The sequence below is a fragment of the Chenopodium quinoa genome, unplaced genomic scaffold, assembly GCF_001683475.1.
Source record: "Chenopodium quinoa cultivar QQ74 unplaced genomic scaffold, ASM168347v1, whole genome shotgun sequence".
Taxonomy (NCBI): domain Eukaryota; kingdom Viridiplantae; phylum Streptophyta; class Magnoliopsida; order Caryophyllales; family Amaranthaceae; genus Chenopodium; species Chenopodium quinoa.
The window spans coordinates 3,001,545-3,064,572 of record NW_018744626.1 but is presented as its reverse complement, the minus strand read 5'-3'; the positions used below and the strand labels follow the sequence as shown (position 1 = coordinate 3,064,572).

The 63,028-nt window shown below is 37.2% G+C and overlaps 7 protein-coding genes across 8 annotated transcripts; 1 reads left to right on the top strand and 6 right to left on the bottom strand.

The window, feature by feature from the left end:
- The first annotated feature begins 2,677 nt into the window (after positions 1-2,677).
- On the top strand, positions 2,678-8,015 carry LOC110700490 (transcription factor bHLH79-like). Its single transcript, XM_021878040.1, has 6 exons — positions 2,678-3,311; positions 5,876-6,064; positions 6,272-6,337; positions 6,559-6,627; positions 6,859-6,930; positions 7,547-8,015. Exons 1-6 carry the CDS (start codon positions 2,982-2,984, stop codon positions 7,703-7,705), a joined length of 885 nt encoding a protein of 294 aa, XP_021733732.1. The 5' UTR covers positions 2,678-2,981; the 3' UTR covers positions 7,706-8,015.
- Positions 8,016-9,209: 1,194 nt separating this feature from the next.
- On the bottom strand, positions 9,210-10,104 carry LOC110700788 (germin-like protein subfamily T member 2). Its single transcript, XM_021878385.1, has one exon. It carries the CDS (start codon positions 10,070-10,072, stop codon positions 9,419-9,421), a length of 654 nt encoding a protein of 217 aa, XP_021734077.1. The 5' UTR covers positions 10,073-10,104; the 3' UTR covers positions 9,210-9,418.
- Positions 10,105-11,042: 938 nt separating this feature from the next.
- On the bottom strand, positions 11,043-11,810 carry LOC110700889 (putative F-box protein At3g25460). Its single transcript, XM_021878470.1, has one exon. It carries the CDS (start codon positions 11,808-11,810, stop codon positions 11,043-11,045), a length of 768 nt encoding a protein of 255 aa, XP_021734162.1.
- A 997-nt stretch (positions 11,811-12,807) lies between these two features.
- Positions 12,808-13,935, bottom strand: LOC110700489 (germin-like protein subfamily T member 2). The gene has a single exon (XM_021878037.1). It carries the CDS (start codon positions 13,657-13,659, stop codon positions 13,021-13,023), a length of 639 nt encoding a protein of 212 aa, XP_021733729.1. The 5' UTR covers positions 13,660-13,935; the 3' UTR covers positions 12,808-13,020.
- A 201-nt stretch (positions 13,936-14,136) lies between these two features.
- On the bottom strand, positions 14,137-18,640 carry LOC110700488 (5-formyltetrahydrofolate cyclo-ligase, mitochondrial-like). Its single transcript, XM_021878036.1, has 8 exons — positions 18,286-18,640; positions 16,419-16,559; positions 15,874-16,038; positions 15,245-15,286; positions 15,107-15,152; positions 14,677-14,747; positions 14,456-14,582; positions 14,137-14,332 (listed from the first exon to the last, which is right to left on the bottom strand). The coding sequence occupies exons 1-8, from the start codon at positions 18,623-18,625 to the stop codon at positions 14,314-14,316; spliced, it is 951 nt and encodes a 316-aa protein (XP_021733728.1). The 5' UTR covers positions 18,626-18,640; the 3' UTR covers positions 14,137-14,313.
- A 5,802-nt stretch (positions 18,641-24,442) lies between these two features.
- LOC110700787 (probable myosin-binding protein 5) lies at positions 24,443-26,737 on the bottom strand. Its single transcript, XM_021878384.1, has 3 exons — positions 25,939-26,737; positions 25,649-25,726; positions 24,443-25,558 (listed from the first exon to the last, which is right to left on the bottom strand). The coding sequence occupies exons 1-3, from the start codon at positions 26,735-26,737 to the stop codon at positions 24,786-24,788; spliced, it is 1,650 nt and encodes a 549-aa protein (XP_021734076.1). The 3' UTR covers positions 24,443-24,785.
- A 1,141-nt stretch (positions 26,738-27,878) lies between these two features.
- On the bottom strand, positions 27,879-35,213 carry LOC110700487 (polynucleotide 5'-hydroxyl-kinase NOL9-like). 2 transcript variants are annotated; one of them, XM_021878034.1, is made up of 10 exons: positions 35,060-35,213; positions 34,040-34,272; positions 33,071-33,168; positions 32,906-32,939; positions 31,273-31,442; positions 30,994-31,177; positions 30,080-30,260; positions 29,868-29,967; positions 28,843-28,970; positions 27,879-28,227 (listed from the first exon to the last, which is right to left on the bottom strand). In XM_021878034.1, exons 2-10 carry the CDS (start codon positions 34,228-34,230, stop codon positions 28,162-28,164), a joined length of 1,152 nt encoding a protein of 383 aa, XP_021733726.1. In that variant the 5' UTR covers positions 34,231-34,272; positions 35,060-35,213; the 3' UTR covers positions 27,879-28,161. The 2 variants fall into 2 exon arrangements, with proteins under 2 accessions (XP_021733726.1, XP_021733727.1); XM_021878035.1 differs by having other exon boundaries at positions 34,040-34,266.
- Between the last annotated feature and the right edge of the window lie 27,815 nt (positions 35,214-63,028).

Here is a 63,028-nt window from a genome sequence, read left to right as displayed (position 1 = left end):
AATGTACAATAGCTGTTCAATTAAGTCGATATAAAAGACTTATCAATTTAAAGTAAACTATACCTTAATAAAGAAAAAAATTAATATCAATGCAATCAAAAGTATGATTCAGAGCTAACTTTTACAATAAAGTATATTTTGGAAAAAACTGAAAAGAAAAGAATAATTAGGAGAGCATTTTTTTCTCACTATAATGGAAAAAGAATTACTGAAAGAAGACAATTGATGTATTAACAAAGAGATGGTTAGTTCAGTATGTATAGTTTATTCCTTGATAAGGAATATGAATTCTCCTCATGTCCTTCCAATCCTTATACAAATTGTTGCAAGATTATGCCAATTGAAAAAGACGTTATCTTGTGTGATATCATGTCATGCTAATATATTTTGAGATAACATTGTATTAAACTCAAAGCTCACCCTTTCAAAAAGTGAGAATTGAAGTACGTAACCCCTAACAAAATAGAAAGATTTATTGAAATCTCAAATCGCAATATAATGACCCAATTGGGGTGGCATCAAAGTGCTTTGAAAAATATACAAATGAAATCGTACAAACCCTATATGTCTTTGACCCGACCCTACCTTGATTTAAAATTAAATTAACTTAACTTAATTGTATCGTTCGTATATGTACATACATCAGGTTGGGGAAGGATAGTAAAGGGAACAACAAAACATAAGCATTAAGAAAGCATCTAATGGCTAGGAATGGGCAAAAAAAATCAATAATAGTACATCTAATCTAATCCATGATTTAAAAATACAAAAGAAGAATATAATAATAGTAGGCATAGTTTATAATTTAAAATGCATGGTAAGGTCATAAATCATGGGTTAAGTAATAAAATATAAAGTGTAGTACCTAAACAAAACAATAAGTACAAAACAAATAAAGAAGTACTTATACATTTATGCTAAAAAATTTAATTGATAAAATATGATTAGCTCGTGGGAGGAAGCTATCTAGTATTGGCTTAAAACAATTAAGCATCTTAATTGATTAAATTAAACTAATTAACAATCTCATTTGAAAGTCAGAGAGTAGCAGCAATCAGAAGAGGAGGAGTGCATGATCCCAAAACTTCTTTCAAATAATTGATGTCCCAAATATAAGTGTGCCAGACCCTACGTACTCGCCTTCTTATTTGCTGATTTGTTGTACACTTTATTATTAATTTATTTTCAATTTCTTCTAAGATTTTGACTTCATTTGATAAATATTACGGCTTGCAATAATACTTTAATTTGTCATTTAATTACATTTCTTTAAACTTAATATCAATGATTAACTTGGCCTGCTGTAAAAAATAATAATAATGAAATTTTTAAAAAATGATGGAGTTTGTAATAGTTTCTTTAATTAGGTTTCCAACCCCTGAACTGAACTAAATATTTAAGGAGAGAAGAAAATTAGGAACTGAACCCTTACATTGCCCAAGAGGTTCATTTCAGCCTAATTTCCTTCTCTCAACTCATAACATGATAAATGGGCCTGGGCCACACCCGTCACAACTGTCCACTTTATACGACTAAGGAGGTTCCACCTCAAAACCATATGACAATGAGGGGAGTAGCCCCTTAGCCTTATAAAGTGTACACGGCTTTCTCTTTTCTTCAATGTGGGATACACATCCCAATATTTCTCTTCACTTTTATATTCTTTCAATGTGGGACAACACTTTCACTCACATGTGGGTTTTTCTCATGGGCTCAACATAACAGTACAGTTCAGCTCAGTTCAATTTAGCTCCAATCAATTCACTTCAATTCAGTAAATCTGAACATGCCCTTAATTATCAGTCAATGTAGTTCTACTTTAATGTTCACTAAGTTTGTGAAAAGGTGGCACGTGACGAAGTTCGTATGCTTCATGTATTGTCCTGTTTATCGGATTATGTTCTCATTTTAGACTTTGTTCTCATTGTAACACTATATATGTTTATAACATAATGTTATTAGGAAGTATATCTTTGTAATTTAAGATGAGGTGTATTGTAATAATTAACATAATTGATAACAATTGATAAGCAAGCAATAAGCAATTAGCTTATCCCTTAAAAGTAAGTATCATATAGATTAATATATTGACAATTTGACATGCATATGCCAAAATCAATATGAAATACAATGATACATAGAACATTTTGTTTTCATCATACACATATGTCCTTGGACAATTTTTTAAGTATCCCGTATTAATTTAGTCAAATTACTCATCATAATAGTGGATATATTGAAAAAAAAAAAGTTAGTTTGAACTTTATTTGTACAAGAAGATATTGAATTATTTGAGACACAAAATAAGATAAGGTGCAAAACATATTTTTATTTACTTATATGTTTAAGAGTGTTAACATTCTTATTGTTAGTGAATTCTTATATGCATCATAATTCATAAAGCATAATGCATCACATACGTCGAAATGTACAAAAGCTATGCGCATAATCAACTCATTAATCACACATATCACACTCCAACTGTGCATAATTCACCCATTCTCACGACTTTACGAGTCAACATGTGTGGTACACGCGCCAAACATTTTTGTACTCTGTAGTCTTTAGTGTGAGTGTAAAATTATAGCACAACCTTCTTCCCTTGCGCGTGGGACTTTTTATGCCCGATCTAAACTCTGATCCATCTCTCTCTCTGACCTCACTTAGCTTAACGTGCGCAGTGGGCGCAGTGTACACTTACCAGTTACCCCAACTCAAACAGATCTCTTTCCTCTCTTTCTAGACTTTATATAATTAAGCTCACTCTTAAATTCATTTTTCCCTCAATTAAATCACAACAATTCATCAACAATCTGGACAAAATTGCACCAAATTAAGCATCACCCATTTGAATTTAACTATCCAATTGCAATACCCACATCTCAATTTCTCGAAATTCCTCCAATTTTTTCTGGGGATTTGGCGTTTTAGGTCAACCTTAAACTGCAAATTTTGAATGTGATTAAAGATAAACTAATCTAATGGATCCTCCATTGATAAGTGAAGGTTCATTCTCAACAGCAAACCCTTCAATGGCGGAGATTTGGCCGTTTAACGGCGGCAGCGGAGATTCTGACGGCGGCGGAATGTTGGGGTTGAGAATGAGTTGTGGTAGTGGTGGTTTTGTGAGTAGTTTGATTGATGGGTTATTGAATAATAGTGTTGTTGGAGTAATGAATAGAGATGCATCAATTGACGAATCAACTGTCACTGACCAAAGTGGTAGTCGCGGCGGAAGAAAGAGGAGAGAGAATGTTTCAGAGGATGAGTCTTCTAATATTGTTTCCACTACTAGCAGTGGCAATGAATTGGTAATTTTCCCTTTTTATTTACTAGTTATTTGTTGTTTTTTCTAACTATGTTATGATTTTGAAGCTTGAATGTTTGGGTTATAATTTTATGGATGTTTATGTGGTATACTTATGTTCATAAATAATGTGTGTTCTTAGAGTTTTGGCATCCTTATGTTCATAATTCAGCATTTTTATTTAGTGTTTGTTATCTTATTTTGACTTGAGTTGATCAGTGATAGACTTTTAACTAACAAACCTTGGTGCCATTGATTTAGTCAACTTACCAAAAAAAGTTCTAGCTAAATCCCTCTTGAAATTGAAATTAAAAGAAGAGCAAATGGATTTTTTTTTCATTCCATCAAGAAAGGCAGTATTAGCTTTGTGGTTTAAACTCGCATCGATCATAATCCCATTTGGTTCTATTGTAAGGGATATGCCATATGGTACTATGATCAACAAGACTCGAACTCATTGAATTTTAATTGATCGATGAGCCACACATCTTGTTCTGTTGTTTTCTTGTTCCTTGAAAGCATATCTCTTCAATTGTATGGGATTCCTATACAATTTACATCCATGATAGTATAGTATCTTGACAATCTAAAGAACTTATGCAACTACATTAAAAGCTCCAAAGAAGACTTATATGAGCACCTACATACAAGAAAGACAGCTACAGAAAGTCAGAAACTTACAGTGGATACATGGAATTTTTGATTAATTTGATGAAATAGGAGAAGGGGCCAGAAGTAGAAAAGATTGAATTTCTTTAAAATTGGGCTATTTCTGACCAAAATTAACCAACTAGCAGAGGATAAATAGAGGGAGAAGAGAAGGTGTCAGGAACTAGAAGATGAAGAAGGGTAAAGTTATGAAAATGATAACAGTTGACGAGTCATCCCCTTATTGATCATTAGTTTCTACCACTGCAGTGTAACACTCTAATAGGTATTTACTTGTAATGAAATAGATTGAAAGCAATAAAGATCAGTTCTTGGGGAAAGTTGGCAGCTTCTTTGATTAATGAAAATGAAATAACAAAAAACAGGGGTAGCTTTAGGCTACTAATCTCTGGTTTAGCACCTTTAGGGTACCACTCTCTAGGTCTAGTGTTTACAATGATCTTGCCTAATCGCCAATCCTACCCTCCCTTTGTTTATATACACATCCTGACAAAAGAAAAGAACAAGACAAAAGTTGTTGTTGTTGTGGTAGCTGTCACACTGATTTGGTGGTGACTGTCCTGCTGATTCCTTGGCAGCCCTCATTCTTTGGCAAAGCACTAATCATTGGTTGGCTCCTCATTCCTTAGCTGACCTTTCTTCCTTCGCACATAAGTCACCAGGCCACGGTCCTTAGGGGTCAGAGCATTTGTTACATGCAGCATATAGTAAAGCTATGAAATGATAAATGTATTATAATACTGTGATGCGTAAAATGAGTGTTAATATTCTTACAGTAGTTTTCCTTAATTCTAGCATTCCCCCCTAGTTTATCATTTGAATTTGATGACGGATGTGAAATGATAAATGTTTTCCCTTTGTGCTTTTGGCATGAATGATAAGAGTAGGGCTTGAAAGTCCAAAACCTTTTCTTGCTTTCCATAATTGCTAAATTAAAGCTTTTATAACCCCTAACTTACCAAGTCCAAACTGTCAAAATTATAGAAGGTGGTTCATATGAGAGAATTAATCATATCATTAAAGAAAGGTGATTCTTTCTGGGACATCTCAACTTCGTGACATGGAATTGGTATGGTGGGAGCATTTTTCTAAGAATTCCTTTTTTGGTGATCAACCCTCCCCCCACCCCTTTGTTGATAGGCATAGATGATTTTATATCCCTCTATGTTAGTCATACTCAACTATTAATGACTTGGCCGAAGTGTGCAAAAGGCAAATAAGACTTTATCTGGGGATGGAGGGAGTATCAATCAGGGGTACTTGAGGTGAAATGACGGGCCTTTGTAACAAGATATAATTCACTCTCTATGTTAGTGTGGAGGGGGAGGGGCAAGGAAGATGATGGGAAGACATAAACAGATAATGAATTGAAACTTCCTGGTCAATGCTAGTTCTTGATATGCCAAAGACATAGGTACAAGTTTTTGATGTCCAAAATGAAAATCAAAAGGTAAAAATACTAATCTTCCTTAGCCAAATGCAGCTTTCCACTGGTTGTATTTCTGCATGTTGGGGGTGGATGAACTAAAACTTAGCTCTGAAAATGGCTGATCCTCATTTTGTTATTAGGACCATGTTAAAAATCATCAGAATCTTGGATTTTCATTTAAATGACTTGCACCATGGATAATTAAGGCTATAGCTATGCATCTATCTCAAACAATTCACAGATGTGCAACTAAACTGCTTCTCAAAGGAAACAAGAAACTGATAAGTGATAACTTATTCTTATCACAGACGTTGTTTGCAATTATCTCTTGAGATCTGTATGCGGGGAATTATGGTAAATCCACGTTTGATAAGAATTGTGGTTTATGCAATATTATTGTGTTCTTGTGGCTTTAGCTTTTATATTCTCGAATTTTGATTTGTCACCTTACTTTCTATCTTGCTGTACAGAAAGAATCAAATGGTAAACGCACTAAAACATCCTCACAGGGTGAAAATGACAGTTCAAAGGCTGGAGGTGAATCAAATTCAGCTGGTGGTAACAAGCCTGCTGATAAATCAGCTGAACCACCAAAAGACTACATCCATGTCAGAGCAAGAAGGGGTCAAGCTACAGACAGCCACAGTCTTGCAGAAAGAGTAATTTTCTCCTTGATTTTGGTGACATATTTTTCCCCATTGTTTTAGGCTCTTCTTGTAAAGGATTAACAAAATTATCAACCATCAAACAAGATTTGCTCTTATGTTCTTATGTTGCAATTGAATCCTAATCCCTAGATTTGTGGAAGAAAACTATGTCCTGTGGCTTCTGCAGCAGTTTTTACTCATTGTTTTTGCTTCTGGCAGGCCAGGAGAGAAAAGATAAGTGAGAGAATGAAAATTTTACAAGATTTGGTTCCTGGATGCAACAAGGTTGGTATTATGGATCAATAAATGGGTATGAATAAGTCATTTAGATTATCATGTGTAGCACCTTTGAGCTAAATAATACAATATGTCCTGTTGTTGTTGGGTTTTTTTTTTTTGATTTATTTTTAATTTTAATTTCTGGGTGGTCAGCTATGTTTCCCTGAATTTTAGAAATGCTTTCACTCTTATCATTTTCTTGCAATTGATTTTACTTTCTTGGGCAGGTTATTGGAAAAGCACTTGTCCTTGATGAGATCATCAACTATATACAATCTTTACAACGACAGGTTGAGGTGAGTTACATCTGAATATCTGAGAAGTCTGAAGATAATCCGTTCATGTAATCGATCAATATCTGTTGTTAATTTTGTGTCATATATCTTGATTTTCTGATAATTAGGCTTCCCATGGCTCCCATCAAATTCCAATCCTTAATTTTGTATTGCTATGTTGCCTACATTTATTGTTAGCAAAGCTTACAATCTTATTGGATTGTTGCTCACTTTATCATCTTTATGTTGCAGTTCTTGTCCATGAAGCTTGAAGCAGTCAATTCTGGGATGGTCCCTTCTATCGGGGGATTCCATTCAAAAGATGTAAGTTTGAAAATCTGTCAGCCCTTGACCCAATATCATTGCTTTGCATTTTAATCTAGTAAGACTAGTAAATCAACCTGATCTCTTGCAATCTGTTACTTCTTGGATCTACTATATTCTTGTTGAGTAATGTACGTGACCAACTCAATCCCTAAAGCAACTGGAACAGTATTTTTTTTTTTTTTTTTTTTTTTTTTTTTTTTTTTTTTGTTAAAGAGTCTTCTGTAAGAGAATATGAGTTATTGAAGTGTGCTATATGAAGCGTTAAGGAAACTCATGATCTATATGCTGCATGTCTTTTATCCTTTTCCTCTTCTGATACTGAAGGAATTAAGGAAGCTCATGATATATATGCTGCATGTCTTAAAACTTGTTAATCTGTGATTGACAGTCGTGCTCATAAAGCACTTGTTCAGTTGATTGTTCTGCCTTCCACTTCACATCAGGAGACATACCTGAATTTACAAAAAGAGTGAATTTGGCTAGTTTTTGAGACATCTCTGGGTCAATTTAAAATGCTTAAGCTTAACGTCTTAGTAACACTGGCTACATAACAAACTTTGTATTGAAAATTTCTTGAAGTATATTTGGCTGCTAATATAATTCATCTATCCAGGTTAATCAGCTAGGAATGTCCTCATTTGATCCAAGTATGATGTTGGCACATGCTGCAAGAGAATTAGCAGCCGCAACAGGAGGGGGGGGAGGAGGAGGAGGAGGACCGCAATCAGAGTGGTTACGTATGCAATTAGGTGGAAGTTTCGAACGAACATGATTCTTTGTAAACGATCGCTTTGAAATTCACTAAATCAATTATTTCACATAATCAGGGAACAACTCTACCTACATCATTCTACTGTTTGGTTGGGGATGTTTATTTCTATATTTAGTTATCCTTGATTTGTAATACAAGAATACTGCCTTCTGTAGAAAGTATTCGTTGTAACCGTCAGCCCTGTTGTATGACCCTCTAACTAGTACCCAAAGACTGAAGAGTCCTAGGTTGCTGAAAGTGTTGAATCTGTATAACCGAGATAATTATGCTTCTAAGAAAAATCTTCTATTATAATGACTTTATTGTGAGATATGGTCTTCTAATTTGTGTGCGGAGTTGGGGTTGTCTACACTCTTGAATGCAGTATGAAAGATCTTAAGGTGGTAAAGTCGTGTATGAGACGGATTCAGAGTAAAATTAGTAAGATATGGCCAGCATTCTCCATACATACTTTGCATACGACACAAATGAACATTATATTTATTCGTTTACTTTACAAATCATTAATTCAAAATGCATAATACTTCAATCATCATATACAAACTATAGTAATAAAAATTTAAGATCCAATTACAGAGTAAATTTGTAGCTGTAGTTGCAGACTTGGTCATTTATGATGTAAATAAAGACTAATTCAACTTATAGAACTTGGGAGAAGATCATATTTTGCTTTTAATAATTTGGCTATCGCGCATCAAGCTAGAGATGTTAAGCAACTACAAATGACTGTTATAGGCCACCAAGTTTCGAAATTCTGTTTTATCTGCAAGCTAAAAAGTAAAACAAAATCACAATTGTAATTAACCCAACTAAGAGTAACTTCACAGGATGATTCAGCCAAAAAATATTACATATGAAAGTCTCAATCATCATTATCTACTATTAGGTTCAGCAAATCTCAGAGGAACTAACAGAATCGCCATTAAACATTTAGTTCTTGCATTAGTTCTAATTTTTTTATACTAATTGATGAATTTCTAGTACTACTGTGTACTGTCACAACCAGATGAATGTCAGAAGACAAAATGAAAGTATCTAGATGCCATTAAACTTTGATACATAAGACCTCCGCTAGCATCAACATACATACTACTCAAAGAATAACGATCTAAGGGCTGATTGTCAAGAATATGTATCATAGCTAACAACTAGAGTGTCAAAGTACGTCAGCTATATGAAGAAACATCACAACAAAACACTTGTTCTTTTATCATACTTAAGGAATTGAAGTTCATAATTCATATGCACCACAGCTAGAAAACTAATACTGTGTGATTATCGTACATATACCAGAGAATTTTTGGCTACTATCCTGAATTTGGCAGAAAGTACTACCTCTGTTACAGGTTATGTGCAATGATTTGACATCAAGCAGAGAGAGAAAATATCTAATCGTTGCACATAACCAGGGAGGTAGTATTATTCATTGTAATTTTCAGCCTTATTGCATGCTCTTTTAACTAGTGGAAGATGCATGGTCTATTGGTCTACCAAGAGTATGTTCATGAAAAACACAAAACTTTGCATAGAAGTATAAAATGTTTTTATTTTTATGTCTTTTGCCAATGAGCAAGGCTAACAGGTCAATAAACTACATCATTTATTGTATGTAACAAAAGTAAAAATGCATATATAGCTTCAATCCTTGTTCACAAAATGCTGTAAAAAGAATAAAGAAAATCTTCAGAGTAAAATCAATTTAACATGATCTTCTTAGTAAATTGGTGATCCAAATTTGGATTCTATTCCATGGACAACGCTCGAATCAATTTGGAAAGTTTGGGCCAAAACATGATCAGGAATTGAAGGTTGTGCACCAAATAGAGTTGTGGGTAAAATCACTGCCCCTGGATTCTGGCTATTGAAAGCTGTTATAATCACTGCCTTCTTTTCCCCCACATTCTTCTGAAAATGGACTAATCCCCTTGGGATCACAAACATCTGCCCCGGATTCAACACCTTTGAGTAGAACACATTCCCTGTAGTCACAAACCCGACTAGGATTTTTCCATTGATCACCACCCCACTTTCAGTTGCTCGTGGGTGGGAGTGAGGCGGGTTCAGTCCATTAGGAGCAAGATCAACCCGGTTCATTGAGAGTCCAAGCATGTTCAGGGCAGGAAATGTGAGAACATTTCCTTGTGAGACACCGACTCCAAAGAGGTTTGATGTGTTGCCCTCCTTCATGAGTCCATCAAAGAAGAAATCTTCAAAGGTGACATTTGTGGTAGGCTTGCATGGGAAGTTGGCAAACGAGGGAGAGGCGTTGAGGTCTGCTACACAGAAGTCCAATAAGGGATCAGGATCAGCCGCTTGGGAGAGAAAAGGAGCTAGCAAGAGAACTACAATGCATAGTATGGCAGCCATGAGTATGTTTTAGGAGGTTGATTGGTATAATATCTGATATCTGAAGACTAAGATTAAGGTGTTTATATAGCCTAATAAAACATGACTTTGTCAAGGCATAAAAAATAGATTAATCGATTAAAACCTGGGAATGATGTTTATACAAAGAAAATATATCATTGCTGAGGGAAGAATTGAGTAAATAATAAGCTGTAGTTGTTAATGACTTGGTCATTTATGATGGAATTAAAGACTAATTCAACTAGTTTAACATGGAATAAGCTCATGTTTTACCTAAGATTAATTAGTCTGATTTTCACACACCAAATTCTTCCTGCAATCATCTTGGACACTCAACTTAATGTTCTCTTGATTACAAGAGATGAGTTCCTGAATAGTTCATGCATTCGGATTTCAGAATAGTTAGAAAGCAACAATATACTTGGACTGACAAGTTAATAACAATAGAGCAGATATAAGACAGTAAACTAAACTGAGTTTATCTAGTGAAGCCAAATTTCAAACAACTTCCGTAGATAAATAATGATGAGATAATTTAGAAACCGAAAAACAGTATTCAGAAAATGGAATTACATATGAAAGCCTCAACAGTCTGTCAATAATCTACTTAACTTCAGCAAATCCCAGAGGAACAGATTCATCACTAAACAATTAATTCCCATGTTAAGTTTCAAATTAATAATGATACAAATTGCTGTCAATGGGTAAATTTTTAGTCTTACTGTCACTACCAGATGGTCAAAAGACGAAACAAAGTATCCATATACCATCATTATCGCGCAAGGCATATAACAATAGCTGAAGCAGATTATTTGTAATGAGACACAGCAATACAAAATCCACAAGAACATCTGAATATAGATGATATGTAAGAAGAAGGTTTTAAGAACAGGGGGAAAAAAGTGTATTATTATTATAGACTGCAAATACATTGCTTTTACTATTTGTTCTTAAACCAATCATTTGAATCCTAGTGCAACACCAAGCTCTCAACATAAGTACAAACAGAATCTAAACGGCGAATAGTTTTTTCGCACTGTTTTAATTGCTGAGTCCTGATGTTATAGTAATATGCGTTTCCAGAGAGTACTACAAATATCAAATCAGTGTTCTTAACATGAAGAATCACTACATTCATGTAAATGCAATCTTTGATGAAATCGGAAGCCTCTGAATTCGAGTCCCCTGAAAACCACACCCTCCACGTCTCCTTTCCTTTACCATCCTTTTCCATAACCCATACACAGCTCTTTTTAGAAGAAACACTGAAAACAGCTAACGACTCATCAAGGAGAAACGCGATCCTACCAGTCACTTCTTCCCCTGCATCGGGCAACTCAACAAAACTGAACTCCTCGACATCAAAATCAAAGCAGACAACATGACTCTCGTATTCAGGTTCGTTTGGAAAGCCTCCTATCCAATACGCAACCCCATCCAAATAAACATACCCACCTCCACATTGCAATCTCTTCACACTAACATTGCGATTAACCTTAGTCATGGTCTCGATCCTCCAACGATGATCAATGAGTGAATAAATTGCAAAGGACGTTACATTAGTAGAAAAATAACCACCAAAGGCGACAACCTTATAATCGTTACTACGAGGTACAAATCCCATAATAACCCACTGTCGATACGAATAAGGAGGTCTAGGAAGTAATAATGACCTTCTTATCGACGGATTCCATAAACTCATCACATTTTCGACTTCCTCGCTTGACGTATCACGCATTAGCAATATCCCATTACAACTACCAACAAGGGTGTACGAATCACGAGTACTATGAACAAAACCAATTTTTTTTTAAATCGTGAATGGTGTGAAGATAAAACATGCATCTCTTGACTAAAACAAAGTACCTTGGGTTAAAAGTTTTTTTTTTTTTTTTTTTTTTGGACAAAAAAAGGGTAAATAGCCCTGCGTCAAAAACAATAAAATTAAGCCTGGTCATATAAGATGTAACGTCATCACATTCACATCCTACGAAATTCGAATTTCGGATGAAAGGGTTTGAAAATAAACTTTTAGGGCTTTCTTTTACAAGTAATCGATCAATGATTATCAATAATTTTATTTCTAATAAAATTAATTTTTATTTATGATATACAAATCATAATAATTATACTTTCATAATTATTATTTAGTCAATTTTATGAATAACCAAGATTTAATATTAAATTTTAAAGGTTCGGATTGAAAGATTACAATGGTTACAATATTCTTGAAGGCATTACCAAATTATCAACATAAGATATAAATTTAAATCATTCAAAATCCGTCCATTATAGCTAAATTAAATGAGCCAAGCACCTCTTTTTTGTTATATAAAGGGTTGATTTCTTTCTTTGCCGTGTAGTTAGATGCATCACGTTCAATTAGTGTTAGATGATCTACCAATGCTTTATTCATTCATCAGGAAACAAAACAATAAGTTCGTAAACAACTCAAAAATTTTATTGATGTATCTTGCCAATGAGTATGCCAGCAGCTATTAAACTACATCATTTATTGAATTAATAATAAACATAATATGTATACTAAAAGGGTGAATTTTGTTATACTACCTCTGTTACAGGTTATGTGCAACGATTTGATATAAAGCAGAGAGGAAAAATGTCTAATCGTTACACATAACCTGTAACGGAGGTAGTATAAAGAATTAAAGGTTGATATCTTTCTTAGTTGCTTTGCCGTAATGAGATATCTCTTAATTATATGTTACCAAGGCTTTCTTCAAAATACAAAATTCGCATACAACTCCAAGAATTTTATTGATAGCCAATGAATAGGCGAGCAGCTTAATAACTACGAGTACATCATTTATTTTATTAATAATAAATATAATATGCCTAAAAACATCAATCCTTATTCAGTTATTTTCGTGAAACATCGTAAAAAGAATAAAGGAAATCTTCATAGACTAGTATATACCAGCCAAATTTCAGAATTTGGATTCTATTTCGTGGACAACGCTTGAATCAATTTGGAAAGTTTGGGCCAAAACATCATCTGGAATTGAAGGTTGTGCATCAAATAGAGTTGTGGGCACAACCACTACCCCTGGATTCTGGCTATTGAAAGCTGTTATAATTACTGCCTTATTATCCCCCACATTCTTCTCAAAATGAACTAATCCCCTGGGGATCACGAACATCTGCCCTGGAACCAAAACCTTGGAGTAGAATACGTTCCCGGTAGTCACAAACCCGACTAGGACTTTACCACTGATCACCACCCCACTTTCGGTTGATCTTGGGTGGGTGTGAGGTGGGTTCAGCCCATTAGGCGCGATATCAAGCCTGTTCATTGAAAGTCCAAGCATGTTTAGGGCGGGAAATGTGAGAACGTTCCCAGGTGTGACCTTCGATCCAAACATGTTTGAAGTGTTGCCTTCCTTCATCAACCCATCGAAGAAGAAGTCTTCGGAGGTGACACTTGAGGTAGGCTTGCAAGGGAAGTTGGCAAACGTGGGGGAGGAGTTGAGGTCTGCTATGCAGAAGTCCAGCAAGGGATCAGGATCAGCGGCGTTGGAGAGGAAAGGAGCTAGCAAGAAAACTACCATCCAGAGTAGGGCAGCCATGAGTATGTGTTTGGAAGAGTGTTTTGTATGTCTGAAGAATTAGATTAAGGTGTTTATATAGGCTATGTTTGCAACTTTGTCAAGGACAAGCAAAAATATATTTTATTCATTAAGACTGCTGCAAATGATGTTTACAGTGAAAATTTAGCATTGCTGAGAGAACATAGGTAATCCCTTGATTTTGATATGGTAAGTTGTAGTGGTTGGAGACTTGGGAGGTAAAAGACTCATTCAACTTGTTGAACATGGAAGAAGCTCATGTTTTGTTTAAGATAAACCAGCTTTCACACACTAAATTCAATTAGTCACAAAAATACACAAGTTGCTATCAATTCGTATATTATTCGATATATGAATAACAATTTCCACTGTGACCCAAAACCTTTGGCTTTTAGCAGGTGGTCATGTATAAGTTCTCTCCTTGTAGCATTCTCAGACGAAACCACATTGTTTCTCAGCTCAATTAAAAAAGAGCAATGAAGAGGGTCACTATACCAATTAAAAAGGCTACGTAGCCAGGGTATTGAACAACCCAATCAAGAAAGTTTGATAGAATACATTTCATTTTCAGAGATTAAGCATAAGCAACTTTGAATACATCAGAGTCTGAGACTACTACCTGACGAATAGATTGTGACACTGGCGCCTCAAAAGTCATATGCCATTCTTTATCCTGAAACATTATACAATTTAATTTATATGGCTAATACTCCGTCCAGGTCAAAGTGTTGCATTTAAAATAAACGGAGTAATTATAAGAAAAGCAACTGATGGTGATAAAAATACAATTTGATACCTTTGAATTGCAGCTGAGCTTATGGGAATAATACCAGCTGGAGATACTAAGGCATCCACAAAAACATCATTGGGCGTGATCGGAATGACTCCATCATCCAAGATTTGAACAGAATATGACAAAGCAACTACAGAACAGAATCAATGAATCAATACATCTGATCTTTAGACAAATTTCCTAATAAATATGATAGCTAATATAGGGAGGGGTATAAAACATACCAAGCAGTGGTTGTTTCCAGTTCTTCTCATTGGCAAGCTGTTGGTAATTCCTCAGAAAAGTGTCATAGTAACTTCAAAAAGTTGGAACATAAAGATTAGAAGATTATTAAAACAACCATCCAAATTCAAGATTACACTCTGAAGACCTATTTCACCCCTGTAGTCTATGCCAATGGAGCCTTTTTTTTTGGGTAAACTAAATGCTAGTGAACCTGATACATGCTAGTATGCTACACATAGGCACTATTTTCATTTTTATCTTCCCTTGATGAAGAAAGAGAGGGTGGAATTTCAGAGAAGCATACTCAGGGACACATGTGGTGGAGTTCACACCTCACAGCACCAGAGTAATAGTTTGTACACACAATAAATTAGCAAAACCAATCAATAAACATCACTTTATTAGGCACTTGAAATGTTTTCCACATACCCTCCACCACGGCCTAAGCGCCTTCCAGATTTGTCAAATGCAAGTCCTGGAGAAGGGAATAACATAAATCAACTAAAAGGTTACGCTTTCAATATCAGCAATGTGGACATGAACAGAGCAACTAATAAGTTTTATTACCAGGTAAGAGCAAGAGGTCAATTCCTTCGTTTGCATGCATAACTGCAACAAGAGATCATATAACATAACTTGCTTTTATCAATGTTAGATCCATAATCAAGAAAAGCAAAACCAAAGGATGCTAATGGCCTACTAACTACAAACAAAATGAAGAATTTTTTTTACCAGATGTACTTATGCTACACAAATTAAATTTGGAAACCTGTTCCCCTTACATCAACTTTATCACTTGAGCACCATGAATATATCCCTACTCATAGAAACCAAACAAGAATGAAACGGAAATTGGACTTTTTTTTATCATGTTTAAAATAGATAATTTAGTAGAGAGTGGATTTGAGACATGTGAAAACCAAGTATAAATATATACAGCTGAAGTAAATGTAACAATTTACTTGGATTAGGTACTGAAGCAAATGAATCGTTATTATACATACCCAATACAGAGCTGTAGAAAAGCTGGCAGTTAAAACCTATTGACCTATTGTATTTAGGCAAGCCAAATTTCAGTTAACCTCATGACGTAGATACAATGAGTTCATTCAGTTATAGTCACAGATAAGTTACCTAAACAACACATAACATAAGAACAGAATCAAGTCAATAAACGAGCTAGATATATAAGCTACCATTTTCACGTTGATTTCCTGCACCATCTACAGGAGCAGGTTCCAGAATGTCCATTGAATTTGCAATTAGATCATCCATGCTAGAGATGTTGAGCATCCGCATATAGCTGTTCTTGTCCTCCACCCTAGGCACATAAAGCGTTTTCCCTTCGAGTTTCTGTTCGTCTGCAAGCCAAAACTAAAGTTTAAAATTGTCAAAAGAAGATGAAGGGTACTGGACCAGTGCTTTCAAGATAGTAGTAAATCCAAATTTCACAAGGGAATTCTATTTACTAGCTTCAGCAAAGACTAGGAAAGTCGATTCAGCAATAACCCAATAAAATACAGAGTACATGTTAAACTTCCACATTATGGTCTTAATAGGTGCCATTGGTAAATTGAATTCTGTCACTTCCAGGCCACAAAAGACAAATTAAATTTATCAAGTACAAATTAACATTCTTGAATCTTGATTAACTTCACATCATTGACATTCGGCAAGAAAAAGTATACTGCCAAAAGATTAGAGTTCTTGAAGTAAAGATTTAAGGGCTACAGAGCCAAACCTTTGTCTGAAGTTTGTAGGATCTTCGCCAAAACTTTAGTTGTATCAACTTCTCGTAAGGCACGGCAGCTTATATATGCACATAACCTTCTGCAAGATTTAAACCATGTAGCATCCAGTACCAAACGCTGAATTGCATCATCTGAGTAGAAAGTTAATTATACAAAATACGTGAGTAACAGTAACCTATAAATGTGATGACAATTTATACATATGAAATTCAGGAAAAGGACGTAAACAGGAAGAAGCAAGCAAACGGTGGTAAAAGTCTGTTGTCAAGCAGCGAAGCCCCACTATTTCAGATATTTTCAATGTCAAACCATTTCAACTATGCAGGAAAAATATCAGAATGGAGCACTCCTCAAGTAATTCAATTCTTCTCCTGTAAAATTACAATGATTTTATACCAGAGCATTGAGTTTCCTAGGTTTTGCAGGTTATAGTTAAACTCAAGAATTCGGTGCAGTGATAAAAAAAATCTTTATAACTTTATAAGTAGATCATCATGCCATGCCACAGGACCAACCTGTACCAAATATCTTTAGCATGCAATAGTAACAAAGAAGATTTCGTGATCCGCTGCCAAACTTATTCCAATTCCCGTCTTCTATCTTATCCTTCCGAAGGCTAGTTCACCAACTCGTATTTATTATATGAGATTAATCCAGAGAGTATGCTACAACATTTTTAACAAAACTAATCAAAGATTTAGTCCACTTTTGTTTATTCTGAAATGATGCCTAAGAAAACAATTTTTCCATAGGGATCAAAGAACCCTCTTCAACTTACAGTGCAAATCAAAGAGGTGACTTCTTTTTGTATTCTTTCATTCATCAATGAGAAAGAAGAGTGTAATTGTGTTTGGTGTGCATGAGTTTGCAACTAGGTTGCACTTCTAGAGTAAATTTAGAGTTTATCTGATTCTAGGAATTAAATAAGGATCTTTATGTGTTTCTGTTACTTCTTGCAAGAGAAAGATTGAGGTGCAACCAAGTAGATCATGATGTGCTTACAATAATTTCTATCCACGCACTTTCATTATTACCAAATGGAACCAGAATATGACCAAACCCCTCATCAAAAATTATAATTTTTCAAATTGATCAAACTAGATTCCAGTGCTGGTCCTAAATGAAACTATGTACAGTAATAAAATCGATGTAATTAGAAAAAATTTATCAACGTTATCACGAATTTAAACCCCACCCCCCTCCTCCCCTCTATTGACCATATTATGCAGTTTGCGCTAACATGGATACAATTCAGTACAAGTACATTTTAGGACACAATAGTGCTACCAAAAAGTTTGCCATACACAACAAAATTAATACTACTCTATACTTCCTTCGTCTGGAATTAATAGTCACATCAATATTGTTATTCGAGCTAGAGAATCCGACCGGTAGGAGACTAGGAGTCATCAATGCTCCCCATTCCTTCACTATTTAAAGATCAAGTTATTACGTCACAATAAGGAATTTTACGAATCCTTTCAACATGATCCAAAAGAGTGCAAGTATTATCCAATTGTTCCTCTAATCTTCTAAAAAAACTAAATTTCTCTTGGTAAATGATCCAATAATGTGTTCATCCAACTAAAATTTCCTCATTCATAGAGAAATTGATCAAATTCATAATTTAAATACCCACGTGATCAAACTTCCAAAATACACAATTCCAACCCCCAACTAACACTCCACTCAAATTCCCCAATCTAATCAATACACCAACAAATTAAGCAATTCAACTAATTCCCCAATTCACAACTACAATCAAATCAACAAATTAAGCAATTGAACTAAAACCCCAATTCACAAATACAATCAAATCAACATGATATGAAGAAAGATTAGATTTTTTTGTAATACCTTCAATAGCGCGCTGAGAAGGGTCCATTTCCTTAAGGGATTTACGAACTTTGGATCGAATGAGGCGTTTCTGCTTGAAAATGGGGTCCAGTTCAGTAGCAGCAACATCGCCGGAACTGCCGATTTTGCCACCGTCAACGGTAGAGGAGCTCATTCTAATAGAGGAGAGGGGGGAAGATGGAGGGCGTGCGGTGCGGCTGCACGGGCTGAGAAAGCGGAGGTGGATGGTGGAAGAAGGTGGTGATGCAAATGTGCACGGATGGTGGAGGGAAAAGGAAAGGGTCATAAGTTTTCTTACTTGTTTGGCTTTTTGCATTGAAAGTCTCCCAATTGTGTTCATTTTCTTTAAAGTTTTAGGGCCTTTTTACCAATTTATGGTCTTCCAAATCTCATAAAGGCTAACTCATGGACCTCATGGTTGATTAGTTATGGGCTTATGGCCTAGTATAGTTTTATGAATAGTAATTATTGATTAGCTATATTTATTTATCAATAGTTAGTGGTTCCTACACGGCTACACCCAACCCAAAACGAGAACCCCTAAACATTAACATTGCGATTTTAAAACTATAACCTTTATGTCCTTTAATAAAAGGAAAAATATATTACTGAACGATGTTTTTTCTGTGTGGTTGGTCACACCGTCTGACCGAGGTTACTTATTCAGAGGTTACTTATTCAGGGGTTACTTATAGACGTTACTCATTAATGGGTTATTTATTTAGGGGTTACTAAGTCGGTCAAAGGTTACATATTCCGGGGTTACTCATTCGGTAAACGTGTTTTCGCCAGGGTTACTTATTCTGAGGTTATTTAGGGGCTACTCTTTTGGTTAGGGTTACTTATTCTAAATTTACTCGGTCGATTAGTACATTTGGTTAAACGATTAGTACTTATGAAATATCATATTTCATAAATTATCTCAATACGCAAGTAAAGTTATAATTGGTCAAGCATATACGTTGAGACCACACAAAATGTAAGTGAATAGTACATGAAAAACGGAGGGAATAATTGCTAAGCTCCCAGGCATTGTTCACTAAATTAAACTTTCAATCACTGCGTAATTAGTTATGTTTTTTTTTTCTAAGGTAGATTATTTACACTTCATGAAAATAAAAATGCAATTCCTTTTGTATACCCCCGGTGCACAATAAAAATACTGTCCATCAGTAATTACCACAATATATACCACGTGCCATTTGTAGCCATAGTGTCTGCACTCTGCAGTGCCCAAAATAAAGAGTAAACATATTTACTTTATTATTATAATTATTATATCTCAACTCACTATCTCAAACCAGAAATTTGTTGAGATTTTCCAAAAAATTATGATTTAATCCAACCTCAAAGCTGCTATCTCAACTAGTAATTGAGCCAAATCTTAGCGAAAATCTGGTGGATTTGTAACAAATTAAAATCAAATCACATTATAATTCAAGAGTAATTTATCATCATTCATCTTTCACATTTTCGCTCCAAAGGTTTTCGTCGCTTTAAACAAATTGTTAAATTTTTCGGGAAATTGTTAATTTCCTGCTTATATTTAACTTTTGATTATATTAAATTTTTTATTTAAAAAATGAAATAAAAACACAATAACACTCAAAAGTTACCCTTTTATTTACAAAAGGTTACCCTTTTATTTACAAAAAAGTTGCCCTTAAACTCACAAAAGTCACCTAAAAAAAGTTATCCTTAAACACACATAAACTACCCTTAAAACACATATAAGTTACCCTTTTATTAACAAAAGTTACCTTTAAACTCACAAAAGTCACCCCAATCTAAAAAAAGTTATCCTCAAATAAACACATACTTCGTATAAGTTACCTTTAAACATACACAAGTTAATCCATTATAATACCCAAAAAAAAAAAAATTATCAAACCGTCATTACAAAACGCTGAACATGAGAAAAATATGTCTCCATTAGACCATTACAATCTTCAATAGGACATATTTTCACTTTTACTTTTTTCTTCTTCAAAGATTTTTTATCAACCAATTTAGTTGATTCTACTAAAAAAATAAACACGAGAAAGGAAAAAAAAAGGAGAAGAGGTAAGATGAAAATGCAATGAAGAGGAGAGAGAGAGGATAAGGAGATTATAATTGTATAAAGACCAAAATATAGAAAAGAAAAGAGGAGAGAGAAAAAAATTAGAGAGTGTTTCAGGAGGAGAGGACAAAATCAGAAAGAGGTAAATAAAAAAATAAATAAAAAAAAAAAACCCTAGCACTACGTGAGAAGACTAGAAGAGGGAAATAATTCCTCAAATTGGGCCTTGCGCCATACACTAAATATTGTACACCGGCCTTTTTAAAAAATTTGTGATGAAAATGATAGATTTGCATTGTTCTTTAATGTGAACAATAATGCATATGAATATATGATCCTAGACTGATATTGCCCTGATTAAAATGTACTCCGTACAACTGTATTTCTGGGTGATTATGTTTCAATCCCCTCCCAATTGTTATAGCGGAGAATCGAACACGCGGTCCTCCGTACTAAGTATAGTCTCAATCACCATTGCACTAACAACCAATTGGTATATTGTCATGTAGATGTGATTATGTGTTTGTATTCTTTACATTTCTTGTCTGCTTGTACGTACACTCATATGCAGGGTTCAGAATGGGTTTTAGGAAGGCCATGTATATAAGAGAAGAGAGAAGTACACAATTTTTACGTAACAGCCTTTACTCACAAATCTTGAGTAATTTTTGTCATCAGAAGAATATACAAAATCTACTCCAATTCGTTTATTATCTAATACCGATATTTGTTAGCCGATCATCATGCCCTTAATAACTACGCTGTGCAAAGCAACTTACCAATGTTAACATCTTTGAGTTGTTGCAATATAGCATTGGTAAGTTTTTTTTATGCAAATATAGCATTGGTAAGTTAGAATAACATAATTGGTGCTTTGAGTGATATTTTTTATGATTCAAATTTTGGGCACTTCGAGACACGTGCCACAATTTGGATGTCTTATCCTTAAATTTACTACGGAGTATACAATTTTGTCACTTCAAATGCAAAAGTTTCTTTCCATACATATATGTTGATAACATGATCTTATCGAGGTGATCGAGAGGCCAAAAAAAAATTCTTAGGCACTGTAATACGGAGTATTTAAAAAATAAATAGGCAATATAATTTTAAAATTTCAATATCCTCTTGGTCGCATGTTAAAAGAGGGGGCAATTGGGTTGCACATCATCTTGCTAAGATGATTCCTTTTGGGGTAGAACAAATGTGGGTTAGTCATTGTCCTCCGGAAATAGCTCCATATATACTCTCAGACAATTTATCTCTTGATTAATCTATTTGCTCGACGAGTTTCCCTCAAAAAAAAAAAATCTTAAAATTTCAATAAATAGCTAGTTTAATTGATTTCAATATAATTTGATACATTAATAACACTGAAATAAAGGCAACTTATATTAGTTTAATTATATAATAGCAATGTAATTTTTTTAGGGACATTACAATGAACCTTAATAATGACATTAAAAAAAAAATACCCCTTAAAGTAGAAGTTGCTAATATCATCCATTGATTATCTCTTGTGTATTCCCCTTCTTTCTTTGATATCTTCATCGGTAGAAGCTTTACCCTCGTAAATTTTTCAGAAAAATGGCAGGTTATTGTTTTTTTGAAGATAGATCTATCATATCGTGTATTTATACTCAAAATGACAGAATAAAATAGGTGAATGACTGGTCAAGTTTTTTTTTTTTTTTTTTTTTTTTTTTTTTTTTTTTTTTTTTTTTTTTTTTGTATTAGATCTATCATCTCCCGCTTATATCGCTGAAAATTACAGCCTTGTTGGAGAGACAATCTAACGATCCTTTGTAGCCGTGAGGATGTTTTCCTTCTGATTCATCTGTCCGTATTCGAAAACTTGATAACTTTTTCGCCAACAAAATAATTTCACGACAATCCATTAGATATGCTACCATGAAATCAAAACTAAGAAATTTCTCCCTCGAAAAGAGGAGATAAACCTTGTCTTTCGAAGGAGGTTGAAAAACCCTTGTCTTTCGAAGGAGATCGGAAACCCTTTCTTTCGAGGGAGAAAAGTTCCTCCCAAAAGGAGGAAGCATTATTAAAAACCTAAAAAACAATAAAGAAACAAGGATTGGGGCTTTCCACCGATTAAAATCGATGGAAGCCCCTTCAAAAATCAACAATGAAGGCTAGGGTTTTTGGAGAGAGAAAGGAGGAGAGAGAAAAGATTTGTTTAGGCCATCTTAATCTTGAAGTGCATAGGTTTTCAAATAGTATGTTATCTTTTAGTTTGTTATATCAATGCATGTAATTAAAATACGGATTATATCTGTATCAACAAGTGCAATAAATTCTAATTCGTTTTTTTTTTTTTTTTTTCAATTCAATATAATCTACTCTGTTATTATAAATATATGTCAATATACCAATAAAATCTATTAGGATTACTTTAAAATCATGTTAAATCTTATATTCTTATGTTAAATTAATATAATTGTACAACTGCCTTTTAATTTTTTTAATGAGATTAATTACCCTAATTGTTAATTACCGCCTACTCCACATAATATTGTTATGAACTTTTGATGAATAACAATCTCCTTATAATAGTAAGTTAACACAGCAGTATGGAATATTGCACTTTCAAACAACAATCAAACCCTAAATGCATCGTTAATATATAGAATAATTTAGTAGTTTAAGTTTTAAGTTCTAATTACACATTGTTTTGTTTTGTTAATACGGAATACATAAATTAAAGTCGTTGCATCATAAAGATAGTTATAATAAAACATTGATAAGCTTTTTAAACTAAATAATAATAAATGCAGTTTAAGAAACTAGAAATTAATCTAAAAAAAAAATTTGAACATGATTGATTATCTAGAATACAAGATCATCATGAACTTCATCAAATATAATCTAGCAACATATTACATATATAAGTTGAATAGTTCATAAAATAACTCTATTTGTTTGCAAATTAAAGTAGAATTAAGTGTAGAACTTGTTAATTAATTCCGCCTGGCAAACTTGTTTAGCTTCTTGCAATCGTATGCCGGCTTCTGTTTTCCCCTATAATACTTGCGAATCATTGTAGTTTTGTTTGTCGTCGATCTTGAGTTTCCTCGTCTTGATTGGCATTCATACGGAAAATCATCATCATCATCAACATCATAATCATCATCATAATCCTCGGTTTCTTCCGGATAATCATTATTATCAACACCCAAAACTTGAGATTCTTCATCACTTTGATCAACCGTAATAATCTTCTGCTGTTCTTTCTTCTTGGTCAAGGACTCATCGGAGGCTTCAACATGTTGATACGAGTCATCATGTTGATGTGAGTCGTCATCATGAAGGAAAAGGACTTTATGAAACGAAGTACCCAAACACGAACGGATGGCATTGTGAGCATCGTTGTTGACGTACACGATCTGATCAGCACCCAAAGACGACATCACCTTGTAGAGATCATGGAGATAAACAGGTTTAAATTCATTCATGACCTTTGGTTGAACATCATCAACGTAAACAGGAGGAAGAAATTCATCATCTACGTACGAAGGAGCCATTGTTGTTGTGTTTTTGGAATTTGGGTGAAAGAATTGAAACAAGGAAAATATGCGACTAATATCTAGCTAGGTTAATAATACGGACTAAGAGAATCTAAGTTTATTTGTAACAATTATTTGAAAGGCCCCTAGCTAGGGTACTTATATAGTTTTATAGGTCGGTTTCATATCTTTTAGCCCAAGCTTAGGAAAGTTTTTATTTCTAACCAAAAGTTAAGGTTATGACCAAAAGCTCTATTAGGATAAGGAAAGTTAAGGGAGATTAATTATATACTTCATCTTATGTTCTTCACTAGAACTTTATCCAAACATGGAATAAACGAGTGATTAAGGATATATATGATTTACTTTTAAACATAATATACTCCGTAATAGTAGAGTGCGCTCCTAGAATATTTTACTACGAAATTTGGAACAACTCCTAAATTATTGTTGCATATTAGAAAATATAAATATAGGGAACAGAATCATGTTCTCCCACACCTGCTATATATAGTAAAATACTAAAAAGAAAATCATCTGTTAGTAATTAGTATTATGACTAAATTCTGCAGATTCACATTAAACAGGACATGTTTTTAGCACCTTTACTTTCTTTGGCCTTCTATGCAATCATCTTTCCTTCTCAATTCTGGCTATATAACAAATTAATTAACCGCTGAATATAGAATGAAACACTGATAAACCTTAGCTTAGTATTAAACCCTCATTTCATAAAACCCTGTTTTTTTTATCCTGTTATCCCTAAATGATGTGTGTAGCCTAGTAACCCTAAGAACCAAAACTGAAAACATCGCGTTTTTTTTTTTCCTTTTGTTGTTTTAAAAGGGGGAATGGGAGAAAAATCAAGTGTCCTATGCTTTCTTCTTGACAAGGTACATCAACCTCATTCAGTTAGACTATGAAGCATCCTCGACTTCATGATATTTCAGTTGATCCAAGTTAAAAGATCCACCATGCTCAATTTCAATGAATGATCCATTAGTACAATCTTCTTCAAGGTTGTGGTGAGCAGCATCATCGTGTGTTTCGATATTCTCTCCTTCTTCAACTGATGATTCACTAACATCATCATCATTCTTCCGTCCACTATACTCACCTTCATAAAATGAGCCAATGCTAAATAGTGGACTTCCTTGCTCATTAATTGATGAAAAAGATTGAGAATTTTCAAACACATCACCTCGAGTCACATTAGGTAAGCCACATCTATCTCGATAAAGGTCCAACTCTGCCTCTAGGTCTCTCATTTCATCCTCTTTCTTATTAAGAAAATCCTTCAACATTTGAATGTCCTCTTTATCATACTCAGCTTGTTCCTCCATCATCCTCTGATACTGCAAGGCCTCCATTTGGACAGACGCCTTTTCTGCCTGTAACCTCGTGATCATTGCCATTGCATTATTGGCTGCCACAGCAGAAGCACCTCTTTCTTCATCCAACTCCATGTAAAGAGCTATAAGAGATTTTCGATCTGATCTAACTTGCTTCTTTAAGCGGTCCAAGATAACCTCAGTATCAGTCTCATTTCCTGTAATTGCCTCCACAGGGTCTGAACCTAGCTCCACTTTATCCAAGAGTGACTTCCTAGGCACCCGGTTAGCAAATCTTGGACTAGCAGCTGCTGAATCAGATACGCCGAAAAATCTGTTACCCCTCCCAAAAGATGTAACTCTGCCAAATGATGTATTTCTACCAAATGATGCGTTTCTACCAATTGATATATTTCTGCCAAATGATGTATTTCTGCCAAATGAAGTACTGCTGCCAAAATCTTCCATAAAATCATCAGCATCTATTGCCTTTGGTGTTGTTGTAAGTTTCGCTTCTTCCTTGCCTGCTGCAAAGAAACAATCGACTTAGACAAAATATCATAACATTTCTTTTTCAAATACTATCCTATAAATTCTAGCCTATGGTATAAAAGCACAAAATAATATAGCAGGAAAATGGAAATTTGAAATAGGTTGGTAATAATTGCAACACAAAACCAAATAAAAAAGTACATATTTATATATATATATAACCATATAATATAGATCATGTAATTACCAGTTGAGACGGCTACATTGGCTGCATCCTCTTCATCAAAGTTGCCTATTTCAGACGACTTAAGCTCTAGGCATCGAATTTGGGACAACTCCAAGGTGGTCCGTACATCATCTGCCCTCCATGAACTAAAAGGAGCGCGAGGGGAAGGAGTAGGACCCTGCTGCGAAAGCCTACTAGGAACCCTGCTAAGAAACCCGGAATCAGTGTTAATGTTACCAACACTGCCCTTTTGATACCCTGTAGGCTTAACCTTCATAGCCTCCCCACAACACGAGCAGTAAGTCGAATCTCCAAATCCGTTTCCATTACCAGTTTCGTCGCTCCAGAGAGGTTGCAGCTGAAGCCTAGCCTTTATTTCATCATCAAACAACAATTCAAGATCCTTATTTACACCACCTTTATTAAAAGTTTTGTAACCTTCAGTAGAATCAGATTTATCATTGTCAGTAGCAAAAGAAAGGAGGCATCCTTTACACATTGTTCGAATATCAGACAGTTTCCTATGAACATGACAATATGCAAGGGAGGATAAATCCTTCTTGTGCTCATCACAAATGGTTTCATTGTAACAATACCGTGATTTGTTACGTGCTAGGATATGATCAATCCTGGTGCACAGAACACATGGGGCTTGCAAATCGAAGAAATCTGCAAATTCACTTGATACAAAGGCCAGGAAACCATCAAGTAAGAGCAAACCTATGAGGGTCCATTCAAGGACAGCGTATATTACAAAATGTGGTAGACTTCCTAGCTCTTGTTCCACATAATGCCTGAATGAACGCCCTGAATATGACATCTTCTTGATCTTCTAGGCATATGTAAAAGATCGAGGATCAGACAACCACGAAAACAACAACATCGAAGCCTTAATCCCAATGATGTGTAAGATTGAAGATCAGAGATATATATAGATTATTTCTTCAATATGGATGTTATACTTTTGATATCTCTTACAATAAATTAATATGTAACGTATATTGATGAATGAATATAAATGAAAATCTAGATCATTATCTTGGTAAAATGGGGATTAGGCCAAAATCATGATCATGGTAATGAAAGGTTGGCTAGATTTTCATCAAACACAGAACAAATTTTTTTTAAAAAAAAATTTAAATAAAAAATTTTAAAAAAAATGCTTGTATTTTGTGTAGATTATTTTGAATGGAAATTGAGGTTTTCTTGATTCTTTAGGATGGTGAAATTAGTTTGGCTATAAATGGAAATAGCTCCTTTAAGTTTTGATGAGAAAATGAAGGTTTTCGGTGGACCATGCACCTATAATAACGGTCAATCGTGAAGTTTACCATAAAGCTTCGAAAATTAGTAGTTTCTTCATCAATAAAGCACATCTAATAATTAATTTTACTATTCTGTATATATATATGTATATATAGATAAACTTCAAATCAAATTGCTACTCTGTAGTATAATTTGAGCGGCGATTATGTTTAGATCAAGGTGACAGCTTAATTACATAAAAGTCGACTTAATTTTATGCATTTGAAAAACAGTTTTTATACGGAGTATGCTTTTTAATTTTGTTTAATAATATAATTACTACTAGTTCTTTAGTTCATAATTTGAACACTGCATCAGTGCATTGTCAAAACTGACTAAGCTCCTGGTTTCTGCATCCTTGGAGTTCAAGTCGAAATCATTATCGGTACCATGATGTTTGTCCAGGAAATTGAAATAAGTTCTCAAGATCTAAGGAGTTTAAAATGTGGAATGATGGCACAATACGACAGTAAAGTAGAAGAAACTATTCTCTTACCACGGTTCTACCAATTAAAGGCGTTTTCCGTCCATTCTTCACCCTGGTCCTTGTGTATTACTTATTTACCTTTTCTCCATGTTGGCATTCTCTGTATTCAATCACACTAAGATAAGGGGAAAAACAAAGAAAAATCCAATTTTTTTGCACAGTAGCAGGCTTGCAGCAAATTGAGGATCAGCATAATCAATTATAATTCAAAAACTACCATGATATTGTCCATCAAACCACCACTGTAAAAACAATATGTGTCCATATAAATTACAGCTAAATTCACGTATTGATGTATGGATCCTCCTCTTCCTGCTGTCACATATTGTTCTTTTAGTATTCAGTAACTAAGTTATACTTGTAACTAATTTCATGGATAGATGCTTCCTCTTCCTGTGGCCACATAATGTGCTTAACACTAGCTAGTACTAATTATCAGCTTTATATCTACTCTAATGTGACAATCCTCGAAGAGTTACGACATTTGCAGACATGTAAGGGGACATGCAACCTTGTACCTGAAGAGGAAGATCATAAAGCAGAAGCAAAGTCAAGATTTTAAAGTGGATAAGAAATATTGAAAGTGTAAGCGAAACAATATCTTATATGCATTATACAATATGATGAGCCACGATTGTAAGGGAAAATAATGACTTGGCTCAAACAATATTATGCATTGCTTAATTTGATCAGATAGAGTACATAAAGACTAATAGCATCAGGAGTGAAAGTTGGTTCATAACCCTAACCAACCCCCCCCCCCCCTCAAAAGAATATAAATAGTCTCTCCATCCTTAATCCGCATCAACATTTTGCCATTCCAAAATAACCAGCTCCTTTTAACAATTAGCAAGTTGAACTTCAAGCTTTACAGTTTCCAATATTCAGTGAATGATACCATGAACAAAGAGCTTTAAGAAAAAATAAGGCATAATATAGACTTGAGATGATAACTTTAAATAGTGAAGGAGGTTAAGACAAATAATCAGCCATCTGCCGGGCTGCCCCAATAATTCTCCAACTGATAGCAATACAATTTTTCACTAATGTACCAACAACATATAAAGACCAAAAGCAAATTATATCCCCTGTGAACTTTGAGGAAAATTCATAACCTGAAATTATAACCATACCTGCAGCAAACCAGTAGGGATCTGAATATATCCTTGTAAGAGAAGATCTACACTTGCTAGAATACTCTGTGGAACAGGAGTGATCAAATAGATCACATTCTTCAAGGTATCAATGCCTCTCACGATACCTGAACAACAAAATAACATTGAAACATCAACTCTTCCTTAAAACGCTACACACGTATCAAACATCTGCTAAACAAGATTAGACAATGGGAATCATAAATACAGTCATCTAATAAGTTCAACTGTCTATTTGTTCCTAACTTAGAATCAGGAATGAAAAAAGGCAAAGTTTTATATTAGCAGCTTAGGTTTAGAAAGGATACATAATTTCACACATTTAAAAATTGAAGTCTATCACAAAAATTAATGAATTGCATGTAAGGTGTCATAATTTAATAAACAAGCAACCCTCAAAGAACAAGGACCAGGCATCTTCACTTTGCTCTTTAAATAATTGGGTAGGCGGTTCCCCTAGGTGCTAACCTGCCCAAGTAGATACAAGTTAGAGGTAGATCCAGCTGCCTAAAAAAGTTCCCCAACCAATAGAGTCTCCCTTTCTCACATCTAACTCATTCACCTAAATGAAATTCGACATATTGACTAAAAGTTGTAAGATTTTAAAGCAACTGTTGGGAAATTTCAATTCCTTTTTTTTTTTTTTTTTTGATATATATCCTAGAATCAAAGCACTTAGAAGTAATGGATTTCAGGGAATTCTCAAAGTATGTTCACCAATTCACCTCTATGGCCTAATATGGGTTAGTGCACAGCATTGCCTACTTATAGTTCTTGCTATCTTGATTATAATACATTTCCCATATCATGCATATCAACGTAAAGGTTCCATACCATCACCATGTCCATATGCCAATGAATAGTGTGTTTTGCAAATAGCAAAATGGTTACAATGTCTTTTGGAATTTAAAGAGTGATCTTCGTGGCAAAGAAAACGAAATCAGAACCAGCATTGACATAAAAGTTTAGTATCAATTTGTGTCTTATAGAAATATAGGACATACCAAGGCCAACGCAGACAGGCAAAGATTGAGAGTCTTCACAGCTAATAGCCAATCCGACTATTGTTGCATTCAAACTGTAGAAGACTTCGGAGTTTGGTACCTAGCACAATTATTACATAAAATTGGCCTTGATCAAATAGAAAAACATGTTTTTATAGAAGCACTTGTATATAGGTATAGCAAATTGGTAAGGATTTATTAAATCAACAAACCTCACAATGAAGATGCCTGATTTTGATACTTGATATAGGGACTTGGTAAGGAGTAAGAGAGGCTAATGCAAGAGCAAGTTCTTTGATTGTGGTGATACTCATACTACTCGGAAAGCATTGCCTAAAGTAAGCCATCAGTCGTAGCTCTCTAATAAGACGTGCTTTCTTCTGTACCAACACCCTGGGAGACAAATAAATCAACACATGAGAAAAAAGATTGATTCTTAAACTTCAGAAAAAGAAGACAACTTCAAATACTGATTTTTTTTATTGAAAAGAAATCTATACAAGAGTAGAAACAATAATCAACAATAAAACAGGAAACATTGATCTCTGAACTCCTCAAGTCCAAATAGCTGCAAGGAGTTAAAGAGATAAATGGTGTTCACTGTTGAAAGAGAAGGAGAGGGGGAGAGATAAAAGAAGTATTTCCTGCGCGCATAACACAGTTATTTCAGTTGGGCATCAACTTCAGATCAATTCAATTAAACAATTACCCCTCAAATAGGCAAATCTACCCCATTAGTCAAACAATCCTTCGTCAAATTTGGTTAGACTGAACCAGGGACCAGATAAGGTTAATGTGGACTGAGTTTGAACATCAATGGAACATGCAAAACCTAAACTAATCCAGGTGTCAAATTAAATTTGTGCCTACAGCAAAATATTTTTTCTTTCAAGCTAAACATTATTTATCGTCAGATTCAAACATAAAAGCACTACAACTAGGTTTTGTGAAAACAGTCAAAAGCTCACAGCAGAATAGGAAGAGAACTAATAGAAAATTCATGATATCCCAGATATGCAGCCACATAAAGAAGGTTTTTTTTTTTTTTTTTGAACAAGCAGCCATATAAAGTTAGATTGTTAGAATTCCACCAGTTCACATGACTATATATATTTCAGGAACTTACGATCGGTTGTAAGAATCCTTGCGAGCAGGAGTGATCTCCACCAAGTTTACAGAACATTCATCAAGGTCATCAAGCCAAAATGCGCCGCTAGGTAGATTCTTCTCTTTAGAAGATATATTTATCTTAACCACATGTGTAGCAGCAATGTGTTTCAATATATCAACCAGTACATCAAAACCAAGACCTGTTGTACAATAAGAATGCGAATTACATGCTAAATATGCCCAAGGAAGAAGAAAGGACACTATTGGAGAATAAAGTGATAGTTTTACAGCCTACCTTTCACCCAACCAGGCGTGTTAATTATAAGGGGTAGCTCAGCTGCACCAGGGCTTCCATTCTTACATGAAATCCTTAGGTCCTTTCTATAGTGATCATACAACGCATATATACAATACAAGTATGTTTCTGGATCCCTTTTCGAAGAAACATCTCCAAAGAAATAGCATCTGCAGACACCCATGCAAAGAAACTACTATCATTGATCATATCTGAAGATAAGCACAATACAAGACAAAATCATGACAAACAACAAACAAAAAAATCAGCACTGATCCATAAAAATGATGCTAACAACCAATGAAGTAAACAAAAGTACATGTTATGCATGAGGTAGCAATTAACTAACAATCAAAAATACATAGCTACACACACAATCATCTTGATCCTGTTTTCACCAAACCAAATAAACCCATAAATATTTTTGCAGTCAATTTTCAAGAGAGAGAAAGAGGTGAGAAGGAAATGACAAGAATCTGTTAAAGCTAAATTATAATGAGTAGGATTATAAACCCTTCAGGAGGTGTTTGTTTCACATAAGTCTTATGTTTGTTTTATGATTTTATGAGTTTCAAACCCATACCTCAAACCCCCAAGGTATGGGGTTTAGAAACCTTGGGGTGATGGTGGGTTTGGCTCATTCCCATACATTTAGGCATTAAATAAAAGAAAAAAATTACATTTTATAATCATACCAAACATAAGGTATTAAGAATCAAGTTCCAAACCCATACCACCATGGTTTCATTCCTGATTCCAACCTCATACCAGTTTGCGAACCAAACGCCCCCTCAATGCTCCATATCTCTATCACATTTTTATGTCTGGGTGCAGAATTGGTTAGTTTCTACTTAGTGTAACATTCAATATAATGGTTGATTGCCTCTCATTAGGAAATTACCATCAACCGCAGTCCTGCTCACATCAGGCCTGTCACTTTGAGTAACAGCTTCATTCACCGAGCTAGGAGGTTTAATTTAAAAGTTAATTTTTATAGAAGTTCCTTGAATAACCAAATATATTTTCTTGATGCACCTCCAATGCTTAATTGACGTGCCCGTGAATCCGTGATACTTGGTTGATGTACCTACAATTGAAAATCTTCTCCCAGATACTAATTACTACAATCCGTTGTTTTTTTTTCCTAATGTACCTGGTGTTTATTTTTGATGTATTCTCACCTTAAGTATAGTTATACGTTAAGACAAAAAAAATGCCCCAAATTCCAAGAGCTTCTTAAAACCCACATATAAATTTATAAAGGAGAGTAAAGACATTTTACACAGCAGAAGGTTAGATGTTTTAAGTGACAAGCTTATCAAGTATTACATCCAACAGATACCACACACATTAAGCTAAAGCATACAGATAGAGAAAAAATTGTCCATTTACTGCATACAAGAAATAATTCTCAATAAATAAATAAATAAATAAAATAAAATAAAAATCAGAGCTTAAATAGATATAAAGAGCTTCCAATAGATAAAAGCAATGTCAAACGTAAAAAAGCATAATGGTCAATAATTTGACGATGTGGATGCATTTTTTTTTTTCAATTTTTTTTTTTCACCAACAACATGAATAACAATCTCTTAAATAACATGAAAGCAAATATTACAATAGGCATTTATACCTTTGAGGTGTCTTCAGACAAGGGATAGTTAAGTCTGGATGAAGAAAATGAAATAAATTAGAAAATACAATATATAAGTTAATAATAGAGTATATTTTGTAAATATTAAAAAGTACAATACACACAAATAAGAAAAGGCAAAAAACAAATCCCATAATCAAGCACCTAGAGTTTCTTCATCAATGATAGTAAGAGATAGGCATCCTGGAGGAGTGAACTCTGGCTGTCCAACATCCGTATCTAAATATGCTACACTTTTGTATCTGCCAACCAGAAGCAATCATAATATCATTGAGTGATATATGTATAAAGATATTCATACAAAACAAGATAAGTTATGTGAAATATTCACACAATACAAAATAAGTTATGTCAAAATATTCACACAATCAGGTTTATTACATCGGAAAAAAAAAATTCTCTTTCAACGCAAAAGTAATTAACGGTTGTTTAAAGTCTACCAAGAAATCCAAGCAAAAACCCATCAGTACGTGTTGCCAGCAAACATAACAAAAGTGCCTTGTTTTAAGTTGCAAACTATTTCGGGAAACAATGGCTTTTTTATCAGTCTGCATGCTCTAGTTCAAAAGGACACAAACAAATATAAAATTCTCTTTCTAATATTCTATAAAAGAATTTTTTCCAAGGAATATCAGTATAAGCTCAAATCCAGTCACCAATTTAATCGACAAAAAACAATCACCAAAATAATTAAAATATTAATACCTAGAAAATCAACTAATTAAAAGCACTAAAAACATTTATATCCAACTTTTTTTTGGTGAAGAGAAATAACATAAATTAAATAAAAGAAGTTCAGATACACAAGTTCATTACATAAACTAATAGAACCCAAACCATATTGTTCCATACAAAAGCTTGAGGGTTCAATGCACGACCCTATTTACATTCTATATCCAACTTCACCAACAAAGCATTCAAGTTCACACAGAACACGGATAATACCCCGTAGCAAACCAGCAATTTAGCAGAAAAATCACAAAAATGAAACAGAAAATCTGCACAAACTTTCAACTTCACAAAAAATGCCATTTAATTTCAAGGGGGAAATGTAAAACTTATGACTTATCACATGAAAGTATTTCCCAAATACAAATTAGATAGAAATGTGACCTGGTGAGGAAAGTGTTGAGGAGGTAACGAGAGAAAGTGGTTTTGCCACTGTTCTTAGCGCCACAAACGAAGACAGTAGGAGGCAGTGATCTGGTAAAACTTTTCGCTATGGTGTCTACAGCAACTGACCATTCCTCAGAAATCTCTATGCCTGGTGATGGGGTCTCTTTCACCGAAGCAAAAGCCGTCATACCTTCTCTGCTTCTCTGTATCTCTCAGAATACGCACTGTATCTGTCTCGGCAGTGGCGGAATCAGAAATTTTACAACAGAAAAATTTAAACATAAGAAAGACACCTTATTCCTAGGTGCATATAAGAAATTTCATCGAATATGCCATGAAATAAATCAATCACATAAAACCAATTCCAATACCATAGTCCAAAAAACTAATACGAAGTATCTTATCTCTTATCATTCATCTTTCATGCTATAAGAATTTCCAAAATCAGTACAAATTAACAATGACTTTATTATCCTTCCAAATATTACAGATTTTGGCAGAAGTTTTCTAATCTTATTGTTTCGCAATTAAAAAAATAAATTGAAACAAATACTGTACAAAATTCACCCAATCATCAAATTATCATCAAAACATCAACAATTGATTCGAATTAATCTTGATATCAACAAAACATCACATCAATGTTACAGATTTTGGCAGAAGTTTTCTAATCTTATTGTTTTACAATCAAAAAAATAAAATGAAATAAATACTGTACAAAATTTACCCAATCATCAAATTATTATCATAACATCAACAATTGATTCGAATTAATCTTAATATCAACAAAACATCCCATCAATCACAATTAACTGCTTGGTTATGAGCGAAAAACAAAATCAAATTAGCATTGATATATAATAAACTAACAAAAAAAAAAAAAAAGAGTTCAAACCCTAATACAGCAGCAATTACGAAATAAAATTAGTAAAATTAGAGCAACTAGGTGATATATAAAAGCAATTATGTAAAAAAATAGCAAAATTTGCAATAGAACAATTTAATTTACTCATGTACCTGCTACTCAGTAGTAATGAGTTAAAATAAAATGTTGATGTAATGTACTCCGTATTATGAATGAAAGAAAGAGAAGAGGTAATACAACAATGGGATATTTTGGTTTGGATAGTCGAGATTTTGACATGTTTTTCATACGAAAGACTTTTTTTTTTTTTTTTTTTTTTGACAAAGGAGCCTAACAAAAAAAAAACAACTAAAAAGACCAAGTAATTAAAGTACGATGGCGAGCTTGCTTGGCGAACCAGTGGGCCGGCGAAACCCAAAGTCGAGGGACTTTCCTGATCCTGCAGGGTATAAGACCCTGAATTTCTTCACGAATAGACTTTAATAACCAAATACAGGAGATATCCTCTGATGTAGCCTGAGTAAGAAGAGAGACCACTAGAGCGCAGTCAGTAAATATTAGCAAACTAAGAAATCCTTGATTTTTGGCCGAACGAATCGCCCACAAACAAGCATAAAGTTCAGCATGAAGCGCTGAGGCAGTTCTAAGAGCCCGGAGACCACCCCCTAAAACCTGAGTTGAATAAAGATTCCTGAATATCCAACCTATGTCTGCAGTATTATCACGGGCATCCCAAGCACCATCCAAAAGAAGACAACAGTCCAGCTTATCAAAGGGGGAACCCTGAATACAACCTGACCGTAGAGGAGTAGAAAGATGTGCATGAGCTTGGTTGGAGGAATGCGAATGATGAAGATAATCCAGTGCCTCTTGACCTCTAGAAACCCAGTCTGTAGCTAAAGTAAGAACCAAATATGGAGAAATAACCGCTTGGCGAAATACTTTATGGTTATGAGATAACCAGACAACCCACATAAATGAGAAGAAATAAGACAAGTAGTTCCACTGCTTTGCGTCTTTGAAGGTTGTAACCATTTCTGTGAACCAAACATTAAAGGGTTTATCCTGCAGGGTAGCTCGAGTAAGGGCTAATGGACTTGTTGCCAACAGGTCCGAAACAAATTCGCAGTCCCGAAATAGATGAGAAGTCGATTCGCAGTCCTTGGACAGAAAACACAAACAGGAATTACGGGAATGCCCCAGTGAGAAAGGTGATCAGTAAGAGGGAGAGCATCATGCAACAGCTTCCAGACAAAGACCTTTAGCTTCGGAAGAATGGAGAAACCCCAAAATTGCTTCCACCAGAAATCCGAAGCAGGAGTACTGGCTACCGAAGACAGAGAACTGCAAACCAGATGAGCATAAGCCGTCTTCGTAGAAAAACACCCATCCCTAGTAAATTTCCAGTAGACAAAATCGTCCATGACACATGGAGGCCTTTCTAACGAAAGGATTCTCTGAGTGGATGAAGAGTCAAAGAGACTGTGAATCAAATAAGATTCCCACGCGTTTGTACGCGGATTGATAATAGAGGAAACATGGGTCGACAAAGGCGACCCAACAGCCGAAGCTTTAAATTTAACAGAACCTCTCGGAGCCCAGTCATCCTCCAGGATACGAACTCCAACCCCTGACCCGACCTTCCAAGCCAGGCCAGAAGACAAAACAGACATCCCCTCCATAAGTCCACGGCACCCCCAAGAAGATCTGGGAATACCCCCTATTCGAAAAGGAGAAAGAGAGGGGTATTTAGAATGCAGGACCCTCGAAACCAGAAGCTGGGGATGATGATGGATACGCCAGCATTTCTTAGCTAAAAGAGCGGAATTCATCATTGAAACACTTCTGAGACCTAAACCTCCCATTCCTTTAGGGAGATGCAGAAGAGACGCAGACCGAAAAGCCAGCCCCTTAGAGGATGAGGAAGAACGCCACCAGAACCGGGACAAAAGACCATCAATTCGATTGCAGATAGAGGTTGGAACCTTGAAAACTGAAAGTACATGATTGAAGGAGGCAATCAAAATCGAATTGATAATAACCAGCTTAGCTGCAGCTGATAACCGTAAAGAAGCAAAGTCCGAGATTCGCTTTGCGGCAGAGTCTAAAAGATGACCGAAGGTTGCCACCTTACTACGGCCTAAATCCACAGGCAGACCAAGATAAGAACCTAAAGAGTCCCTGCAGTGAAGCCGCATACAGTTTTCCAAGAAATCCCTGTAATCGGACGGAGTATTCGGGCTGAATTTCGCAAATGACTTTTGAAGGTTAATCATCTGACCCGACATAGCACAAAACTCCGTAAGGAGAGACATAATCTGTTCACAGGCTGCTGGAGAAACTTGGAAAAATAGAAGAGAATCATCCGCAAAAAAAGGTGAGAAATTGACGGGGCCCTCCTCGAGACGCGGATGCCACAGATAAGAGAGAGATTCTCGGCTCAACGAAGCATGGCCGAAAGGATCTCCATGCATAAAACAAAGAGATAAGAGGAAAGCGGATCACCCTGTCGAAGACCGCAAGAGGGATGAAACAATGGAGAGGGGTCTCCGTTAACCAGAACCTGATATGAAACAGTAGAGACACATTGATGAATCAATTGTATCCAATAAGGAGGAAACCCAAACTCGTGTAAAACCTTTTCCAAGAAGTCCCATCTAACCCGATCATAGGCCTTATTCATATCCAACTTTAAAGCCGCATAAAACGATTTTCGGGCAGTGGAGTGATTCATGAAAGAAAGAACTTCATGCGCAATTAGACCATTATCAGACATGAGCCTCCCTGGCACGAAAGCATTCTGAAAAGAGGATATCAAATGCGGCAAGACTAGTCGGAGCCGACTCGTAAGACATTTGGCCACACATTTGTATAGAACATTGCAAAGACTGATGGGGCGAAATTGTGAAACCAATTCCGACCGTTCGACCTTGGGAAGAAGCACTAAAAAAGTACGATTCCACTCCTTTAGCATATAGCCGTGAGCAAAAAAATACCGAACCGCATTAATTACGAAAGAGCCAATCCTATCCCAATGATGTTTGAAAAAGGCTGATGAGTAACCATCCGGCCCCGGGGATTTATTATCCTCTATATGAAACATAGCTTGCTGAATCTCAAAATCCGAGAATGGACGAAGCAGCTGATCTTTATGAGATTGAGAAAGGACAAGAAGATCCAGCTAGTTCCACCAAGAAGAATCTGGCAACGGCGTTGACGAAGGAGTGTAAAGATCCAAGTAGAAAGCTGAGATGAGACCACGAACCCCCTCAGGTTCAGAAATCCAATTACCATTATTATCTTTCAAGCTGTGAATCGTATTACGCCGACGACGAGCTTGGACCGTCGAAAAAAGAAGTCGAGAATGCCTATCCCCTAAAGCATCCTGATGTAACTTGGCCCTTTGACACCAGTACATAAAAGCCACTTGAGCCGCTGCTAATTTCTTGTTTCTCATATTAAGAAAAAGACGACGAGCCGCACTATGTTGTAAACAAGACATACGAGCCCTTTGAAAGACTTTGTTTTGCCGCAAACACATTCTAACTACGGAGTACCAGCACCCGAGTATAAATGAGTAAAGCATACATCTACTCCCTAAACTTAGCCAAATGTTGCACTTTACTCACTAAATTCTTAAAAGTTGCAATTTACTCACTACTCAGGTGGTTGGAGGTCATTTTTCAGGTAGTAACCTAATATAGCAGGTTAACTCCCTAAACTTTGCCTAAACTATTATACTAATAGGTAAACTCCCTAAACTTTGATATTTTTTTAAAAATATTTTCTTAATTTAACAATCTAATCATACATTTGTAAGCTAATGGGAACTAACTAAATTTTTGACTTGGAAAAAAAATTATTTTTTCATTTTTTTTCCTTTGCACTAGTTTGGTTCTTTTTGTTTTTTTTTTTTTAAAAAAATAAAATTAGATGATCCAATTAACATCAGAGTAGAAAGAATGATTTACCAAGTCAAACAATTAGGAATCATTGTTCTTCGAACAAAATGAGCATATTCATTGTGTGCCATTATATATCACATATTAATTAGTTTGGTTGTCTTTTCTTCAAAAAAAAAATTGTTTGAATGTTTGATTTATTATACACATTAAACTCAACAAAAGTTATAATTAGCAGACTTTAGCAGAGAACCTAGTACTAAAAATTCCTTATCGCCTCCTTATAAAAAAAAAACTCTCATTGTCGTATGAATTTGCAGTTGCGTGCGTTTATTAAAAAAAAATACTTAAGTTCAAAATTTTGTGAAACGAACATGATCTAGAAAAAAAGTTAAGAATTTTTTTGTGATGTTGCAATTAAGATTGCTTAATAGCGCGGTTGTTTACTTATATTAGTACGTGGCTATAAAATTTTCTAACTAAAACAACAACAAAAAAAATTTAAAAAACCAAATATATATATATATATATATATATATATATATATATATATATATATATATATATATATATATATATATATATATATATAAAAACCAAAAATATTGCACTATAGTTGTTGGAGTGTATATATAGTTGTTGTTAGAATTTTATTACATAATAATCATTTTTTAATAATAATAATAATAATAATAATAATAACAATAATAATTCTTAACTATAGTTCAATATTTTATTAAAAAACGATTATTATTATTATTATTATTATTATTATTATTATTATTATTATTATTCTTAACAATAGTTCAATAATATTTGTTACAGAGTATTATTGTTTTTGTAATGACTAGCTAATTAAAAATCATGTGAAGAAGTTTAGGGAGTTGTCAGAAAGTTTAGGGAGTTCTTGCATTTTACCTGTTATTGAAGGTCAAAACTCAAGTGAGTGAGTGATTTGCAACTTTTGAAAGTTTAGTGAGTGATCTGCAACTTTGTGCAAAGTTTAGGGAGTAGTTGTGTAGTTTACTCGAGCATAAATGCATAAGGCCAGGAAAGACCTATTTAAGTTTTTTCGGCCCGTGCATAGACGTTATTTTCCATTAAATTTTTGCCTAGATTCTGTGTAGGCAAAAATGCCTGCACCCCCATTCTAATGACCATACGATACGCGTCTCAAGTCTGCGAGGGACCGTAACTCCATATCACCGCACTTCACTCACACTCTACGCGCACTGCTGCTCCTGCCAACGAACACCACCCCTCTGCCCCTACAATGATAACTTGCTATTTTATGCGGTTTTAGGGCGTATTTGAACCTAGTTTACCTGAACAAATTTGTGTTTTGGTTCACTTTTACCCTATTATTATGCAATTTTTGTGTATCCTATGCTTCACGGGTTGTTAGTGTTTTTGTTGAGATTTTAGGTCCAAAGACGACCAAATGAAGCCCATGGTTACCAAACCGAGGTTAGAAGCAAGGAAATGATGGAAAGAATCCAAGTACAAGAGCATCGTAGAAGAAAACACGAAGAAAAGGGCCCAGAAGACCCTGCACGGCCGTGCAAGATGTTGCACGTCCGTGCAGGAGTGCAGACTTGAAGCCATCTTTCTGCCAAGGCCTGCACGGACGTGCCAAATATTGCACGTCCGTGCAGATGATGCAGCACGGAAGTGCTTCCGTGATTATGAGGCAGCACGGCCGTGCAAGATGTTGCACGTCCGTGCAGGAGTGCAGACCTGAAGCCATCTTTCTGCCAAGGCCTGCACGGACGTGCCAAATATTGCACGTCCGTGCAGATGATGCAGCACGGACGTGCCAAAGGTGCACGCCCGTGCTGCAGCAGGTCGTCTTAAACTGAGTTTCTGCCTTGGTCTGCACGGACGTGCCAACTTCAGCACGTCCGTGCAGACCTACAGTTTACCCGTTTCTTGTTTTCACCGTCCTCTTATTTTAGGGGGTAATATAAATAGCCCCTTTGGACCATTTTAGAGGGGTTCCCAATTTTTCCAGATTTTTATACTCCTCTTAGTTTGAAACACAAAAATCCTCAAATTAGCATAGATTTTAGTTCTTGTTTTGAAGGTTTTTCAATCCAATCATTGTAGAAGACAAGTTCCACCATTGTTAGTCAATTATTGAAGCTTCTAGTAATTTTTTCTTACTCTTTCTTTCTCTCTTCTATCTTTAATTCTTGCTTTTTATTAATTGTTTGGTTGTTCTTTGCATGTTTAATTGTTAGATTCTACTTAATTCTTAGTTTTAATTTGTTCATGAATTCCTTGAAATCTTTAATTGCTTTAACCTCCATGGATTGTGAGTAGTCTAATTTCTAGGGTTTGGGTGAACCCTCAATGTAATCACCAACACTTGTTGCATGAACTAATTTGTTAATTGTGGGGTGTTAATTAGTTGAGTTTAAGAGGTTTCATTGTTAATTCTTGTAATTGGCCATTGCTTGAATTATTTATCTAGCTTCCTCAACGAAGGATCGAGAGATGAACTTGAGGAAGCTCCCTTATGCTTGATTGACTTGATTTGCCATGAGAATAGGAATTTCTAGTCAAGGGAATTTGCATGTTATCGTGAGGATGTTTTAACACTTGTTTCTTGCCCATAATCACGAGAGTAGGTTATGGTTTTGATGTCAAGTAATCCCTCTAGCTTGAGAGAGTAGTTGGGTGCATTTGATAACTTCCCCTAATTTATCCCCTAAATCACCATTTCTATGCATGCTACTTGTGGTCCGTGATGAAGTTTAGTGGTGTAACCCATGCCCTAGGCCTTCTTAATATTGTTAATCACCTCTTAGAATTAGTTGATTTGAATTAGAATAGTGTGACGTAATACCAACTTAAAACCCCCGACTTAATCTAGCTTGTTTAAACAATAACATTTGGTGGTTGATTCAACGCCTCTCATGGGTTCGACCCTTTCTTGCCCTTGCTACTAGTTGAGTAGGATCGAGTTAGGTCTTATTTCTTGATAGGTTGACGACGTCCTATCAAGTTTTGGCGCCGTTGCCGGGGAGGCAAAGTCACATTGAATAAGTTATTGTTGAATGAGTCTAGATTTGTGTATATGTATATAATCTTCTTATTTTGTTTTTGTTTAAGTGTGTTTACTTTGTGATAGTCATTGCTAACGTTTTCCTTAGCTTTGTTTGACTGTGCATGACACGGAGGAGTAAGCAATCACCGCTTATCCCCGTAGATCCGGAGTTAAATAGAACTTTGAGGAACGTAAGAAGGCTCCTACAAGGCACGCCGGAATTTTCTCTAGCTTATACGGATTCCGAGTCGGAGGATAATCTTGACAACGAGCAAGAGATGGCCAACCCACCGCCTCCTCCACTTCTACAAGACTATGACCACCCCGATGCATTCCAACTTCGGAGTGGCATACTTCTTCCCACCACCAATGCAAACAACTATGAGTTCTCTCCTCAACTCATAAGGATGATCCAAAGTGAACAGTTCGGGGGGAGTGCAAATGAGTGCCCTCTAGCTCATTTAGACAACTTCCTTGAGTTGTGCACTACCATCAAGCAAAACAACCTCACGGAGGAATTCATTTGGATGCATATGTTTCGGTTCTCTCTTAGGGACAAGGCTAAGTGTTGGTTGAGGTCCGTGAAAGAAGGATCCTTAACAACATGGGAAGAGGTTACCAAAGCATTTCTTGGGAAGTTTTGTCCGCCCGAAAAGACCGCGGAATTGAGAAGGAAGATTACAAGCTTCACTCAAGAGGATGATGAAACCTTAGGTGAAGCATGGGAAAGATTCAAGGATCTAAAGAGGAAGTGTCCACACCATGGGTTGCCTTTATGGATGATTATTCAAAGCTTCTACGACGGTCTCACTCCTACCTCAAGGGCCAATCTTGACAACGGAGCCGGTGGTAGTCTTAAAAAGCTACCGGTGCAAGAAGCCGAGAATATGATTGAAGAAGTTGCAAGGCATTACGCCTATAGATATGATAGAAGAGAAAGTCAACCGAAGAAGAAAGGTATGCATGAGTTGAGTGCAATAGATCTCATTGCCTCAAAGTTTGATATGCTAGCTCACAAGCTAGACCAAGCAACCTCCTCAAGCGGTACCTCCTCTTCACAACCACAACCACAAGTCATGTCTTGTGAGACTTGTGGGGGTAATGATCACATGGCTTCATATTGCAATGCTACTAATGAGCAAGTTGCGGCCATGAACCAAAGAAATGAGCAACCTTTCAATCAAGGTTGGAGGCAACAAAACCAAGGGTGGAGACAACCCAATCAAAACCAACAATCCAACTACAACAACCCTCCTCAAAACATCTACAACCAAAATCAACAAAATCACCAAGCCCCATACCGCCATCCAAACCAACAAAGACAGCAATTCAACCAACAACCTCCTCCACCCCAAAAGACTTCCCTTGAGGCCGCTCTTGAGTCTTTCATAAATCAACAAGGGAAGAGCAATGCAGAAATGAGCTCCAACATCCAACAACTTCAAGCGCACAACAAAATAATTGAGAATCAACTAGCTCAAATTGCACAACAAGTTGGGAGTTCTACCTCCAATGCTAGTGGTCAATTTCCAAGCTCAACGGTTGTGAACCCAAAGGAGCATGTCAAGGCTATCACATTGAGGTCCGGGAGAGGGTATGAAGGTCCGGTAATGAGTGAAGATGTGCCACAAAAGAGAGATGAGGGTGTGGAGGTGAGAAGTGAGAATGATGTTGAAAATGAGGTGGTAGAAGTTGAGAGAAAAGAAAAAGAAAAGAGTGTTGAGGGATACACAAAGAAAGGAGAGGGAGTTGAAGTTGAAGTGGAGAAACCCCCAATGAGAGTCTACAAGCCACCTATTCCTTTCCCTCATAGGTTGGTAGAGAAAAAATTGAATGAGAAGTTTTCAAAGTTCCTTGAGGTCATGAGAGGGCTCCAAGTGAACATTCCCTTTCTTCATGCTATGTCACAAATGCCTACATATGCGAAATTTTTAAAAGATCTCTTGTCCAACAAAAGTAGGCTTGAAGAGAGTGCAACCATCTCCCTTCCAATGGAGGTGAGCGCAATCATTCAAAACAAGCTTCCCCGAAAGCTTGGTGACCCGGGTAGCTATGCAATTCCGGTGAAGATTGGAGATATGGAAGCCATGGATGCTCTTTGTGATCTTGGGGCAAGTGTAAGCTTGATGCCCTTCTCAATTGCGAAAAATTTAAAAGTTGGTGAGATGAAGCCAACAAGAATCTCAATACAATTAGCCGATCGTTCGGTTAGGTTACCAATGGGAATACTTGAAGATGTACCGGTACAAGTGGGAAGAGTTTTTGTACCTTGTGACTTTGTGGTGATGGAAATGGAGGAGGACAACAAGGTTCCTCTCATTTTGGGAAGGTCGTTCTTGAACACGGCGGGAGTGGTAATTGATATGAAACAAGGCAAGCTAACATTGAATGTGGGAGATGAGAAAATTTCTTTCTCATTCTCGCAAGCCATGAGGAAGCCTATGTATGAGGATATCAATAGAATCGATACTCTTGACCGAGAAGTGGAGGAATTGAAGATGATGAACAATAGCAAAGATACTCTACAAGCGATCCTCACGGAAAGTTTGTACAATGATGATGATGAAGCTAAGGGGTACAAGTTGTTGTTAGACCAACCCCTACATGGCAAGGCAAGGGAGTTTGAAGCACTTAAGGTGGAGGTAAAAGAGGAGAGGTATACGCCTCCTCCTAAGGTTGAACTTAAACCCCTTCCCCCTTCACTTAAATACGTTTTTCTTGATGATAATGAGACTTATCCCGTTATTGTCAATACCAACCTTGATGACACTTCCCTTGAGAAACTCCTAGTTGTGTTGAGGGAGTATAGGAGTGTCATTGGGTATGCCATTGATGACATTAAGGGGATAAGTCCCACGATATGCATGCACAAGATTTTGCTTGATAATGATCATGACTCCTCAATTGAGCACCAAAGAAGGCTCAACCCCAACATGAAAGAAGTTGTTAAAAAAGAGGTTTTGAAACTTCTTGAAGCGGGCATAATCTACCCTATCTCCGATAGCAAGTGGGTTAGCCCGGTTCAAGTTGTTCCAAAAAAAGGGGGCATGACCATTATCAAGAACGATAAGGGTGAGACCATTTCTACAAGGTCGGTCACCGGGTGGAGAATGTGCATAGACTATCGAAAATTGAACAAATCCACTCGGAAGGACCACTTCCCTCTCCCCTTTATCGATCAAATCTTGGAAAGGTTGGCATCACATAGTCACTATTGCTTCTTGGATGGGTATTCGGGATTCCTCCAAATCCCTATCCTACCCGAGGATCAAGAGAAGACTACATTCACATGCCCTTTTGGCACCTTTGCTTATCGAAGGATGCCATTTGGATTATGTAATGCACCTTCTACATTTCAAAGGTGTATGATGTATATCTTTTCCGACATGCTTGAATCATCAATCGAGGTATTTATGGATGACTTTTCTGTTTGCGGTTCATCTTTTGACACTTGCCTAAGTAATTTGATTAAAGTGTTAAAAAGATGTCAAGAGGTGAACCTTGTGCTTAATTGGGAAAAATGTCATTTCATGGTTGAAGAGGGTATTGTGTTGGGACATGTTGTTTCTAGTAGGGGCATTGAGGTTGATCGTGCCAAAATTGAGGTTATTGAGCGCCTCCCTCCCCCCACTAATGTGAAGGGTATAAGGAGTTTTCTTGGACACGCGGGTTTTTACCGCCGGTTCATTAAAGATTTTTCCAAAATCGCTAAGCCGCTCACTCAATTGTTGGTAAAGGATGCCCCTTTTGTGTTTTCTAATGATTGTTTGCTAGCCTTTGATAGGTTGAAGGAAGCTTTGATCACGGCTCCCATCATTCAACCACCGAATTGGGAGCTCCCTTTTGAACTCATGTGTGATGCTTCGGACTATGCCGTTGGATCTGTGCTTGGGCAAAGGAAGGATAAAAAGCTCCATGCCATCTATTACACTAGCAAAACTCTTGATGAAGCACAAAGAAACTACACAACGACTGAAAAAGAGCTCCTAGCCATCGTCCATGCTATCGAAAAGTTTAGGTCTTACTTGGTGGGCTCCAAAGTTATAGTCTTCACCGACCATGCGGCTTTGAAGTACTTGCTGTCCAAGAAGGACGCTAAACCAAGGTTGATTAGGTGGGTCTTGCTCTTACAAGACTACGATATACAAATTCGGGACAAGAAGGGTGTCGAGAATGTAGTAGCCGATCATCTCTCACGGCTACCGATCGTAGAAGGTGAAATTGAAGCTTTGCCAATTGATGATTCATTCTCGGATGATCAATTATTCGCAATCATTCAAGCCCCGGCCCCATGGTTTGCGGATATTGTAAATTACTTGGCTTGCTCCATCCTTCCTCCCGACCTCACCTATCAACAAAAGCGGAAGTTCCTCCATGATGTCCGCCAATACTTTTGGGATGACCCCTTGCTCTTCAAACAAGGTGTTGATGGTCTTTTTAGAAGGTGTGTCCCCGACGATGAAATTCATGAAGTTATCACAATGTGTCACTCCTCACCTTGTGGAGGACATATGAGTGCTAACAAGACATTGGCGAGAATATTGCAATGCGGTTTCTATTGGCCCTCTATGTTCAAGGACGTATGGGGAGTTGTTAAAGCTTGTGACCGGTGTCAAAGGACCGGTAATTTGTCAAGAAAGAACGAAATGCCTTTGAATAACATTTTAGAGCTGGAAATTTTCGATGTGCGGGGAATAGATTTTATGGGACCTTTCCCATCCTCTTTTGGGAACAAATACATTTTGGTGGTCGTCGACTATGTATCAAAGTGGGTTGAAGCGGTTGCATCTCCTACAAATGATGCCAAGGTAGTAGTCAAGTTGTTCAAGAAAGTCATTTTCCCTAGGTTTGGTGTGCCACGTGCCGTAATAAGTGATGGAGGATCGCACTTTGCAAAGCGATCTTTCAAGGCTCTCCTTGAAAAATACGGAGTGAGGCACAAGGTGTCATTGGCTTACCACCCTCAAACAAGTGGTCAAGCTGAAATTTCAAATAGGGAGATTAAGTTGATACTAGAGAAGACGGTGAATAGGTCAAGGAAGGATTGGTCATCAAGGTTGGATGATGCTCTATGGGCCTACCGCACCGCCTTCAAGACTCCTATTGGCACCACCCCTTACAAGCTCGTTTATGGGAAGTCATGCCATCTACCGGTGGAACTGGAACATCGTGCGCACTGGGCTATCAAAACCTTGAATTTTGATATCCAATCCGCCGGAGAAAAGAGGATGCTTGACCTCCATGCCTTGGAAGAGTTGAGGTTAGATGCATATGAGAGTGCAAAGATCTACAAGGAGAAGACCAAAGCATGGCACGACAAGCACATCAACAAGAGAGAGTTCAAGGAGGGTGACAAGGTCTTGCTATTTAACTCCCGGTTGAAGTTGTTTCCGGGAAAGCTAAAATCAAGATGGAGTGGCCCTTTCACCATTACAAAGATATTCCCATATGGCGCCATTGAGATTTCCAACGACAAAGGTGAACCATTCAAAGTTAATGGCCAAAGGTTGAAAGCATACTTCGATGGTTTCGTGCAAGAAGAAACAAAGGTAGTTCATTTAGATGAATTTGATATCCCTCGTGATTGAAAACGTAATATGGTCAAGCTAGTGACAATAAAGAAGCGCTTCCGGGAGGCAACCCGAGTATTTTAGTAATTTTACTCAAAAAAAAAAAAAAAAAGGAGAGTAAACGTGCCAAGAGCAGCAAGTATTCTGCCAAGTTAAGCACGTCCGTGCCAAAAGCAGCACGTCCGTGCCAAAAGCAGCACGTCCGTGCCGATAATGGCACGTCCGTGCTTTTACAGGCAGAAAGTTGAGAAGTATTCTGCCAAGTAAAGCACGTCCGTGCCAAAAGCAGCACGTCCGTGCCAAAAGCAGCACGTCCGTGCCAAAAGCAGCACGTCCGTGCCAAAAGCAGCACGTCCGTGCCAAAAGCAGCACGTCCGTGCCGATAATGGCACGTCCGTGCTTTTACAGGCAGAAAGTTAAGCACGTTCTGACTTGAGCTGCACGTCCGTGCCAATGCTGCACGTCCGTGCATACCAAGTATTTAAGGCCGAAACTGCTCGAAAAAAAGAAAAAAATCCACAATTTTTTGTTCTTCCTCTCAAACCCACGGTTCTCCTCCTTCTCTCTAACCCCTCTTACTCCTCCTCTCAACCCTCAAACACTCAAATTCTCACCCAAAATTCAACATTTCCCACCATAATCAACACTCCTTTTCAACAAAATCGCAAAATACTACTCCTTTCTCCAATCTTCAACCCAAAAATCACCCATTAACCGAAACCCTAAGAAGAAAAAAATCAATTTGGGGTTTTCTTTTGGATTGAAATTTTAACAATTGGTTGAAGGAAAAGGTTCAAGCAAGGGAAAGGAAGGCTAGGAAGGTTCATTGGCGGGTTTTACACCCACGTTAAGCTCGGTATAATCGTTCCTTCCACTTACTATTTCCATACTTGAAACTTGTTGTTTTGTGCTTATTTTTGCTTGCAATCTTGGTTGAATTGATAGTTGTTGAGTATTTGTGCTTTTATGTAAAGCATTATGGGTTTAATTGAATATTGTGAGGATTAATTGTTTAGGTTTTGTGAGTTTTTGTGATTGTGTGGATTATTCTTTGTGGTGTCCTTTGGTGTGGCTAAGTCTTGGGTTTTTGACCTTAAAATTGCTTGGTGAATTGGTTTAGTGTCTTGATCTCTTTGTGTGGCGGGTTTAGTCATTCTAAAAAAAACAAAATAAAAACAACCATGCCAAGAAGAAACCAATCCCGAAACACCTCTTCCCTTAGATTTAGGAACCCATCGCCTCCTCCTCCCGTTGATCCACCGCAAGTGGACACAATGGGAATAGTTTTCGCTGACCAGGCCTTTTCGGCCAATTTCCTTAAAATCAGTAGGAGGCGGGTCAAGCCCACCAAATTCTATGATAGTGAGGTGACGGACGCCTTAGGGGTAGGAGCAGACATCACAATGTTATTCGAGGGAGCCGACCTAGGTTCTTGGCTAGAGTTACATGCCTTAACCTATAGGAGACTGACCCTAGAATTCCTCTCCTCCCGTTGTGTGCACCGTGACACCACAAGATCCCCCCGTTACATGACCTTCCAGCTCATGAATGCCCAACATAGAATGTCCGTAGCGAGAGTTAACCAAGCTTTCGGGTGGCCTGTTTCTGGAACTATGGGGCCTAAGGATAGGCAACCCCGTAACTATATGGCGGGTGAATTTTGGAGAAGAATCACAGGGCTGTTTGGGTATAACCCTAGAACTGATAAGGCCACAGCCATTATTCACCCTGCCTTTAGGATCGCCCAGCGTACCATAGCGAACACAGTTTTTGCTAGGGGAGACAGTTCAGGGGTCGTGTCTACTCGAGAGCTTTACTTTCTATGGCATCTGAGTGAGGGTAGTACGAGTTTAATGTGGGGTCTTGGTTTATGGACCACCTAGAAGATGTTGCCACAGGATCAGGCAACATCACCATAAGTGGTATGATTACTATAATTGCTGCTGCTCTTAACCTTGATTTTGCAGAAGAGCAGGTTGTTCCAGGTCCAACACAGTTGGATATGCAGTCGCTGAGAGCCATGAAATGGCTCACGGATGTAGAGGGGAACCACCCCTATTTGTGGTTGGTGAGTAGGCGCCCCTATGCCTACTTACCCGACCCCGAGGCCACCGCCATCTACAACCAGGCGAACTGGATCTTTGAGAGGGACTTCCCTTGGGCTCCCGGTCAAGAGGGAGAGGAACAAGGGCAAGAGCAGCAAGAGCAACAACAACATCATCAACAACAACAATTTCAGCAACAACCAGAATTTCACCAGCAGTACGAGTTCCAACAAGGGTACCAAGAGGGGTACCAAGGTCAGGGCATGGGTGAAGGCAACCCATTCCTCACCTTCGAGCAGCAGATGGCTAATATGAATGCGAACTTCGCCCGCATGAATTCCGAGTTTGAGACCATGAGGAAGTCAAATGAAGACTTGAGGACTTCTTTTGACGGAATGAGGTCAAGCTTTGAAGGTCTTCGATCGGAATTGGGCGACTTCCGCAATGTATATCACCATCTCTACCCCGGGGGTTCGAGCTCCCAAGGGGGCCCGAACCAATGAGTTAGTATCTCCTTCCCCTTCTCTTTGTGCTTATATTGTTTCAACATTGGGGACAATGTTTATGATAGCTTGGGGGGGAATGGAGTATTTTCTCATTTACCATTGGTTCATGCTGTGTTCTCGTATGTATATGTTGATTTGCATGCCCCTATTCCCATTTCCCTAACATCCAAACCCTTTGAATCCAAATTGCTTCCTTTGAAATCCAAATCCCTTGCATTGTGAATACTTCTCCTATCCCTTATTTAGATGTATAGTTATTTTATGCCTAAAAAAAAAAAAAAAAAGAGAGAAAAAAAAATGAAAAAAAAAAATGATGAAAAAGTGCCCAAGGATGAAACTCATATGACGATTATATGTTTTGCTTGCTTGACTCTTGAGTGATGAGTAAAAGTATTTTTTAGAAGAGTGTGTGCACGAGTTGGGGGTCATTTAGAGGTCTATTAATCTTGATTGCATTGGAGTATATGAAATGAAAGCCAATGAATGCTCAATTGCACGCCTAGTATAAGATATTGTCTAATTTTCTCAAGTAGGATATGTTTGAATAAATTTGTGGTCCCTTGTGCCCTTGATGTGTCCCCTTTCCTCCCCGAAATGAAACTCTATTAGGGAATTGGTTCTACTTGTATCATGTGTAATAAGTGGCGTAATAAGCCACACGTTCTCAATAAAGAAAGAGCCGCTCACAGTTAAAAGAGGCGAGGGCATTGAAAATTGAAAAAAAAAAGAAGAGCATAAAAAAAAGGGGAGAACAAAAACTACCCCAAAACTTCTAAAAAAAAAAAAAAAAATTCTCTTCTTTAGAGGTCAACTCGTGGATGCCTCCCACACCTTGTTTGCATTGTTGTTTCTTATGAAATTCCCGAGTTAGAGTGTAGTTAAGGGGCCTTGGGTGTGCATTTTGGGAGGTGGACTAGCATTTTGAGATTTTATAACCGAAAGAGAGCTTGTTACAACTTTGGAATATCTAGGTGTGCTCTAATGAAATAGTAAAAGGCCAAAGGAAGTATCCTAGTGCAACCTTGTTTAGTTCTCCTCTCTACCCCCAACTCATGTGTACATTTGTATGATTGGTAATTCTTGAAAGTTTTTCACTTGTCTTGCTTTTGAATCACATCCCGATGAGTTGACTTGGGCTATAAAAAAAAAAATCGTGTGTTGTTTTTGTGGGAGTTGTGGGTGATTCTCTTTGGAAACCCTCACGAGAGATGGACTCGTCCTACTAGGCGACTTGTAGGTTTAAACGGCTTCTCACTTTTGCTAAAAGTGATCGTTCGGTTTATTGTGTATGCCTACCCTTTCTTGGTTTAACTTTTGCTTCAACCTTCTATAACAAGTTAGTTCCCTCTATTTGTTTTGTCATGACTAGTTTGCTCGAGGACGAGCAAAAGCTTAGCTTGGGGGGATTTGATAACTTGCTATTTTATGCGGTTTTAGGGCGTATTTGAACCTAGTTTACCTGAACAAATTTGTGTTTTGGTTCACTTTTACCCTATTATTATGCAATTTTTGTGTATCCTATGCTTCACGGGTTGTTAGTGTTTTTGTTGAGATTTTAGGTCCAAAGACAACCAAATGAAGCCCATGGTTACCAAACCGAGGTTAGAAGCAAGGAAATGATGGAAAGAATCCAAGTACAAGAGCATCGTAGAAGAAAACACGAAGAAAAGGGCCCAGAAGACCCTGCACGGCCGTGCAAGATGTTGCACGTCCGTGCAGGAGTGCAGACTTGAAGCCATCTTTCTGCCAAGGCCTGCACGGACGTGCCAAATATTGCACGTCCGTGCAGATGATGCAGCACGGAAGTGCTTCCGTGATTATGAGGCAGCACGGCCGTGCAAGATGTTGCACGTCCGTGCAGGAGTGCAGACCTGAAGCCATCTTTCTGCCAAGGCCTGCACGGACGTGCCAAATATTGCACGTCCGTGCAGATGATGCAGCACGGACGTGCCAAAGGTGCACGCCCGTGCTGCAGCAGGTCGTCTTAAACTGAGTTTCTGCCTTGGTCTGCACGGACGTGCCAACTTCAGCACGTCCGTGCAGACCTACAGTTTACCCGTTTCTTGTTTTCACCGTCCTCTTATTTTAGGGGGTAATATAAATAGCCCCTTTGGACCATTTTAGAGGGGTTCCCAATTTTTCCAGATTTTCATACTCCTCTTAGTTTGAAACACAAAAATCCTCAAATTAGCATAGATTTTAGTTCTTGTTTTGAAGGTTTTTCAATCCAATCATTGTAGAAGACAAGTTCCACCATTGTTAGTCAATTATTGAAGCTTCTAGTAATTTTTTCTTACTCTTTCTTTCTCTCTTCTATCTTTAATTCTTGCTTTTTATTAATTGTTTGGTTGTTCTTTGCATGTTTAATTGTTAGATTCTACTTAATTCTTAGTTTTAATTTGTTCATGAATTCCTTGAAATCTTTAATTGCTTTAACCTCCATGGATTGTGAGTAGTCTAATTTCTAGGGTTTGGGTGAACCCTCAATGTAATCACCAACACTTGTTGCATGAACTAATTTGTTAATTGTGGGGTGTTAATTAGTTGAGTTTAAGAGGTTTCATTGTTAATTCTTGTAATTGGCCATTGCTTGAATTATTTATCTAGCTTCCTCAACGAAGGATCGAGAGATGAACTTGAGGAAGCTCCCTTATGCTTGATTGACTTGATTTGCCATGAGAATAGGAATTTCTAGTCAAGGGAATTTGCATGTTATCGTGAGGATGTTTTAACACTTGTTTCTTGCCCATAATCACGAGAGTAGGTTATGGTTTTGATGTCAAGTAATCCCTCTAGCTTGAGAGAGTAGTTGGGTGCATTTGATAACTTCCCCTAATTTATCCCCTAAATCACCATTTCTATGCATGCTACTTGTGGTCCGTGATGAAGTTTAGTGGTGTAACCCATGCCCTAGGCCTTCTTAATATTGTTAATCACCTCTTAGAATTAGTTGATTTGAATTAGAATAGTGTGACGTAATACCAACTTAAAACCCCCGACTTAATCTAGCTTGTTTAAACAATAACATTTGGTGGTTGATTCAACGCCTCTCATGGGTTCGACCCTTTCTTGCCCTTGCTACTAGTTGAGTAGGATCGAGTTAGGTCTTATTTCTTGATAGGTTGACGACGTCCTATCATACAACAACAACTGCAAATCAGGGCAATTTAGAGAAGAATATATGCGCACCTCAATTGATCTGATTTCGCCCAAATTGATCACATATATTCACTTATTTATTATATTCAACAAGAAACTGTATGGGGAAATATTTATATAACATTTATATTAAGGCCGATACTGTATGACAGGCCGATATTGTTTTATAGGCCGATATACTATTTGAATCCGGTTCATCAATAATTCTTGTTAATATCGGCATTTATATATAAAGCATACATATCGGCATACAAGCAGGTGACACGTGTCGTTCTCACGTTTGACACGTGGCAAAAATTACTTTGCCTATTAAACTGCCACCCGTCACTTAATCAATCTATAAATAATCTGGTTTTACCTCATAAATAAGGTAGCATTTATTACACACTCTATCTCTCTCACTACTTTCTCTCTCTAAATAATCTCTTTCTTCTTTTAAACACTTGCTGACTTAATCTTTGGAGTGGTTATCCCCGGATTCACCCCGGGGCTAGCTAATATTTTCCCCGTGTGTAGGTTCTTATTTGGCCGATAGGAGCAGAACGGGTTATACACTCGAGCTTCGGATCTTGGATTTGGGTCATCGGATTCCTACAGAAACAATTGGCGCTAGAAGGAGGGGGAGCTACTTAATAGCTTCTATCGCCTAAAAGAGCCTCATATCTTCCGATAAAAAAAAAAAAGAAAAAAAAAAAAGAAAAAAGAGAAAAAATGCCTAATCCAGAAATTCAGATTGAGGATGAAACTCATACTCTAGAGGGTAACGAATTTCATATGCCGTTAACTCATGAAGGGCAAGCTGGAGCAGATGCAGACCTTATGGCTGGATTTACATCAGAGGAGCTAGAAACGGCGGCAAGAGTGATGATCGCCATGAGTAAAAAAAGAAAGGAAGTAGGGGCAACCCAAGATGGAGGAGGGATGCCTTTTACAACTCATGACAATCAATTTAACCAGACCGGAAGTTCGCAAAGACGCCGGCATGAAGGGTCACCGATAAGATCCCAACAGACCCCTAGAGAATCAGAGGTTCAATCCTCAGGTCAAGACGAAAGTACGGGGACTTATCAGCAAGGAGTGGTGCGAAGAGTAGTTCAGTTGAGGGCATCACCATTTGCGCAGAACATCCTTGATCAACCAATGGAAAAAATTAAAATGCCGACATGTCGGTATGATGGAAGGGGAGATCCACGTAGATACATGACCTCATATGAGGGTCACATGATTTTATATACCAATTCTGATGTCGTTTGGTGTAAAGTATTCCCCACCACTTTAGTTGGAGCAGCAGCTGATTGGTTTAATAATCTTGAAAATGGAGCTATCCATAGTTTCCAGCAGTTAGCCGAAATGTTTGTGGGGCAGTATGTTAGTAATAGTGTTCGGCAGAGAACTTTTAGAGAGTTAATGGCTGTTACTCAAAAGGTAGATGAATCTCTAAGAGACTACATAAGGAGGTTTAATAATGAATCCAATACAATTTCGAGATTGCAGCAGGAGATAGCACACATGACACTAATGAATGGTCTAAATGATTCAGAATTTAAAAGATACTTAACCCGAAAAAATCAGCCAAAATTAGCTGCAGCTTTCAACAAAGCTCATGATTATATAAAGAGCGAAGAATTGATGAAAACAAGCAGTCGAGTTAGTTCCACCGATAGGATTCACCCAATGTCAGAAGGGGGATTTTCAGGAGTTGTAAGGCCGAGTAATCCTACTGCAACAAGGGGAGGAAGCCATCAAGAAGTTAGAGGAACCAAGGCACCAACGTGATATAATTCGTATACACCTCTGAATGCACCAAGGGCGGCAATATATTCTATAAATCAGAATCGAGAAGGATGGGTGAGGCCCATGCCGATGAAAGCGAAAGGAAGGGATACCAAGAAATATTGTATGTTCCACCGAGATGTGAGGCATTACACTGAAGACTGTGTGCAGTCAAAAGATAGCATTGAAGAGTTAATAAGAAGGGGACATCTCACTCAATATCGGCTACACTCTGGGGAAAGTCAACAACAACAATACCGGCAGTCAGAGCGTCCGCAGATAGAGCTCAGGCCAAAAAGGCAAGGGAAAGTGAGCCGACAAGGTGAAAGTGGGCAACCACTGTCGTCCACTGGAAAAGGAGTTGATGTAATAACCGGTGGACCAGTTCACGGAGGGACGATAAGTGGAGCATGAAAGCACCTATCGGAATATCGACACATTGTCAATGCACTAGATGTCGCTGATCGCCCACAACCGTCTGAAATTCCAGATGTAACCTTTACCAAAGAAGATGCAAAAGGAATAGTTTTTCCTCATGATGATCCCCTCGTTTGAATAGCAAAAATCAATGGAGCTGATGTGAAGAGAATTCTAGTTGACAGAGGAAGTTCAGCGAATGTTTTGTTTATGCGGGCCTTTAATGAGTTGATGATAGGTCGACAATATCTAACACCGGTATCTTATCCGGTGATTGGGTTTAATGGTTCGACAGTAAGACCAGAAGGGAGTATAGTTCTCCCTGTTAGGTTTGGAGATGGTACAACGGCAAGAGATGCAATGGCTGAATTTTTGGTTGTGGATGTACCATCGGCATATAATGGAATTGTTGGAAGGCCGATAATTCATGACATACAGGCAGTAGTATCAACTTACCATTTAACTATTTCTTATGTGTCCAATAGAGGGGTTGTAGAAAAGTTACATGGATGACAGGTGATGGAAAAATCATGTTATGTCACGGCACTGAAAAATCCAGGACAAAAAGGAGAAGTACCGAGCAACTCGAAGCGAGCAAGAGAGCCAACGGTGCGAGATTTATCTATGGAGAATTTTGACTCTAGGCCAGAAACTGCACCGAGGCCATCACCAGGGGGTGAGACAGTACAAGTAAAGCTCCGACCAGGGAACCCGAATCAGACGGTTAAAGTTGGGGCCGATATGGATGTTGAAATGAGATGTAATTTGATCAGCTTATTAAGGGAGAATGCAGATGTGTTTGCCTTCTCGGCAAATGATATGCCTGGCATACATCCGGAGGTAATGGAGCATAATCTTAATGTAGATCGAAGGTTTAGACCGGTAAGGCAGAAAAAGCGTAATTTCTCAACAGAGAAAATCAAAGACATTCAAGCAGAAGTCAATAAGCTGTTAACGGCAGGATTTATAGAACCATGCACTTATCCAGAATGGTTAGCAAATGTCGTAATGGTCAGGAAGCCGACTGGGAAATGGCGGATGTGCGTTGACTTTACAGATTTAAATAAAGCTTGCCTAAGGACTGTTATCCGCTGCCTCGGATAGACAGATTGGTTGATTCAACTTCTGGCCATGAGATGTTAAGCTTCTTAAATGCATTCTCTGGATACCATCAAGTCAGTCTTCATGAAGCAGATAGGCCTAAAACAGCTTTTATAATAGATGTCGGGGTATATTGCTATAAGGCAATGCCGTTTGGGCTAAAGAACGCTGGTGCAACATAACAAAAGCTGGTTGATAAAATTTTTGCAAACCAAAAAGGTTGTAAGGTGGAAGTATATGTAGATGATACGATAGTAAAAAGCAAGATGAAAAAAGATCACATAGATGATTTGAAAGAAACTTTTGCAACTTTGCGGCAATATCAGATGAAGCTTATCCAGAAAAATGTGTTTTTGGAGTTCGATCTGGAAAATTTTTAGGTTTCATGGTTAGTGAACGAGGCATTGATGCAAATCCTGATAAGGTTAATGCTATTCTTGAAATGAAGCAACCTAAGTCAATTCGAGACATCCAGAGATTAACGGGAAGAATGGCAGCCTTAACGTGCTTCATTAGCAAATCAGCAGATAAAGCACTCCCGTTTTTTGTGGTTCTGCGACAGAACAAATCATTTGAATAGGGAAAAGAACAAGCCGATGCCTTAGAGATGGTAAGAAACCATTTGAAGTCTCTCCCGACAGTAGCACAACCGGAGCCGGGAGAATACTTACAGTTATACATATCGGCATCACCAAAAACAATGGCCTCAGTCCTGCTAGTTGAAAGAGCCAAGAAACAAATGTCGATATACTTTGTCAGCCATGTTCTTAATGCTGCTGAGCGGCGATATCCAGTGATAGAAAAAATGGCATTTGTTGTATGTCGTTATTGCCGCTAGAAAATTACGACCTTATTTTGATGCACATCCGATAGAAATCCTTACGAATCATCCATTAGAAAAATCACTACAAAAAATGGATACATCGGGAAGGTTACTGAAGTGGGTTGTTGAGTTGTCAGAGTATGAGTTGTATTACAAGCCAAGAGTGTCAATTAAAGCACAGGCCTTATCAGATTTTGTTGTGGAAACTTCTTATAATGATGAGGAGGAAGAATTGGGGACGTGGCAGGAATCTGTAGATGGTTCGGGAACCTCAGTAGGATCTGAAGCCGGCATTGTGATAATAGCTCCAGATGGAGAAACTTTTGAATATGCTTTGAATTTCAAGTTTAAAGCAACAAATAATGAAGCTAAATATGAAGCAGCAATAGCAGGCATTCAACTTTCCATAGCGGCAGATGCAAAAAGATTAATTCTCAAAACTGACTCGCAATTGGTTTCCAGTCAGTTTAGTGGACAATACGAAGCAAGAGAACTGGCAATGATAAAATATCTAGAAAAAATAAATGAGCTTACAACCCAACTGTAATATTTCAAAATCCAATTAGTGCCGAGAGCACAAAATTCGCAGGCTGATGCTTTAGCAAAGCTAGCCAGTTCAAGTTTTAATGACTTGGATAGAACTGTTATGGTGGAAGTTCTGAAGCACAGAAGAATAGACGAGTCGTCAAAGGGTGTTCATTGTATTCGGCTAGGGGATCAATGGTATGACAAAATCCTAACATACATGTTGACAGGAGCTCTGCCGATAGAGAAAGAAGAAGCTCGAAAAATCAGGAAAGATAGCATTTGGTTTATAATATACCAAGGCCAACTTTATAAAAGAGGGTTCTCGTTCCCACTACAAAGGTGCATAACGGCTGAAGAATCTGCAAGGTTAATAGAAGAAATCCATGAGGGAACTTGCGGAAATCATCTAGGGGCACGAGCTCTTTCAAGGGAAGTAATGAGAAGAGGATATTATTGGCCAGCAATGAATGAGGATGCTTCTTTTTATGTTAAAAAATGTGAAAAATGTCAGAAGTTTGCACCTATTCTAAACTAGCTGCCGAATGATCTAACGCCGATATTGAATCCAATTCCGTTTGCACAATGGGGAATGGATATAGTTGGTCCCTTTCCGTCAGCCACACTGGAGGTCAAAAATTCTTACTGGTGGGTATTGATTACTTCACCAAATGGATCGAAGCAGAGCCGATAACCACAATATCAGCTGCACAGGTGAGAAAGTTTATTTGGAAGAATATCTTTACAAGATTTGGCCTTCCGAGAGCAATGGTCTTTGACCATGGATCGCAGTTTGATTGCAAAACTGTAAAAGCTCTGCTGGCAATGTACAAAGTCAAGTTTGCGTATGTAGTAGTTTGCCATCCACAATCAAACGGCCAAGCAATAGCAGCTAATAAGCAGATAGTAATGGCAATAAAGAAAAAGATCGAAGATGCCAAAGGGTTATGGGTAGATTTGATTCCAGAGATCTTATGGGCAAATAGAACAATAGTTAAAGAAGCAACAGGAGAATCCCCTTTCCACTTGGTTTTCGGAACAGAAGCCGTTATACCAGCCAAGGTTGGTTTGCCGACATTCAGGATACAACATTACTGTGAAGAGCAAAATGATCTACTATTGAGGCAACAGTTAGATTTTTTTACCAGATCTAAGAGAAAAAGCAGCAGTTAAATCAGCCGCATATAAAAACAGAATGTCAAGAGCCTATAATAAAAGAGTTAATCACCGACCATTGGCTATCGAAGATTTAGTGTTAAGAAGAACGTCCGCAACAAGAAAGGGAAATGAAGATGGAAAGTTAACAGTTACCTGGGAAGGTCCATATCGGATAAGATATATGGTAATGCAAGGATCATACTATCTGGAGTCTCAAGACGGAAAACCACTAAAGAGTGTCTGGAATACGGCAGTTCTTAAAAAGTATTATGTATAAAATAAAAGTTGTATAATGTAAAAATATTTTCTGCATTTGTGACGATAAATAAAAGCAGACGCAATGATCCATTTTATAATATGCGTAAAAAGGCATCCTACACTTAACAGACCACCGTTAATAGGGATGGACAGCCAAAAACCACTTCCGTGGTGACAATGCACTTACAACCTGATCAGTTGTATTCGTTAATTCACGAGGTTGTTGGTTTAATATAAAATCCCGGCCAAATCATTATATAGTATGCACCGACATGAGGCACAGCTAAAACATGATCGCCGATAAAGGTACTTGCGAAACTATTACATAGTTGCACAAGTTACCAATGATTTACAAAATATTAACTACTACTGTTTAGGGGTAAAAATACCCCTGACAGATGGGCCAATGCTAAGGCGACACGTGTCCCTAAGCCCATCAAGCTCCTCTCCAAAAAAAACTCTATAAATACAAACCATTTGCATCAGTTGCAAGGGATATATAAAAAAAAATATCTTTAGAGGGAGATTCATTCACATTAGATTCATGATGAATACTCCTCCTACCCTCAAATCAGAGAGTGAAACACTCAGATATTGAGGCTGTCTCAGGCAGCCAGATGATCACTCCTCTCCAAAGAGGAGCCTGATCCCCTTTACATTCCGCACTTAAACTCCTCAAACACGTTCTAACTTGATCGTTGGAGGCGGAACTCCCACCCCTGGGAGTTTCCGTTGTTTTGCAGGTACAGGCAGCTGGAGGTCAGTCTAGGTGTTGTAACTCTCCCGCAGGACACATAAAAAACCCCGAAACAACTACCGTATCCAAAAAACCTGTAAGTACATACATCATCAAAATGATGTTTGCACTAAAAAAGGAGGAGTAAGGGGCTATACCACACCCCATATTGCAGTTTATCACCAGATTACAAAAAAAAAAAAAAAAAAAAAAAAAAAAGAGCAGAAAAGGAGATATGAAAAGAGATATCACTATATTTATAAGTATGGTGTACGAATTATAAGTATGGTGTACGAATTACGTACTCAAATAAAACGATTTTAGGTTGAACGATTAAAACCGATAAGAGTTAGAGCCAAGGCAGTTATAGCGTTAATTAAAACTACATAAAAGCATAAATGTATTGAAGTTATACAGACATAGTGTTATGAAAGAGACGATGTTTTGGCAAAGCTAAAATAAGATCGACAGACATCACCACAAAAGGGTATATGCCGATAAAACAACATTGTCAAAAACACAAGTTTTCTAAACATATATAACAAAAACATAAATTACAATGAGTAAGGCCCCATAACACAAAAGCCACAAGATGATGCTGGTGATGGCTGCCCGCCCCTTTAAGCTAATTTGTTCTCGGGCTCAGGAGAATCCAAAATTTTAGAGTCGGAGACGCCGATATCAACAGAAGGAGCAAGATTAAAGATATCTTCATCTGAGAACTTTTGTTGCTCAAATCCAAAAGGTGTCTTATGGGCATCATTATTAAATGCCGCTTCAATTTTTTCCCAGTCTTCTTATTTCAAGCCGATGGCATGAGCAGCACATCTCTGAGCGGTAGTCCACCCACCATCAAAGCGATCTTGCAGTTTACTGCAAAATTCTACCGCCGCTCTTTGACGCACTCCAGGTTTGTCGGCCTCCATTTTCTGCAGTTTACCTTCCAGATTGCTGATTATTGCCTTGGCATTAGAAAGATCATTCTGCACAGTAGAAAGTTGATTCATAACGACGTTCTTATCTTCAAGCTGAGATTTCAAATCCTTTATCTCTTCTTCAAGATTTTTCATTTTATCAACTTTCTCGCGCAGAGATGTTAATTCAGCATCGTCTTTTGCTTTTATCAGCTTAATTCCGTCAAGAGCCTTCTCGGCGTTCTTCAGAGCTGTCTCCAAAGACTGTTGGTTGGATATGTTCCGATGATATTTATCTTGGTAGAATCTATACATTTCGACCAACTCTGTTCCGGAAGCAACCGCCTATAGATATGCGAAATATGAAAGATATAAGCTATATGTATTAATGTAAAATAAAAAATGAAAATAATAGGACGATAACTGCATACCCTCATAAGATCGTGCATATGCTGAGCAGCAACAGGGCCTATAAGTCCAGATGGCCTATCAACTGGAGTTGAAACATTTCGCAGAAGCCGATATCCCAGATTTCCACCCCGTAAAGGATCGTCAGTGAAAATGGACTCGTTACGGAAGACATCCATTTCAGGCCGCCATTGATCACGAGAACGACCCTCTAGAGCCTTCATTCTATCCAGAACCTCATCTAGAATATTTCCTTCAACGTGTTCAATCCACTGACCACCCCGATAAGTAATACCGGGAATACTTGTGTTAAAGTTGACAGGTCCAACCTGTTGAGGTTCAGTAGAAATGGGAGCAGTTTCCTAACAGAAAGCAAATCATTAAAAAAAATAATAATAAATAATAAATAAATAATAATAATAATGGTATGATAAAAATTGTTTAGTCGTTATGAGTAATAGATTTTTCTATACTAAGTTTATTACCTGTTGAGGAACAGGAGATATAGTAAGGTCTTCAAACACCTTCTCGGCATTTATATTGGTTGTTGCCATTGCTGAAACCGCTTGTTCAGGAATAAAAGCTTTAGGCGGCGAAGGGGCCTTTGGCTGTTGAGTGTCGGTCTTTGACCGCTTCGATGCCGATTCATCTTCTTTCCTAGTTGAAACGACAACAACACTACAACCGCGTCTATTAGCCAATGAAGTTAGACGCCGATTTCTTCTCACAGTCTCATCGGCCATTTCCTCTGCTCTTCTTTTAGGATTACGGGTAGGTGCACGTGAGCAAAAGGAAGTAAAAGTTTCTAATGCCGGTCTCGGAGATGGGGGACAGCGGGATACAACCCTTTTGCCGTCTGGTGATAGGCCGAGAGCTACCTTGTCCAAATTCTGTGGACCTACATATATCAAAGATTGTTAATAAGTATAAGAGTTATTAAAAACGTATATCTATGTAATAATACGATAACATATATATCCTATTGATATGAAAGTACCAACAAAATAAAGGATGACAATAATTTAAAGGTTAGTACCATAAACATCAGTCCAACATAGACCGATATAAGATAGTGGTGCGTTGTTCAAAATGTTCTTTACATTTGGCAACCACACTTTCGGAACAACTCGAGTTTTCCCGCCGACATTAATCCTAACGGCGTCAAAATAATCGCAAGCCTTCTGTTCTTGAGGGCCAAGGTCTCTCTATGCAATATGGCCAAAACGAGGATGAGGCCGAAAGAAAGTTCTCCGGATAGGAAAATCTTCCGGAACACTCATAAAGAAGAACTTATCCTGCCAACCTTTGCAGCTTGTTAACTTAGGATTTACAGTGAACTTATGAGAGGCCGTATATAACGACCACCAACCTTCAGATTGTCCATCACGTTTCAAAGTTATTAACCTCCTAAATAAGTTCAATGTTAACGGAAAATTTTTAAACAACAAAACCCAAACCAGAGCAATAACGACACGAATAGTAGGAGGAGTAACTTGTACCAGGCATACGTTCCAGGCCTTAAAGATTTTAGCAATAAAAGGATGAAGAGGAAATCGGAGGCCGAATTCAAAGTGTTTGACATAAATAGCAATGTGACAGTCAGGACAGTCAAGAACAGTAGCAGAGGGTGGTGGAAGCGTTAACTCATACCCATCTGGCAAACCATAAAATCTTTTTGCCTTACGGCAATATTCCTTTTCCTCGGCCAATTTTAGCCAAACCTTGCTAATACTAGCCTCAACAACTTTACTATTAGAGGGTAAGATAAGGGGTTGTC

Excerpts from the sequence above, each read along its gene's own strand:
- LOC110700490 (XM_021878040.1), top strand. The coding sequence starts at position 2,982 with ATGGATCCTCCATTGATAAGTGAAGGTTCATTCTCAACAGCAAACCCT. Across the intron at positions 3,312-5,875 it reads CTAGCAGTGGCAATGAATTG|AAAGAATCAAATGGTAAACG; the intron begins GTAATTTTCCCT and ends CTTGCTGTACAG. Across the intron at positions 6,931-7,546 it reads GGGGATTCCATTCAAAAGAT|GTTAATCAGCTAGGAATGTC; the intron begins GTAAGTTTGAAA and ends TCATCTATCCAG.
- LOC110700788 (XM_021878385.1), bottom strand. The coding sequence starts at position 10,072 with ATGGCTGCCATACTATGCATTGTAGTTCTCTTGCTAGCTCCTTTTCTC.
- LOC110700889 (XM_021878470.1), bottom strand. The coding sequence starts at position 11,810 with ATGCGTGATACGTCAAGCGAGGAAGTCGAAAATGTGATGAGTTTATGG.
- LOC110700489 (XM_021878037.1), bottom strand. The coding sequence starts at position 13,659 with ATGGCTGCCCTACTCTGGATGGTAGTTTTCTTGCTAGCTCCTTTCCTC.
- LOC110700488 (XM_021878036.1), bottom strand. The coding sequence starts at position 18,625 with ATGAACACAATTGGGAGACTTTCAATGCAAAAAGCCAAACAAGTAAGA. Across the intron at positions 15,287-15,873 it reads AGGAAATCAACGTGAAAATG|TTATGCATGCAAACGAAGGA; the intron begins GTAGCTTATATA and ends CTCTTGTTGCAG. Across the intron at positions 15,153-15,244 it reads TGACCTCTTGCTCTTACCTG|GACTTGCATTTGACAAATCT; the intron begins GTAATAAAACTT and ends TCCCTTCTCCAG.
- LOC110700787 (XM_021878384.1), bottom strand. The coding sequence starts at position 26,737 with ATGTCATATTCAGGGCGTTCATTCAGGCATTATGTGGAACAAGAGCTA. Across the intron at positions 25,727-25,938 it reads CAATGTAGCCGTCTCAACTG|CAGGCAAGGAAGAAGCGAAA; the intron begins GTAATTACATGA and ends GTTTCTTTGCAG. Across the intron at positions 25,559-25,648 it reads TATGGAAGATTTTGGCAGCA|TTACATCTTTTGGGAGGGGT; the intron begins GTACTTCATTTG and ends CATTTGGCAGAG.
- LOC110700487 (XM_021878034.1), bottom strand. The coding sequence starts at position 34,230 with ATGACGGCTTTTGCTTCGGTGAAAGAGACCCCATCACCAGGCATAGAG. Across the intron at positions 33,169-34,039 it reads CTCAACACTTTCCTCACCAG|ATACAAAAGTGTAGCATATT; the intron begins GTCACATTTCTA and ends TCTGGTTGGCAG. Across the intron at positions 30,261-30,993 it reads AAGGATTCTTACAACCGATC|GGTGTTGGTACAGAAGAAAG; the intron begins GTAAGTTCCTGA and ends TTTGTCTCCCAG.